Below are 72,089 nucleotides of genomic sequence, written 5' to 3'. Positions count from 1 at the left end.
GGCTACCCATGTGATGTGGCTGAGCAAGAGAAAGCAGCAAACTGTGTGGCACCTGTGGGGGAGGGAAGGGGGTTTGCACACAAATGTAAACTACTGAGAAGAAGTTTCTTATGCCAGCAGGACCCCCAGCACAGCCTTGTTGACATGTGGTACAGCAGGGCAGCGGGTGGAGCCAGGAAGCGCAGAAAAAAATAGCAGGTATACAGACAGAGCCGCGAACTCCCTGCTGGGGCTGTTTGAATGGGTAAATGTGCTCACAGCTCTAATAGCATAGGAAGAAAGAAGCCATTTCTCAGGCTGTCATACTAACATGAGCCCACTGCTAAAGGCTTTCTGCTCCTGCTTGGAAATTCACAGTCTTCCTGTTACTGGAGAGCAGCGGCCAGGGTGAAGCACTGAGAGGGGCATTATGGGTTACATACAGGACACCTCTGGCAGCTAATACATTCAATTTTAAGACTTGGTGCTTCCACGCTTGCCTTTAGTTGAACTTCTGAATTCGAGTTTGACACTACACCCATCAGGTAACTGCGATTTTGTAATCTCAAGATTAGTTCACCCAAAATCGAGTTAATGATATTTACAGTGAAGACAGTCACGTGGTAAAATCGAGTTAACTGAATTAAATTTGATTTTATCTCGTAGTGTAGATGCAGCCTCAGTAACTTTCTCTACACAGCCTTCTTGCAAATTTTTCTCCCTTTCACAGTTCTGAAAAAACCGCAAAGTTCCTTTTCTGATTTAGCTGCTCTTCTATCCCATTTTAATTAATCTGCTTTAAAAACAAATGAACTCCAGTGTGAACTGTGCTACATTGGTATATGTGGAGACACATGTATCTTGGATTAACTATTTCATATTTTATATGCAGTGCTGTAACAAAGTCAGTCCCTCCCAGGACATTAATCAAGATTGGTGAGAAATCAATTTTATTGGGGCAACTTCTGTTGGTGAGAGAGAGAGAAGCTCTTGAGTCATCCAGAGCTCTTCTTCAGGTCTGGGGACACTACTGAGAATTTCACAGCTAAATACAAGATCAGAAAGGCAGATTCGCCCAACTACAAGCTTATGCACATATTCTAAAGGACACTCAGGATGATGTCACCTGTTAGTACCCTGGTAGTCACAGGACAAAATGTGATTCATGGGTTATAGATAGTTATGATAAGCCAATATCCAATGTTTTTATTAAAACCGTGATTTTTAGTGTTTTGCAAAGTTATGAATGTAAACTCTGTGTCACTTCAATCTTGCATTTAGCTATAATACTCTTGGTACTTTCCCCAGCCCTGAAGAAGAGGTCTTTGTAGCTTGATAGCTTAACTCTCTCATCAACGGAAGGTGGTCCAATAAAAGACATTACCTTTCCCATCTTATCTCTCTATCCCATATCTGGCAGCCCTCCCAATGCAGCTCCACATTGCTCTGCTTCACAACTGAGTAGGCCTGTACACTTGTGTGCCCTCAACTGTATCATGGTCATTTTGACTAGACATAGTTTCCCTTGGTGCCCTTTGGTGATTGAGACTGATGGCAAGTTCACACAGCTAGAGTCACCTACCTTATTGCAATCAGACCCTGTGCTTCCACATAATCCTACTGGGAAGTCCAGGACTTACCTTCAGGAGAGAGAAGAATGTCCAGTTCTCTCTTAACAGTAGTCACTCGAATCCCAAGAGTGGAATGACTGGCAATGCAAATTCAAAAGACACAGACGAGTTCCCCTAAAAGGGAGCTCTGCTGAATTACTATAATGCAAGGGACAAAAATAGAGTTTCCAGTAATGCGTCTAGTACCTGTGTGTCTGGACTGGATTTCTGCACAGCGATCACCCCGAAACCCCAGTACATGGTTTTTGACAGTTTGCAGTAGAGCGTAGAAAACACCCAACCGACTCCACCAGGGGCTGATTCCCTTGGACAGTAAATATCTTTTTGGCATACCTAGTCCTAAGCCAGAAACCTGGAGATGTGTTGTGGTAGTTTGAACAAACTCTTTATTTTTTACAACTGATATAATCCCCTGCCCAGCACAAAACACATACAACTAAGCCAGCCAGCATGCTCACAGGTTACCTTTGGTTTCTTGTGTAAAGAAACTTCATAGACTCACGGAGCTGAAAACCAGAAGGGGCCATTAGATCACCTAGTCTTACCTCCCATCTACCATTGCCCTAATAGATAAAGAAATGCGCAGTTGTGCATCTTTAAAAAAGCCAGTCAGAGGGCAATGAGGCGAGTGTCCCTCCCCCAGTAAAGGGGATGGCTGCAGACCAGAGATATAATTTAGGCACGATCATAAATTAGTACCTCTATTATTTAAACAGGGGGAGGTCCCCCATTTGCAACATTGCCTGAAACATGGTTGGATGATACCAATTGAACAATTTTGGTGCTGGCAGGCTGTTTGGTACCATATGAAATAATTGGGATAAGTGAAGGGGAGACACAGCTGTGCTATTTGCCTCAAGAAAATAAATGCAGGTGGTTTTCCACTCAAAACATGGGTCTGATCTAGTGTTCCATCTAGTATGGGAGTCCTGGAATGGACTTACAATTGGGATGTTTTTTCTGTATGGATTATCTTGCCACACAGCAAAGTCCCTATTTAAGCTAACGGAATGTCTTACTGCTACAACACGCGAGTGATCCAGTCTGACTGTGCTTGGTGATTTCAATGTTCTTATAATTCTCTTTCGTCTGTCATGTGACTATCCCAGATGGCTGCAGACTCAACTCTTACAGTGGATCAAACCTGAGAGCAGATGTTTGAACTGAGATTGAAAGTTAGGAGAATAGAAATTGAGCATTCAACTTAAGCCAATTATGAACTACTTCCTGCAGTGTGGGACTGGTTCTACATTTAACCAAGACGGCAAGGGCATCCTCAGAAGAGGATGGCTGATGGAGCTGGAAAGATTTCTGTTGCCCTGGTGTTTTTTGTTCATTTGTTTGTTTGTTTGCTTGTTTTTGTCATTCTACAATAAATTCCCCGGTTTAGAAAAAGCTTACAGTCAGGATTTGTTTTCTAATATTCATCTTACCTTTTCCTTTTTTTAGGTTTTTTCCCCATCCTAAACAAGAGGGTTGCATGCTTTGTTGTTTGTGTGGGGCAAAATGTACATCCAGCCAAGCATTCTCCACCACTCTGGCCAGACATTGCCCCAGGTCAGCTCCTCACCCTGTCCTAGCAAAGCTTCCTATCAGGCCCTCATTTGCACTCTTGCCAGCTCACCAGCCAGGATCCTCCCCCTCTAATTCCATCCAGCCCTCCCAGCTGGGACTCCAGTTGGAGCTCCAACACATGGAGCTTGGTCTATGTGAGTAACCAATATGTAATGGTCTAGAAGGTAGCTCATTTTGTCACATTTTTAGGCCAAGTTCAATGCACAGACACACTTTTGGTTGCATCCCTCCATAGTTACCCACAAACTCCTTGTGTCCTAACCTTCAGCCTCTCTCCCGCTCTGTTTCAAACCCTAACCTCGACTCTGTGTTCCACACTCCCATCCCCCTAACCATGTGTTCTCCCTCACACACATAACAGCACAGTCCACTTTTCCCATCCCATGCCAGAGCATCTGTGTTTCCCCCATTTCTCGTCTTCAGCATACGGAAGCTCCCCAGTGTGACTGTGATGACAGATGGAAATCAGTATTCAGCAGGTTTCTGCTCATTGATCTCTAGAACATTACCTGAAACTGTGGAATCAGATGGGTACAGTTTTCAAAAGTTATTTTGCTATATGCAAAGAAATACACAGACAGAAATCCCATTAAGCTGAGTGTTTTTCACTTCACTCATCCAACAATTGCCTTCTGTTGTTAGTATTTACAGGCTACTAATATATGGGTTTTGTGGTCCAATATAAAGTGTAGTCCCATTTTGTCTTTTAATAATCACTTCCTTCCCTTTGGGTCATTACTTTTACTTTTGCCCGAACAATTTGTCACTCTGCTAGTGTACTATGCAGAGCTGATCACTTTACTCTTGATGTAGTTAAACCTGAGCTGTAAAGAGAAGTGTTAGTAGCTTCTTGTTCTGTGATATTTCCCTGATTATGGAGCCCAAAACAACAACATCCTTGGACTTGTGACAGTTACAGATATTTTACCTTACTGAAATCTAACCCAGAGAGATTTGTTTTAGGTTAAATTTTATCTGTGTCAAATGTTCCCTTTGATTGTTCAATTATAAGCCCAAGAAAGAATTCATGCTAGTTACATGCTGTTTTCTGACAGATTGCTGATAGGTTATGGTACAGGTTTGTTTTTCTTACCCTTTTCACTATAGGTAAGGGCATACATTTATTCTGAAAAGTAGAAACAGTCTGGAGACTGTCTTGGGTTGTTTGTCTTCACAGTTCTCTAAGAAAGACCATAAATTTCTTTTCTATGGATATTTCCAAGGTAGTATTCTTGTATATCCGTTAAAACATATGCTATCAATCTCCTATGATCTGTGTTTTCTAAAACTTGTGCCATAGTACAGTTGTGTATTTTCTGTAATCTGACAAAATCTGAGCAAAAGAAATTAAACTAATCTGGTGTGAACTCTATTAACCCCTTAATACATTTGATTTGGTGGCCTATATAATTTTTATTTGCAATAACATCCATGGCTCTTGGCAACCAAGAGCTGCTAAAAATGGACACAATGCTGCCAATTTGTGGAATGTAATAGCTATTCAACAAACAGAAATCTGGAATTTTAGTGAGAATTTAGCATATATTTTTCTAAATGGAATTTACAGGGCGGGAAGGAGTGAGTAACTGATTTTTTGCCTGGAAGCATATATTTTTATAAATCCAACATATTAGGGTATCCAAGCAGAATGTATTAGTTTTCTTGTACATTTTATATTCAGAATTAAAACACTGTGGAAAGAAAATATTTCACAGGTGATCTGCTGCCAAGAAGGATTTGAATTATTTTCAGGGCATTTTGATTTGTGAGGTCTCAGAATAAAAGAACAGAACATTAAGAATAAACTATGAATTCACTTAACCTAATAGTCCGAGAGGAACTTACTGCTAAAGTAAACCACATTTTCATGTTGCACTACCTGCCATAACTAATGATACATGAAACACTTTAGATGGTACCATGGGGTTGATAGAGATGAGCTGACAATGTGAGTTTCCTTAGTCTCACTGGCAAACTTTCCAAATATTTTATAAATCCATTTTTAAGTTTGCATACATTCACATATAGATCCATATTTTATAGTTATATTTTGAAGATAGAAGATCTACTCCATTCCACATAATGAAAAATACAACATACATAAAAATAATAGCTGACACCTGCCTGATATGTAGGACAAGATTTACTAGCATGGAAAAAATGTACGTACACCTTGCATATTACCACCTACTGTGGGGCTTCTTTCATAAATCTGATTAAGAGAAGACTGCATGAAAGTAAGAAGAAATGAAAATCAATAATGCGAAATACCTCTAAAAATACAATGACCTTGAATTCACACAGTATCTATTAGCTAATTTATTTGTAGTTTTATCCACTCCAGTTCCACATATTCTGTCATGAAATAAAGAGACAAGGAAAAGGAAAGAATGTTATATATTCACCCTGGCACAAGACTTTATTTAGGAAGTTAATGTCTATCACTATGACTGAATTGGCCTACACTGGAATCCATCTTTTCACTACAGCTGGGTCTGCACTAGACAGTGTTGTCGACAGAAGGGGCCTTCTGTAGACATAACTCAGGGACCGTCCATGCACTTAAAGCATTCTGTCGACAAAGTCTTGACAAAACTCTGCATTTTCCTCGACAGTATTATCCCTCAGAAATTTGAGGCATGACAATCTCTGGACAGGGTACTGTCAACAAAAGTGCAGTGTAGACACTTCTGTCAACAGAGAGGCCTTCTGGTTGACAGGCAGCCCTCTTTGCAGAGCTCCCATTCTGCTTTCTGGCACCAGCGGGCATTTTAGTCTGGCAGTTCTCTATCGACAGAGCAAGTTGTGTGTAGGTGCAATCTGTTGACAGAGGTTCTGTCGAGATTACTCTGTCGACAAAAATTATCAAGGTGAGCAAATCAGAGAGCAGAGGGGCAGGGGGGTGGGGGAGGGAGTCAAGAATGAGATTAAGCCAAGTGTGCCAAAGAGCCCCTATAGGCTATGTCTACACGTGCCCCAAACATTTGCATGGCCATTTCGAAGTTTGGGGCACGTGTAGACACAGCCATAATGTCCCAGAAAATTTGCATCCCAGTTCAAACCGGGATGCAAATTTTCTGGGACATTATAGGGGCTCTTCGGCATACTTGGCTTAATCTAATTCTTGACTCCCCACCTCCCCCCTCCCCCCAGCTCTCTGATTTGCTCACCTTGATAATTTTTTTCTGATTTGTCAACTTTGATTTCTGCTTTTGGTTCTCTGTGCCTTAAATATTGAGTCTGTTCTGGTCTGGCTATGGTCTGAAGAAGTGGGTCTGTCCCACGAAAGCTCACCTAATAAATTATTTTGTTAATCTTTAAAGTGCTACTTGACTGCTTTTTTGTTTTAATAGTGTACAGACTAGCACGGCTCCCTCTCTGCTACTATTTACATCATGTGTTACATATACAGATTTAAGGAAGGCACTTGTGCAAGTGGAATTTATTGTTACAAAGGACACACTCAGAATTTACCAGTACACTCTGCCTGACTTGTACAGAAACATAAAAGAGTTATGAACACAGTGTAGCTGGTCAGCATACCTGCTGTTCTAAATCACTGATGATAAGAATATTCCAGCCTCAGCCTCCTCCAACATACACTTTACAAAGAAAGGAACAAGCATCATGGGGCTGGAGGTGATAGCTTTATTCTGTATAGAGGTATTGCCTTCCAAGGAACATCCCAGCTGCTTCACTAGGGGAGATTCCAAATACTTTGCACTCTCTGAGCTGTACAAAACAGTTGGAACAGGGCCATGGAACTAAGCTGCCTACCAGCCCTTGGAATTGCTGTCTTTGGTCAAGATAGACTTCTCATCTTAAAACTTTGGGAAGTTAGAATTACACTTTTAAAGAGAAATCAATCATTTCACGGAAGACTAGGCGCTTCGCAGATTTTGGCCTCAAGCCTTTTCTGCTCTTTGAATATAAGAAACCAAGTCAGAAGAAGGGGCTTTCAAAATCAGGGGCTCGTTTCAAAAGACCCCCGCTACCCGGGAGGTATGCGTTTAGAAACTGGCACTTCCGAAGCACGCCCGGTTGCCATTATGCTAATGAGGCACTGCACATTCATAGCAGTGCCTCATTAGCATCTTCCAAAGTGGCTGATTACCATAAGCTAGTGTGGCCACAGCCTAAAAATATTAGAGACTTAGTAATAAGAAAAGCATTAAACAACTGAAAAAAATTGAAATAAGACACAGCCACATGCCCATTAATTCCATCCATTTGAGCTGCCAGCAATTTGTTTCATCATTATTTTGATAACTAAAGGAATATTTACCTTTAGTGATCTGACCTTCAGGAAAAAAAAAACCAAAAAAACCCTCTAATGTACCGTCAGCCTCTTTCATTGGATTCAAATAGCTAGAAGCAAGGAAGAACGGCAGCTCTGTGTCTTGAGTGAGATCTCTGAGGCTATGGCCACACTTGGCCAAAATTTCAAAATGACCATGCTAATGGCCAAATCGGAGAATACTAATGAGGCACAGAAATGAATATTCAGTGCCTCATTCGCATGCTGCCGGCCATGGCTCATCTACATGGGGACCCAGTAAACATTTAAGTCAGCTGATAGAAATAAGGGGATTTTGATGCTCGCGAGGTCCTTTCGAAAAGGACTCCCACATAGACAAGCTGTGCATGAGCGAAACACAGCACTTTTGAAGTGCCATGGCTGGCAGCATGCTAATGAGGCACTGAATATTCATTTCAGTGCTTCATTAGTATTCTCCAATTTGGCTGTTAGCATGGCCCTTTCAAAATTTTGGCCAAGTGTGGCCACAGCCTGAGAGGCAGAAACTTATTTTCCTGATCAAGACTGCTACAAGGATCCCACTGAAGGCCCAACTGGACCACATGACTTGGGCCTCAAGTTCCAGTGAGCACCGGAAAAATGGCAGACCTCATTAGAAAGGGGTAAGGCACGTTCCTATTATCAATAGCTATCCCTGTGAGACCTTCCAGGGACCAGGAAGCAGGGGATGAAACGCAGTGTAAGTGTCTGTGACCTGTAGAGTGCAGGGATGCGGGCATGGAAAAGTGGGAGGCTGGCCGTGTTTCTGTCAGCTGCATGTAGCCCTCAATATGGCTGAGGAGGATGCTGATGCTCACCATGATCTCAGTGGAACACAGCAGAGTGAGGCAATCAGGGAGAGGTGCTTACACATTTTCTGCCTCAGACTGCATGGCAGCACAGCTTTGTACCCTCACCCATTGTAGAACACTAGTCCGTACGCGTCTACCACTTGTGCAGGAACCAAAGCAGAACGTATATGGGCTGCATATGGAGCAGGTGTAGCCAGACAGAGTCTCCCCCTTACAAGCCAGCTTGCTCGTTGCCCCCCCCCCACTGAGGAGCACACAGGGCACGGAAATGGCTGCTGACAGCACAGTCTTTGATGCCCTCATTGAGGCCCAGATATGCTGGCTTATCGTGACCCTGAGAAGCAGAAAGTACAGCTAGAAGGCTAACAGGCCAGACTGTCAACATGAGGGGGGGGGGAACCCTCAAGAAATCACCCCAGCTGGCATTGATCAATATGATGCACACACACAATCACCCAGAAGGGGACGTGCCCCGCCCGCACAAAAGAATGTCCTGTACTCCTAAATTGTTTATCTCTTGTCTTACAAGTGCAAACTAAGTAGAAATGCCCTTGTAACAAACTGGAGTCACAAAGACAGACCAGTATGATCTGGCACCATAGATAAGAAAGAGAATACGTAACCCAAAAGGGGTATAAAAGATGGGTCCAGCAGAACTGTAACTGAGTGCATTCCACCAACTTCCTGCTGGTCGGGTCAGGTGATTGCCTCCCGAGGTCCACTACTGGGGATGCCCAACCTCGTATTCGTCTTTCCGCGGAATTGAGTGACCGATCCAGCTTGGCTACGCTGGTATCGAGAGACGCAGAGAGGGTAAGATACACCCATGCTAGGTCTCTGACTTTTTTTTGTGCACAGCTAAAGAATTAGAGCTCTGTAACTAGATGTCATTGTGCCAAGATATCATTGTGTTAGATGATCACAGATATCTTTGTATTGGATTGTAACGTAACTTGTTAACACCTGTACTTTGCTAGCATATAAGAAGTAAACAATAGCCTTTTGTAACCGCACGCTTATAACTGTAGCTTTAATAAACTTGTAACTAGTTAAGATCCAAGCCTAACTATTTTGTTAACCCTTTTGTCACTGCAACACAGCCGGCACAACAAAAGAACTTTAACCATTTGGTTACTACAGCCTGGCCGTGGGTGAGTGTGCTAGGAGCTGCCTGCTCTAACAATAAAAAACTGGGTTGCTTAGGACCCAGGGGAGTACCTCACTGCACATTACCTGGCCACCGGCTAACAGCAGGGTAGAAGTCACAAGCCTGGAGAAGTTGTGCCCTGGTTTCCTTGCTTACCCTGAGCAGGGAGAGGTTTGCCAGGGCAATAACCACCTGTGAAACAATGCGGCATAATGCAAATTAAGTTCCTACAAAAGGAAATTGTTTAGTCCAAGCTGGAATTATTTTTGTCCCTATGAAGAGCTGTCAGTCACCTCCCCTGATGACCTACCGTGGTTATGGTGCTTCCCAAGATGTGTTCCTTGCAAAGCTCAGCAGGAAAGTGAGCGGAGATGTTGGAAAAAGAATTTGGCAGTGAAATGTTACACGGTAGGACTCAATGGTAATAGACTTCTTTTTGTGTATTGTACGGAGCACAGACAATAAAGGTGCACTTTTATAAAGGTGCTACACTTCTATTTACTGTTTAACAATGGCACAGTCCAGTCACTGCAAGCCCAGGTGCAGGCATTAAAGGCATGTTCCTGGCTACGTGTTGCATTGGACTAGGGTGGCAAGGGAGCGTGGTGTTAGAGCAACTGTAACAGATTCATTTGAGTTCCTCTCCATTTCAAAATGCATCCTCAAAACCTTCTTGATGTTGCCAGCAGCTTCTCTGACAGCTCTAGTGTCCGGCTGTTCAAATTCTGCACCCAAATGCTGTCTCTCAGTGCTCCACCCCTAAGCAAACAATTCCCACTTAGTTTCTTGCAGATTATGCAAAGTGCAACAAGCTATGAGAATCATGGGAATGTCATCTTTAATGAGATCTAGCCTGCCACAGATTCACTTCCATCTTGGCTTCAATCTCCCAAGGGGGCATTTGACAATGTGGGACGCGCATCATCTATTCTTAAAATGCTCTTTACTGCTGTCCAAGTCTTGTGAATTTTATGTACATCAAGGCACATGGGGATGTGCATTGCCCATAGAAATACGCTGCTCTGCTAATCACCCGGGCAACTGTCCAAGCACAGATTTTACAAGGAATGCTGCTTCCCACCTGTGTCATCCTATTGTCTGCAGGGCACAGAATCATAGAATACTGGAACTGGAAGGGACCTCGAGAGGCCATCAAGTCCAGCCCCCTGCCCCAATGGCAGGACCAAGTACTGTCTAAACCATCCCTGATAGACATCTATCTAACCTGTTCTTAAATATCTCCAGCGATAGAGATTCCACAACCTCCCTTGGCAATTTATTCCACTGGTTCACCGCCTTGACAGTTAGGAACTTTTTCCAGATGTCCAACCTAAACCTCCCTTGCTGCAGTTTAAGTCCATTGCCTCTTGTTCTATCCTCAGAGGCCAAAAAGAACAAGTTTTCTCCCTCCTCATGACATCCTTTTACATACCTGAAAACTGCTATCATGTCGCCCCTCAATCTTCTTTTTACCAAATTAAACAAGCCTAATTCTTTCAGCCTTTCTTCATAGGTCACATTCTCTAGACCTTTAATCATTCTTGTCGGTCTTTTCTGGATCCTCTTTAATTTCTCCACATCTTTCTTGAACTACGGTGCCCAGAACTGGACACAATACTCCAGCTGAGGCCTAACCAGCGCAGAGTAGAGCGGAAGAATGACTTCTCGTGTCTTGTTCACAACACCCCTGTTAATGCATCCCAGAATCACGTTTGCTTTTTTTGCAACAGCATCACACTGTTGACTCATATTTAGCTTGTGGTCCACTATAACCCCTAGATCCCTTTCTCCTGTAGTCATTCCTAGACAGTCTCTCCCCATTCTGTGTATGGGAAACTGATTGTTCCTTCCCAAGTGGAGCACTTTGCATTTGTCCTTATTAAACTTCATCCTGTTTACCTCAGACCATTTCTCCAATTTATCCAGATCATTTGGAATTATGACCCTATCCTCCAAAGCAGTTGCAACCCCTTCCAGCTTGGTATCATCTGCACACTTAATAAGCGTACGTTCTATGACAATATCTCAATCATTGATGAAGATATTGAACAGAACCGGTCCTAACCCTGCGGAACCCCACTTGGTATACTTTTCCAGCAGGATTGAGAACCATGAAGAATTACTCTCTGGGTACGGTTATTCAGCCACATATGAACTCACATTATAGTAGCCTCATCTAAATTGTATTTGCCTAGCTTTTTGATAAGAATATCATGTGAGATTGTATCAAATGCTTTACGAAAGTCTAGGTATACCACACCTCCTGCTTCTCCCCTATCCACAAGGCTCGTTATCCTATTAAAGAAAGCTATCAGATTAGTTTGACATTATTTGTTCTTTACAAATCCATGCTGGCTGTTTCCTATCACTTTACCACCTTCCAAGTGCTTGCAGATGATTTCTTTAATTACCTGCTCCATTATCTTTCCTTGCACAGAAGTTAAGCTGACTGGCCTGTAGTTTCCTGGGTTATTCTTATTCCCCTTTTTATAGATGGGCACTATATTTGCCCTCTTCCAGTCTTCTGGAATCTCTCCTGTCTCCCATGATTTTCCAAAGATGATAGATAAAGGCTCAGATACCTCATCTATCAGCTCCTTGAGTATTTTAGGATGCACATCATCAGGCCCTGGTGACTTGCAGACATCTAATTTTCCTAAGCGATTTTTAATGTGTTCTTTTTTATTTCAACTTCTAACCTTACCCCTTTCCCACTAGCATTCACTATGTTGGGCATTCCTTCTTCAGACTTCTCAGTGAAGACCGAAACAAAGTCCTTAAGCATCTCTGCCCTTTCCAAGTTCCCTGTTACTGTTTCTCCCTCCTCACTGAGCAATGGCCCTACCCTGTCCCTAGTTTTCCTTTCTAATATATTTATAAAATGCTTTCTTGTTTCTCTTTATGCCTGTAGTTAGTTTGAGCTCATTTTGTGCCTCAGCCTTTGTAATCTTGCTCCTGCATTCTTGTGTTGTTTGCCTATATTCATCCTTTGTAATTTGTCCTTGTTTCCATTTTTTATATGATTCCTTTTTTACTTTGAGATCATGCAAGATCTCCTAGTTAAGCCAAGGTGGTCTTTGCCATATTTTCTATCTTTCCTATGCAGTGGGATAGCTTGCTTTTGGGCCCTTAATAATGTCCCTTTGAAAAACTGCCAGCTCCCTCAGCTGTTTTTCCCCTCAGTTTTGCTTCCCATGGGACCTTACCTACCAGTTCTGAGTTTTCCAATGTCTGCCCTCCTGAAATCCATTATCTCTATTTTGCTGTTTTCCCTTCTTCCCTTCCTTAGGATTGTGAACTCTCTGATTCATGATCACTTTCACCCAAGCTGCCTTCCACTTTCAAGTTCTGTACCACTTCCTCCCTATTTGTTAAAATCAAATCTAGAACAGCTTCCCCTCGGTAGCTTTTTCAACCTTTTGGAATAAAAAATTGTCTCCAATGCAATCCAAGAACTGACTGAATAGTCTGTATCCCTCTGTATTAGTTTCCCAACATATATCTGGATAGTTGAAGTCCCCCGTCACCACCAAATCTGGGGCACTGCATGACTTTGTTAGTTGTTTAAAAAAAGCCTCATCCACCTGGGTAGGCAGCCTGTAGTAGACTCCTAGCAGGACATCACCCTTGTTTTTTACCCCTTATTCTAACCCAGACTCTCAACATGTCCATCTCGACCTCAGTCCAACTGTGTACATTTTTAATATATAAGGCAACACCTCCCCCATTTCTTCCCTGTCTGTCCTTCCTAAGCAGGCTGTACCCTTCAATACCAACATTCCAATCACGTGTATTATCCCACCAAGTGACGCCAACAATGTCATAGTTGTATTTATTTATTAGTACTTCCAGTTCTTCCTGCTTATTACCCATATTTCTTGCTCTTGTATATAGGCATCTAAGATATTGATTTGATCTTGCCTCCCTGTTTTGCCCTGACCCTCTTTTTACTCTGACATTGTTGCCCACGCTGCCTCCCATTTCTGACCCATATCCCAGGTTTCCATTTTCTCCACTTACCTGTGGGCGTTGCTCCCCTGCCCCCCGTCAAACCTAGTTTAAAGCCCTCCTCACTAGGTTAACCAGTCTGTGTCCAAATATGGTCTTTCCCCTCCTCAAAAGGTGAACACCATGCCCTTCTGTCATTCTTGTGAATCCCATTTGTAAGGGTTGAGTTTGGGGCTGACCCAATTTGGACCATTTGAGCAGTTATTTATCTTTGCAGGTACTCCTAGTTTCTTGTCAGAGAGGTAACTTGGTTAGTCTGTTTCAGCAGAAACAATGAGGAGTCCTATGGCACGTTAAGGACTAAGAATTCGGTCATAAACTCCGACGTGCTGGAACCCACTTGGTCAAAGAAGTAAAATTGTTTTTTGTACTGAGCTAGCCTTTGATGGTGTATATTCAGACCACACCTGAGAGTGTCAAGGTTACATATGAATTCCACCTCTGCAGTTTCATTCTGCACCCTATTTTTGAAGATTTTTTGGCTAAAATATGGCAACTTTCACCTCTGTCACTGAGCACCCAGGAAGAGCAGAGTGCTCTTCTACTGTTTTTAATCACCATTCCTGCTGTGTAATTTGTGTCTATTCTCTTGAAGAGGGAGTCTGATTTGACCAATGTACATGCCAGTGGGAGAGCGCTGGCACGTTCGCATACATTACGCTAGTAGAGGAGCAGATGAACGAGTCCCTAGCTCGTGGGCTGAGAGGGTGACATTTTAAGATGGTGTCACTTGAATAGATATGCAGACAGAGTTGGCAATAGGGTTTATTGCAGGGATTGATTGCTGGGCTAATATTTCTGTTGCACCTTCTCCAATACTGTTGGAATTGGGCCACACCCCCCTTGACTGAATTGACATTGTTAGCACTGGTCCTCTCCATAGTAACATAACATCCTTCTTTGCATGTGCATCTATGCCTGTTTATCTGAAGTTTTGACTTCATGCATCTAACAAAGTGGGTTCCAGCTCATGAATGCTTATGCCCAAACAAACTGTAGTCTTTAAAATGCCATTAGACTCCTAGTTTGTGTTTCCTAAATAAACATTTTGTAGTTTTCCACCTCAACTTGCCTGTGTCTTGAACAATACCATATGCTGTCAATAGATGCGGAGGGAGGGATAGTGCAGTTAGCCCTTCTTCCAGAAAGTAAACCTCAGATCTGTTTCAGGCTAACACGAGGAAAGTGAACTTTGGAGCTTATAATAGGAAAAGTGTTGCAACATGAAAGCATCAACCTCTCCATAATCAAGAGAAGAAAATGGCGATGCAATATTTTCTCAAGGTCATAAACTATACCCAATATAGCACCGTAACTATAGTGTTTGAAGCGGGGGGGGGGGGGGGAGAACACATTTCAGATATGTCTGCTTTCCTTCACCCCACACAAACACCCATCTATGTCCCTTTGAAACTGGACCCTAACAATGTCCAGGGAATTAATTTTGCTCATGCAAGGTCACTAGTGTTACCTCAGAGGTGATCTTCAACAAAAGCTGCTGCTGAAACCTGATCTAAGTGAAACTGTTCAGCCTGAACTAGCAGAGTTTCACAAAGAACATCCCTTGCTTTGTTGAAGAGACTGTTTTCCATATAACTGTGCCGCTAATTCAAATACACATTTTGAGGCAATTTAAGCCCATTACGCTTGTCTTATCAGAGATTAAGAATATATTTTTCCTGCCGTCGTAACATTTACTTACTTGAAAATTATGAATTTAAACATGATCAAAATTTTTGCCTATTTTTAGATGACTGTACAGTTTTCATGTAAGATAGCAGTTACCAATTACTACCTCTGGGTCTAGTCAGCCATATTCACTCCTAGCTTTGAAAACGAGAAATCTGTCTCCCACACAACTAAAGCGCAAATGGATTTCAACTTCGTTACTTGTATTAGCTGAAGGTATCAGATTTCCATTTGATTTCAGCATCAGTTTTAAGTTCAAGACAAGATGGCAAAAGCATAATATGGCACCCTGTCTATTCTATGACCAGATTGGCATTTGTACATTAACGTCTTTAAAATTATTCATCCCTCAAAACGGGAGGCTGTCCACACATTCAGATGACAACAAGTCCTGTGGCACCTTATAGAGTAACAGATATTTTGGAGCATAAGCTTTCGTGGGTGAAGACCCGCTTCACCATGAAAGCTTATATTCCAAAATATCGGTTAGTCTATATGGTGCCACAGGACTTCTTGTTATTCTCTAAGATACAGACTAACACGGCTACCTCTCTGATATATTGGGATAATGTACACTATGACACAATGAGGGTGCGATTTCTGTCCATGAATTGAACTCTGCTGGTGCATATTAGAAGTCCTCTAGTATGCCTTACCATAGTAGTGCACACTACATTAAAGAGCACTATGGAAACTTTACTATGCATTAACAGAGTCAACATGGACCAATTAACATGCCACATGTTAATGCACTATGGGGGAAAAAAAAAAAAATTACACACCAAATACCCACAGGGTGCATTATCCACCATGTAGATAAGCCCTTCACTGTTTTCAAACTTTAAGTTATGAAAGCTCCATTCACACAAGATTTTATTTGTGAACAAATAAAAAGACTCTCACTTTGAGCTTTTACATTTTGTTTATTGTTAATATTTTAACACAAATCGTGACAGATTTTTGCCAGGCATGAAGGGATGATTCTTCAGTGGTGATGTTGCTGTTTAAACTGAAGACCACAGTAACCACAGGTTCCAGTTTTTGTTTCTTTATCCTGCCCAAAACAAAAATAAAAGTCTCAATAAAAACACAAGAACTGCCAAGCATTTCATTTACTATTCTAGATTTTAAAAATTGTACATCACTAAATCTATACATTTTTCTCTTCTCCCCAATTCAAATACAGTCAACTTTACATATTTTTACTGTACTATCTACACTAAAAATTGACTAGAAATGGATTTAGGATCATGTCTGACTTCTGTATTATGCCCAGTTTACAAGTTATTGCTGCCTTCCTTTTAAAAATGTCAGGTCTGCAACCTCAAAGTGGAATCTGAAAATTGACCTCTTTTTTCTTCTATTATATCAACAGTAACAGAAATTTCTCAAGCCAAACTGGACACTCTACACCTTTAAAACCTCAAAAGTTGCAAAGTTACCTCCAAAACTAACTGCTGCACACCCATCACTGATTGAAACTTAAACATTATGACTGTGGCCACACTTGGCCAAAACTTCAAAATGGCCATTCAAATAGACATTTTGAAGATTATTAATGAAGCACAATTGAATATTCAGCACCTCATTAGCATTAGGACGCTTCTAGCTACAGCGCTTCAAAAGCGCAGCTTTCGCACGCGCACGGCTCAGCACAGCTACATGGAGATCCTTTTCAAAAGGACCCTGAACATTTCGAAATCCCCTTATTCCCCTCAGCTGAGAGGAATAAGGGGATTTCAAAATGCGTGGAGTCCTCTTGTAAAGGACCCCCGTGTAGCTGCGCTGAGCCGCACACATTCAAAAGCAGCGCTTTCAAAGCACCGCACCCAGAAGCGCGTGAATGCTAATGAGGCGCCAAATATTCAATTCAGCGCCTCTTTAGTATTCTTCGGTTGGCCATTAGCATGACCATTTCTAAGGTTTGGACAAGTGTGACCACAGCCTATATACTAATTATGCAAAATAGTAGAGAGTAACTCTCTTACATTAGGTCTACACTTGGATTTTGGACAACAGCAAAGTTCTACAGTGTAGCTGACAAAGAGAAGGAAAGGTCAGAGGTTGAGTTCTGAGGAACATCCTGAAGGAAAACTTTGGAAGTACCGTAGAAAGTCCAGGCAAATACAGTCTAGATTTGTTATAGAACAATACAGAAAACATTTGTAAAATGGTAGGACTGGAGTGACCTTGAGAGTTCATCTCTAAGTGCAGACTTTTTTTTTTAAAGCCACAGAAATCAAAGGCTCAAAGATGACAGAATTAATTTCTTTACTAAACTCAAACCATAGAACGCATAGCCTGTGGCCACACTATCCCCTTCTTTCAGGGCTGCTATGGTAACGTGGTACTTCGGAATACACTAATGAGGCACTGTGATGAGCATGTTGCACCTCATAAGCATGATGGTGGCCACATGCGCTTTGAAACTCCGTTTCGAAATGCATGCTGCCCATGTAGCCAGGGGCCTTTCAAAATGGCCCCGATTGTGAAAGCCCCTTCTTCCCAGTTGGTTTTGCACAAAACAAAGTGACAGGGACGAGAACTTGTTGCTAAAATACTGCACTGAAGTTTGATCAAAGCATTTTACACAAGATGTTCTAAATATGGGGGGATAAGCTCACAAGAACAAACGAATTTCCTGAAATCTGACAAAATGCAGTCTTATGATATTGGTGTTGCCATCTCAGTGAAAACGCTACTTAGAGTAAAATCAATTAACCAACTGAAAGAAGCTGTGGGATGTTTCCATTAGTAAGCCAGATGACTGAGCCCAAACACACATCACAGGCTGAGCTCAGAACAAGAAGAGACACTGAGTGATGAAATGTAAGTCCTAGATTCTCCCTCTCGCTTCTCTTCCAGCATTAGAGTCAAAAAAGATTCAGATGTATATTCAAATACATACTTATAAACATGATTTGTTACACTGAACTGAACAGTGAGAAACTGTGAAAGCTGTCTTTTCTTCTGTGACATAATTCAGAACTATGAATTCAAACAGGGGTCAGTAACCTTTCTAAGGCGGAATGCTGAATTTTGACCTTTTGGCTCTGTGTATGATCCAAGTGCCGATGATACTTTTTAAAGTCACTAATAGTCCTACTTACAACAGCTTCATTAATAAAGACACAGACTTTACTGGTTAGGTGGTGGTTGGAAGCATTAATTGATCTTCTGTTAAGCCACAGGTGGCATGGCTTTGAGCAAACTCCTGACTGCATGAGGGAGAAGGGGCAGGGCAGAGCTCCTGTCTCATGTGCTGATGAAAATAGACTCGTGTGCCACTCTTGGCACCTGTGCCAGGGGTTGCTGACCCCAGAATTAAAATATCAACACTTCTATCCGATCAGCTCCACATTCACTGAGTCAGTTTTCAGCATGTTCACATTAGTTCAAAGCCACACAATGGGCTGGGAACTAAAATAGCAATTGAGGTGGTAAAAGCATCTCAATCTGTCACACCGAATTCAAGAGAGATATGCCTTATAGACCTGGGATTCCATTATTTTGTTCCATTTATAGAATCACGCACCATTCCATTTTAGACAATAATTGAACCTATGTCTGAGTAATAAATATGGTTATAAACGAAAGCACAGACTGATTCTTCATAAAATGTATGAGGTTTTTCCCAGGTTGGGGGGCGGGGGGGTGTGGAAATCACAGTGATACTGAAATGAAATGAAATAAAAATCAACAATTAAAAGAGTTATTGATGGTCATCTTAATTAGAGACCAAGTAGACAGAGTACTCTGAATCAGGACCATGGTATGCTCTCTGCGTGTGCACAGGACTTAGTATACTGCCAGCAGGCCATCAATAACACCACTCTACTTACATTTTGAGATGGTTCCTCTAAAATGACATGCATTGACAGGGCAGCATCCGTAAAATTATGAACAGCAAAATAGCAAGAAAAAAATTTACACTGCACCTGCTCTCTTTGGACATAAGGGACTTGAGTCTTCAAAAGTGTCAAACCAGAATTTTAAACCAGTAGTTTAAAAAAAAAAACAAAAGATATTTCTAAATTAAAGCATGTTGAAGAAAAAAATTGGAAAAAGAGAATATCATGAATCTGCATATACAGTCAGGACAGGAATGTCCTGATGTTCTTGTTTGTAAGACATTATTTGCTCGTAGCTGATCTTTCCCTTACTCATTTTTCACTGTCTTTGTTTAGTCAGGCCACACCTTCCACTTCTTCTTCCCAGGATCTAATCTAAAACCCGCTGCTGTTAATAGAAAGATCCCTATTAATTTCAATGATTGAATGCGATCCTCATCAGGTCCACTGAACACTTAACTCTTCTGAGCAGAAAACATTACCTTTATATGTTTGGGGCGATATGCACACCTACGATAAATAGAAGCAACAGTCACTCCCTCCTTTGCAGCTCATTGTGCCAAAACTTAAACTCATTCTTTTGACCTACCATAAAAAAATTAATAAAATAAACTATATGTGATACCACACAAAAAAGAGGAGAGTAAAGTTCTGTTACCAAATTTATGTACACTTTAGGATGTCCCAGAGCTCCACCACCACCATCACATGATATCACTCGACTTTCAACCTCAGTCACAGGCTGCTCTGCTATTAAGTCTATTGCAAAGTTCTCGTTCACCTGTGATAACAGAACAAGGGAAAATATTTTTACTGAAATTCATTGCACTAAGGCAGAAATCAGAAGGTCACCATCTTGGTCCCTCAGAAACTAAATTCTGCATATGAATTTTTAAATGTTGCACATATCACCATGGGCGACTAAGGGAACTATGAAGCAAATCTCACCTAATTTTTATCAAATTACAGGTAAATCACCTTGCTTTACTAGAATGATACCAGTTTAAACTTATGTTAAGAAAAAGGCTGTTTTTAGAGAACTCTGAAGTGCACAGACACTTCACAGAATAGATCTGAAACAAACTGCAGATTTTATAAATAGCTTGTATCTACTTAAAATAGATCAAAATGAAGCGAACCATTCAGATAAACTTTAGATCTACTCAACTTCATTAAAATATGGTCTTGTCATAAACCTATCTGTCCCATTACTTATTTTTGATGACATACACTTCTAATTGGAGTGTAAATTCTACTTTTATACAAAAGGAACAAATTCTGTCCTGAAATCTGAACACACCATTCTGACTTTGATAAGTTCAAATGAGCAAATGTAGAATTTACCACAGTTCTTATCTTTATAAACACATGAACTCCTAATGCAGCAAATTAGCTTTAACACCGATCCCAGGGCCCAAATGGGAGAAATCTAGAAAAAAATATTTGGAGGACATCTGTACATGCAAAATATGAACTTTAACATCTGTTAAAGTACAGCTTATTGTACTAACTTTAAAATAGGAACATATGTAGAAATGCTTAAAATTATAGCTAGAAATGTGAAATCTCATTTAATTGGTTTACCCAGTTAACCAATTCAGAAGGGTGGCCACAGCTGGGGAGGCTGCTCCAGCCCAGACTGTCTTGGGGGGAGAGGAGGGCAGTAATAAGAGATAGGTAGCCACTTTAGTCTGTATTCTAACAAAACAAAAACAGCAGTCATGTAGCACTTTAAAGATGAGCTTTTGTGGGACAGACCCACTTCTTCAGATCTACAGAATTTCCAGTCCAGACCCAGATACATAGTACAGAGGTCCAAAAAAAACTGCAATAAAAACTGATAAATCAAGTACATAGGACTGAAGGAGGGTGAGGACTGTTAAGTGTCTTGCTTAGCATCATTACGACCACCAAAGGAAAGGAAGAAGTCCTTGTAATGAGTGAGATAACTGTGGTCTTTATTCATACCAAGTCTTGTGTGTCGAATTTTAGTATGAACACCAGTTCACAAATCTCCCGGCTGTGTCTACACCACAAAAATAACTTTGAAGTTGCTTACTTCGAAGTACAACTTCAAAGTAAGCAACTTTGAAGTAGAGTGTCTACACACATCCTACTTCAAACTTAAGTGGCACTACTGCATTCCTGGGAATGGAGTAAGGACTTCAAAGTTGGGCTCCCTCCTTCAAAGTTAACTTTGAAGTAAGGTAAAAAAAAATGTGTGTAGACTCTCTGCCGGCTACTTCGATGTAGTGCCAAACTTCAAAGCTAGTTCCTAGTGTAGATGCACTCCCTACATAATCTGTTCTTAAAGTCTCTGTTGTAGGATGCATACTCCCAGGTCTTTAACAGAACAGCCCACTCCAGTGAAATGCTCACCGAGCGGCTTATGTGTACTGAGATTCCTAATGTCTGTTCTGCAGCCATTCATTCTTTGGCAAAGTGTTTGCCTGGTTTGTCCAATATACATTGTGAGGGGCATTGCTGGCACATAATGGCATATATAATATTGATCAAGGTACATGGCAATGAGCCCCTGACTTTGTAATTAACATAATTAGGTCTAGTGATGGCCTCCCCAGAATACATATGTGGACAAAGTTGGCAATGGGGTCTGTTGCAAGGAAAAGTTCCAGGATTAGTATTACAAGATCAGCATGGAAAAAATCCATCATGAATCAGGAAATCTGGTAGAGTAAGCAGATGTTATCATCTATATGAAACATCCTACCTAAAAACCTTGGGGAAAAATAAATCATTACAACTACTTCATATCTAATCTTTTCTCTAGATAAGTACATGGAGAATACACCCATCAATGGCTGTGGGTAGGTATGGGGTCCCTTGCATCTGGCTGTCAGAAGCTCGGAATCAATCACCTGTTCTGTTCATTCCTTTGGGGGCATCTGTCATTGGCCAAATGGACCTTTGGTCTGACCTTATACCCATTCTTATGCTCTTGTTCATAGTTCTGAAACACTCAGTGAGAAAATATGGTGCCTTGAAATTTGGGAAAAAGATGGATATGCTCTCCAATTCAGTACTCCAGGAGCAACATGTCCAAGTTACAGAACTTTCAGCCTCTTTGGGATAACTAAAAGCATACATGCTGTACCTCAAGGGCCGTGTCTACACTAGCCCCAAACTTCGAAATGGCCATGTAAATGGCCATTTCGAAGTTTACTAATGAAGTGCTGAAATACATATTCAGTGCTTCATTAGCATGCGGGTGGGCCGCGGCACTTCGAAATTGACACGCCTCGCCACCGCGCGGCTCGTCCTGACAGGGCTCCTTTTCGAAAGGACCCCGCCTACCTCGAAGTCCCCTTATTCCCATGGGAACTTTGAAGTAGGCGGGGTCCCTTCGAAAAGGAGCCCCGTCGGGACGAGCCGTGCGGCGATGAGGAGCGCCAATTTCGAAGTGCTGCGGCTGCCCGCATGCTAATGAAGCGCTGAATATGTATTTCAGCGCTTCATTAGTAAACTTCGAAATGGCCATTTGCATGGCCATTTTGAAGTTTGGGGCTAGTGTAGACACGGCCAAGGAGGCTATTAACAGAAACTGTCAGGTTACTAAAATCCATTTCTTCACTGGTAAAGAAAGATGATGGAAAAAAAGTCAACTCCATTCCTACTGTACCAAAGTATATCCAGTTCTTGACTTGCCCACATCAAAACAAGTATTCTAGGAAATAATGTTAAATTTCTAGCCAGCAATCACAAAACATCACCAGTTTGCTGCTCCTCAGAGGTGGTAGCTCACATCTGAGTAAAATGGTTGCTGCAATGTCAGGCATAGCTCGCACAAAGAAAAAGAAGTCTTCCCCACTCTGCGGTTGGTCAGTCATTCCTTTCCAGCCCAGCTGTATGGTACTGGCCCATTTCACACATACTGTAAGGGAGTTCTGTTCCAAGCGCTACGGTCCACTTTATCATAGGAAAACTGCATAATGAAGTCTGCCAAACCCTTTCAATTCTGCTAGTTGGGAAAGAGTTGCCCTGGTTAAAAAATCTTCCCTTGCAGCATCATCTTGGTTTCTATCTTTGAACAGTCATGTATGCTTCTATTTGAATTCATCAGGCCACAACAGTAACAAACACAGTAAAATACCTCCTCAGCATAAAGAAGCACAGTTACAGTGTTACCTGGGATAGTCCAAGATCTCTGACTTCAAGAAAGCAATGCATATTCTAGAATAGTTCCCGTAGTTAAATCCCCAGGCATGACGGGACGTGTAACTGAGACTGTACAAATACAGTTATGCTGTAAGAGTACTAAACATGAAGGCCCTAGAAAACAGAGATTCTGTATGGATTTGATTTAATTTAACAACTTGTGTTTGCTGAAAGTGTAGCTGGCATGCTTACTACATGCAGTGTAGAAAAACTGGGCTTGAAAGACAGTCTGCCATTTTAGATTCTTCTCTGGGACAGTATTCTGCTACTTATACCAGAAACGTAAATATGAATTCAAGCAAAGAAAAACTGCCTACCATTATAGTATAACATACTTATCTTGAAGATTCAGAAAAATAAAAAGGAAACCACTTACATACGTGTTACTTTACAAAAACAAGGATTTTAAGAAAAACTGTAGTATAGGTAGACTGAGAATATTTTAAATGGTGTCAGATTTCTCCTATTACCCAAAGAACATTTATGTTTCCATTTTCATAGTTAAGATATAGACTGGGAAAGTTAAAAGCTATCCTATTAAGCTATCCTATTAAGCTTGCACCTAATTTTGCTTTTTCTAAGATGTATAAAAAAAAAGGCCCCTAAAACTAAGTTTCTCTTCTCTTAACCTTTAAAAACATTCAGAATGTCAATTTAAAGTTTCTCAGTTTTACCAAAAGGAATTCCAGGGAGTCGGAGGGTTTTTTTGTGAGCTCCAACTCACCAGGCAAGTTTCATACAGACACCACAGTCATGTAATCTTCATAAACTTAAGCAGATCCATCTTAGAACTAGTTAGGTTGTCTGCCCCCACTATTACTAGAAGGCTGTTCTAGAACCACATTCCTCTGTAGTAACACTATAGTTATGTATGATATATTCATTAACTAAGGCTCCACCCTGCAAACTCTCTCACATACAAGGAGTATCACTGATTTCACTGTAGTTACATGATAAGGACCCAATATTCCACAGCAGCATTTCCCAAACTGCACTCTGCAGAACACTGGAGTTCCGTGAAAAAAGTGATGCTAGTAATATTTTCCCATTTAACCTATTATACATGAAATTACATGGTATTATAAGGTATTTGAATAGTATTTAAATTGTAGTTTATTAATATGCATAATGCATTCATAATCGTATAGTTATTACATAGCTTGCACTGAACATTATGTAATCTTGACTATAGCAAATTGTGATCAGTAGTCTGCTACAATGGAGCACTAGAGGACCTGCAGATTACAATGGATGAGAAGCTGGATAAGAGTCAGTGTGCCCCTGTAGCCAAGAAGGCTACCAGTATATTGGGTGCATTAGTAGGGGCATTGCTAGCAGATGTAGGGAAGAAGTGATTATTCTCCTCTGTTTGACACTGGTGAGGGCCATGTGCAGTGTTGCATCTAATTCTGTCCCCCACCCTCACCCCATTAGAAAAAAAAGATGTGGATGCACCGGAGAGAGTCCAGCAGATGGCCACAAAAATGATAAGGGGGCTGGAACCCATGACTTAAGAGGAAAAGGTGAGGGATTTGGGCTTATTTAGACTACAGAAGAGAAGACTGAAGGAGGGATATAATAGCAGCCTTTAACTACCTGATGCAGGGGTTCCAAAGCGGACACAGAGAGCCTGTTCTTATTGGTGACAGAACGAGAAGCAATGGGCTCAAGTTGCAGTGGGGAAGGTCTAGGTTGGATATTAGGAAAAACTATTTCGTGAGAAGAGTGGTGAAGCTCTAGAATGAGTTCCATAGGGAGGTGGTGAAGTCTCCTTCCTTAGAGGTCTTTAAGTCCCATCTTGACATAGTCCTGACTGGGATGATTTAATTGGGATTGGTCCTGCTTCCAGCAGTGGGTTTGACTCCATGCCCTCCTGAGGTCTCTTGCAACCTTATGATTCTTTGATTATTTTTCTATTTGAGACCGCTGCTAGACAGATAAGTACAAAGTAAGCTTCCGCAGAAAGATCCTTCATTATTACAAGGACACTCAAACAGTAATACAGTATCAAAATTCTCTGTGAAATGTGCTTATGCTCCCACTATGTGTTTTTACAGCATCTATCACAATAGGGAGACTTGTCAAATATGTAATCGTTGTCATTATCCCTGAAGGCTTTTATATTAATCTATGAATATAATAGTTTGGCAGAATTTGATTTCCAGTGGGTAGATGGAATAAAATATATTAACTGAAATTTAGTGAACAACATAAAAATTTTTGAAACAGTTGAGGAAATTCTCCAGAGTAATGATATTTGACGGAGGAAGAGTTAGTAGACATTCAAAACTTTGCTACTCATGCTGCTAGATATTACATGGGCAGACTCACTTATTCAAACAGTAAGAGTGGCTTGCTCCTGTTTATCTGAGCTCAGTGGGTTAACAGATGTTCCTGAATAGCTCCTCGGATCAAATTTGAGGAACAGCATATATAAGACAGTCTGACATCAAAACAGAGATGTACACTTCAGCCAGAGACTGGAGGAGCAACTTGTTCAAAGACAGCACAAAGCAGATCTGTCATTATTATTTTTGCAACAAACTTCTAAAAAGTGTGTGTATTAAAAGTTTATTTTGATAAAGTTGAATATCTCGGGCAGGGGTGGACAACATGTGGCCTCGGGAGCCGGCAGCAGTGCCATTTTGAAAGCAGGCTGAGCAGCTCTAAGCCATTTGCAGCTCCAGACACTGCTGTTGCTCACTCCTCCTCCGGCTCCCTGCCCTGCCTCACTGAAAGGGTATAACTCAACTTAATTGGTTTAACAGCCGGCTGGAGGGATGCAGCAGCTAAGCCAACTAAATTGAGTCCTCTTAGTTTCAGCACAGCAGGGCAGAGAGCTACATGCGCTGTATGTGGGCGGAAGAGACTAGGAGGGCTGGGAGGAGTTGCGCAGCCACGCTGAGGAGGAGATGGTGGCCTGACGAAGGCAGCACACAGAGCATCTGTGTGAGGTAAGATAATCCTGACTGTTGGGCTGCCAGGGGATGGTTTGGGGCTGATAGGGGTTAAACCTGCAGGTGGAGGAGCAGTTTGGGGCTATTTTGTGTTTGGCCCCGGAACACGTAAAAAATTGCCATGTGGCCCCTGCTGAGAAAAGATTGGCCACCTCGATCTAAGGAATCTATACGTAAGAAAATTAAAATCATATCCTGAAAAATACAGGCACAGTGTGTTTTACCTCCTTCTGTCGTGAAACAAATCGAACTCTCCTGTAGTCATTTTCTTCATAAACCTGAAATACAAAATAAGGTGCATCTTAATTGCAAAGTAGTTATCATGACTAAGGAACATGAATATTTAACCTACAATAAAAAAAAATCTTCTGGTGGTTCAAAACAGAAGTGAAATTGGCCGTCTTCTGAAAGCAGCAAATGCCATGTGCTTTAGTCGGAATGAACAGAACAAGCACTCATTGTCATCCATTTTCATTAAGAGAGGCTAGGGCTACCAAGAACATGGTGGTGTATCCCTTACCATCTTAGATAAAAACATAGATCTGTCATCTTAAGGTTTTTTTTTTTTTAACTCCATTATACCATGGGCCTTCACAGCGTACCCCTGGAAATGAGTTCCACTGGTTGTCAGAGCACTCGAGGAAAAATATTTTTTTCCCCGTTTTAAAATGTGCTGCTATTCATTCAGTAACCCCTGTTTCTCATGTTATATGAAGGAGTAAAAAAAAAAACACTTTTTCACTTTCTCCACACCAGTCATGATTTAACACACATCTTCATCTCCTTTTAGTCATCTCTTTTCCAAACTGAAAAATATAAGTCCTTTTAATCTTTCCTCATGTGGATGCTGTTCCATACAATTATTCATTTTTGCTGCCTATTTCTTCTTTCAAATGGAATAGCAAGAACTACATGTAGTAGTCACACTGTTGCAGTACCGTGGACTTATAAATCAGCATTATATTTTCTCTTACTTAGATACCTACACAGATACAAATTTTGTACCTGCACCCAATCCACAAACGCTATCTTTTTCAGGAGAAGTAACAAGTAGTTCAGACGTCACTGCTTTGTACGTATAATTGGGATTATGTTTTCTAAAGTGCATTACTTTGCATTTATCAATATTGAATTACATCTGCCATTTTGTTGCTCAGTCACCAAGCCACGTTGCCAACTGTGTCCACATATCTATTCTGGAGATAACATCAGTGGACCTAATCACGTTAATTACATAATCAGGGGCACGTTCTCCTGTTCCTCAACTACGTCATATATACCATCATGTGCCAGCAATGCCCACACACTATGTATACTGGGCAAACCTCAAACGCTCTTTGCCAGAGAACAAATGGACACAGAGCAGACATCAAACTTCAAACCAACTACACAAACCTGTCAGCCGGCACTTTAATGGAATGGGCCATTCTGTTAAAGACCTGAGAGTCTGTGTTCTGGAGAAAAGAGACTTTAACAACCATCTACAGAGAGACTATTCAGAACTAACATTCATATTCAAATTTGACACATTAGCACGTGGTTTGAACAGGGACAGCAATTACCTGACACTTTATAAGGACTCTTACACATACTTTGATTAGTAACAGAGAGGGAGCCGTGCTAGTCTATACACCATCAAAACAAAAAGCAGTCAAGTAGTACTTTAAAGATTAGCAAAATAGTTTATTAGGTGAGAGCTTTCGTGGGACAGACCCACTTCTTCAGACCAACAGAATTATCTGTCTGAAGAAGTGGGTCTGTCCCACGAAAGCTCTCACCTAATAAACTATTTTGCTAATCTTTAAAGTACTACTCGACTGCTTTTTGTTTACATACTTTGATGTTTGACCTAACACTTAACATCTCTACCCCTCACCCCCCATCTTTCTGCTCTTCTTTTTGATTTGCCAACCTAGATAACAATTTTTGGACCTCTGTGCTTCATATATTGAGCCTATTCTGGTAAGGCTATAGATCTGAAGAAGGGGTTTGTCCCATGAAAGCTCATCACCTAATAAATTATTTTGTTAGTCTTTAAAGTGCTACATGACTGCTCTTTTTGTTTTCACCCAGTTTTGTGAGATCCTTTTGTAAATCTTTGGCGTCTGCTTTGGACTTAACTGTATTGAGTAGTTTTGTCTAATCTGCAAATTGTCCCTTTTTCAGATTATTCATGAATGTATTAAACAGCATCAGTCCCAGTACAGATTTCTAGGCAACATCACTATTTCTCTCCACTGTTAAAACTGAACATTTATTCCTACCAATGGTCTCTTATCTTTTAACCAGTTATTATTCCATGAGAGGACCTACCCTCTTATCCCATGACAGCTTACACTGCATTTAAGAGCATTTGTTGAGAGATCTCTCTAAGGTTTTTTAAAGTCCTAGTACACTATAGCTACTGAGTTACCAATGTTCCCTGTAAGCTACACACTTGGGCGGGCAGCCAGCCTCCAAACAGGCTCCTCAGGTGCCACCCAACTAATTAGGAGATTGCCCAAAACACCCACAGTATGTGTTTATATTAATGGTCCACATCCATGCATATCCAGATGCACATAAAATTTATTCCACCCATGGATGGAAAAAATAGAGGGAACCTTGTGGATCATCCTTGTCCACATTTGTTAACCTCCCCTCAAAAAATTCATTAGATAAGTGAGGTACAATTTCCACTGACAAAAGCCAGTTTGACTCTTCCCCAACATATGCTGAACTGCGTCTCTGATAATTCTGTTTTACACTATAACATCAACCAATTTACCTGGTACTGAAGTTATACTTTCTGACCTGTAATTGCCAGAATTAGCTATCCTCTGCTCATTTGGTACAGAAGCTAATTTAAATGGTAAATTACATACCACAGTTAGTAGTTCAGCAATTTCATACCTGAATTCATTCAGGTTGCTCCCGCATAGCCCATCAATTAGGTGTCCCCCGCAGCCCAGACATTGGAACCCCAAATATCCCACAGCTCAGCCAGACAGCCCCTCTATCCAGCCACTTGCATGAACCCCGGTATCCACCAGACCACAGCTTTGCCCTCCCCATGCAGACACTTGCAGTCCATCCCCACCAGAACGCAGCTGCACCTCCTATCCCCTGCAAGAGCTCAGCCATGGGGTACCCCCAGGCCAAACAACCACACCCCTTGCTTCCACAGCCAACCTCTCTCATAGAACTGGAAGGGACCTTCAGAGGTCATCGAGTCCAGGCCCCTGAACTCACAGCAGGAACTATCATCATCATCCCTGATGGATTTTTTTCTTCTTTTACAGTCACTTGCACCCATTAGAGCCCAGCTGTGGGGCCTCCTCAGCCATGCATTCCCAGCCACCCAGAGCCCAGCTGCAGTGACTTCACCCCCCCCCACCCCTCAGAGCCCAGTGTCCGTAGGGAGAAATAGCCTCATGAGGAGTCTCAGCCCTGCGTAGTTTCCTGCATGCTGTCTTCTTCATTGAGAACATATGAGGAAATGCAGCTGCTGAGAACCCTCCAGTTCTTCCTGCCCTCCTGCCTTTACCCTCCCCCCACTGGTAATGCCTTGTATTTATGAGCTGGGCTCTACCAGGTTCAGCAGCCTCTAACAGTTACCAGCAGCTCTACAGCTCTTTTCTGCAGAGGAAAAAGGAAAGTCTGTACACACTTGAATTTCTGTGCATTTGCAGTAGTCCAGAATTCCCACCCCAGGAATATACTGGCAGTAACAAGGAGATTGAGGAGAGCCCTTGTGTGAAAATGAGGTTTAGTGGGGGGTGGGGTAGGGAGGAGACACAGTAGGACGAATGGGAAGAAGGCCCAGGTGTGAAGATTGGAGAAGGGACTTGAGGCTGGACTATGATAGCCTTGGCAGCAAAACTGTGTATCTGAGGACATATCCATCTCTCTCTCTCTCTCTCTCTCTGCAAAAGATGGGTGCCAGCGATTTTCCTCCTCACACTGCACCCCAGTAACTTTACAGGTTTACTTAATGGCAAGAGGCTGATGCAGCTAAGAGAAAAATAGACTAACAAAATGAAGTTTTTAAACAGTTTTTCAAACGTTATTGTTCCAAAGTAAAAAAAAAAAAATCCAGCTTTCAAAGTATGTTTTTACAAAACATAACTTGGATGAGGAGGTGATTGGGGGGTGGGAGCCATTCAAGTGCAATTCCACTGTCTGATCTGAATACGGCTCATGATCACGTTAATTAAGCATTTATGTTCTGGGCCCAAAAACCCAAGCAACCCTATCTCACAAAAATAAACCAATTCTAAGAGTATTCCAGGTATAATAATGCTAGCCTAGTTTGTTCTCTGAGAACTGAGTGGTGGTCTCAATCAAGAGTAATGTCAAATATCTTATTTTGGGTTTGAATAAATACTTCCATCTCCATCCCAGCAGTGCCAGATTAATGTGGTAGCAATGGTGTAGTTGTCTCTGGCCCATACTTGGAAGGGGCCCATAACAATTTTAGGGAGACCCACGAAAGGTTAATTCAGTCCTGCCCTGCTCACCCTCCAACCAATATTTCACTCTCCCTAGGAGTGTTCCCATTCATCCCTTCTCCTGTTTTCACCTCAAAATCTGCTCCCCCCAACCCATCCTCTTCAAAAAAATCCAGCTGGGGATCTTCAGATAAGACTGCACTTTATTATTATTATTATATACAGATATATACACATCTCTCATTGAACTGGGAAGGACCTCAAGAGGTCATTGAGTCCAGTTCCCTGACCTCTTGGCAGGGCCAACCACCATTTGTCAGATTACAAAAAATCTATTTGTCCCAGAACTCTAAACAGCCTCTTCAATGACTGAGCTCACAACCCTGGGTTTGCAGGGCCAATGCTCAAACCACTGAGCTATACCTCCCCATATAGCATCCCAAATCAAATACTGGTAAAAGTTATTTTTATCTTTGACTGTGACACTTCTCAGGATGGTAACCACAGAAAGGAAGCAATTACTATTAGGGAAGAACTATAGCGAACAGTGGAGACGAGCTGTAAAGGGACAGACTGTTGTCTCAGCTACCAATTCACAGCGAAATTAGTACTACGTGCCTGGAGAAAAAGTAAGGGAGCGACAGGACGGGGACCCAGCGCCAACAAAATACTGTAAGAGACTTTAAAGACCACGACAGTGAGGGGGGGAAAAAAAGACAACCGCAGCTAGCAAAGTCCAGGCAGCGGCGGCAGCAGCAGCAGCAGCAGAGGAGCCGGCTAGAGCAGACTACACACAGCTTCCTGAGAACAGCCAGCCTTAGCGCACATACAAGTACAAACACGACCGCCACGGAGACTGGCCTGAGTGAATACCCACGAAAACCGTAAACACAAACCGCTCTGAACCCGCCGCCTAAGGACGCAGCAGCGCCCTGACCCGACCGGGGAGTCCAGCTAGCCGAACGCTCCCGCCTCAAGCGGCGAACGGGGCCGCGGACCGACACGGCAACAGCTGCCGCCCCGGACAAGCCCTGAGGACACAGAAGACAGGAAAGCAGCTCCGGGGGTCTGCGCCACGTCCCTCCAGGCCACGCACCGAGCCCGCTAACGCAGCAGCCACAGCAACGTTACCTGCCCGGTGTGTGTCACCTTCTCTCCGGTCGGGGACACGCACACACCGTAGCCCCTCTGGGGGGTCGCGACAACCCCTGGGAGCGGAGCGAGGCGCCTTAGCAACCACAAGCCACGGAAGGTCGACCAAGGCGCCGCCATTTTGGCTCAATCACGTGATCGAGCAACCTGGTGACGCTGTACATGCGCAACACCCACTACCCCCTCCTCAGGTGCACGTGATACCCGTCGGGAGACGTTCGCCCCCACTTTGCTTGGGTGGCGTAGGACTGCGCAGCCGCGGACTCGCTTTGGGAGGGAGGCCCGCGGGGCCGGATCCGAGCATGTGGCGGTAACGCCCTCCTCACGTGACCGAGCTCGCGCCGTACTCTGCGCTAGCCGCCATCTTTGGCAGATCCCGCTCCCCGCTGCAGGAGCGGTGGTGTCGGTGCTGGGGTGAAGGTCAGTGGCTCGGCCGGGGCGGGGGCTGCCGAGTCCCCAAAGCGAACGGGTCGCGCCCCGCTCGATCCTGGCTCTCGCTGGGGCGGGACACACGGGGTCTGGTTAGGTCCGCGGGCGGCCGGGCGGGGAGCTGCGCTGAGGCCGGCCTGAGGGGTGGGCGCAGGGAGGCTGCGGAGCTGCGTGGTGAAAGGTCCCTTACGCGTCTCTTCTGCCGCAGGGCGCCAGCATGGCGGCGCTGCTCGCGAGGACCCTGCTGGCCGCCGCCGCAGCCCCGCTCTTGCACCTGCGGCGCGGCGCTGCCCCCCGCCTGCCCTTCTCTCTGGGCTTCGGACACTTCCTAGCGACCGCGCCGCTGAAGCGCAGCCCGGCCGGCCCCGCGCTGCTCGCCCCCAGCCAGCTTCCCGTGGTACAGACCGTCATGGGGATCAAATCCAGAGGTGTCATCAAAAGGCGCTGTAAGGACTGCTTTGTCGTTCGCAGGCGCGGGCGGCTGTACGTGTACTGTAAAACTCACCCCCGGCACAAGCAGCGCCTGTTCTAACTTTTATTTGCCAAAGGCAAACAGAACGCCTCTTCTCTGCGAATGTCTCTCCAAAACCGAGCAAGCCGCTGAAGGAGAGTTGGAAACCACGCTCAGAGCGGTTGGGTGTGCTACCCGAGCACATGTGAATGGCTCCTGAGCTGGGGACTTTCATTTCTCACTGGCCGGAAGATTGATTCATGTGTTTCCATAGCAGCAGTGGCTCTGATCAGAGAAAGTGGTGTAAATCACTGTCATATTAACTGAACTACAAAAAATAAATCATCTTTAGAACTAATTTTGCTTTGAGTTCCTGGTATTTTTAATTCTCATTTTTGATTTGTTTCCTGTTGTAACACATTTAGGCTCAGTAATAAAATGGGAGGAAAAACCCTTCAAATAATAATGGGTTTGTACTTTCTGTAGTAAGTGTCGTCATCATTAAAGTACTTGTAAAAATGTAATTTTTCTGCCACTTAAGGGAATGTAGGATACTGGACCGAAGTTTCCATAAGAATGGCCATTACTAGGTCAGACCAAAGGTCCATCTAGCCTAGCATTCTGTCTGCCAACAGTAGCCAGTGCCAGGTGCCCCAAAGGGGGTGAACCGAAGATAGCGATCAAGTGACTTGTCTCCTGCCATCTGTCTCCATCCTCTGACAAATGGAGGCCAGGGACATCATTCCTACCCCCTGGAGTTTTGGGAATACGCTGAAGTTCTGAGGAACATAATGTTAGTTACAGTTAGAATAATAAAATAATTATAGTAATTTGAAGTGGTATAGCTTATAGTAGTTCAATAACTTACAAATTTGCAACAGCTTGTTACAGTTGGATCATAAATGCCATCAAAAGCCTAATATGAATAAAATGTCTACATAGTGTTTTGTTTGTGTGATTGTCAGTTCTTAATAACTATAAGTCCAGTATATGCATAGTACTGTCAATAACTGTCAGATGTTTGAGTTATTTTTGCTAAATACATTTAAAAATAACCCATAGTGTAAAGATATGTGCTTTGGAGATGGGGCAGCGTTCTATGACTTTAATATTGTTAGTGCAGTAAAACTTCCATATATCAAAAAGGTCAAGTTTATGTATGAGTATGCAAATCTTCACCCACCAAAATTGCTCACCTCTTAGTCTAGCAAATTCTCTATTTTCCTAACAGCTACTAATGGGCTCTCTCTTCTAAAATTCTGAATTATGTATTCGTCTGTAGAATGAATGGGCTTTATATTAATATGCGTATTTACATCTTTTTATGATAATGTGATGCCTTTATATACAGTGTGTGAGAAAACCGGCCCTGCTCACTTTTCAAGTTTTTTAATCCTTTTTGTTATAAAAGGGATGCTTGTGACTGACAGTAGTGTTTACAGCAGTATTTGGAAATCTGGCAGCACTGATTACTTTTGCATCCAGGGTGTGGCTTTTCTTGGTTGCCTAGAAATCTGTTCAAATATATCTTAGTTATAAGATGAAAATTACAATTTTTTAGCTGGCTTCACAAAAGCCTTTTTTTGTATTCCTAAAAAGATCTTAAAAGGCTTTTTTTTCCTCCTTTTTAATGGAAGTTATTTTAGTGCCTTGTAAGTAGGCCATACCACATTCAGGACCATGTCTGCTTTTACCTTGTACTGAACCAATTTCATGGGGGATATCAGAGTTTCTCCATCTGGGGGTCCAGACTCAAAAGGATGATGGAGGGGGCTACTGGATTTTTTTAAAGGGGACTTTGGTATTGCCTCACTTTGCTCTGCCTTTAGAGCTGTGCAAATTAGCTGTAGTGGCAGTGCCCTGCCAACAGCAATTCAGAAATGGTGGCAATTCTATAGCATGTTAATCCATCTGTGCTGGTGGTGGCAGCTCTCCTTTCAGAGCTGGGTTCCTGATTTGCAGCCATCATACTCCAACTGCCCAGCACTAAAGTGGGGAATCAGCACGGCTGCTTGGGGCAGTGTAGAAGTGTAGCAGTATCTTCTCCCCAACCCCCTCTTAGTGTTCCTCTAATTTTTTTTTCATCCATGGGCAGAATACATTTTATGTGTGCCACCAATAGAAACACATGCTGCCAACCGTGAGCACTCTGCTAGTCAGCTGGGTGACACCTGAATCTCTCCTGGGAGACTGCCCAAGGGCTTGGCTTACAGGGTACACTGCCCTTAATAATAATGTTGATACTTCTCTCAACCCTTTTTTTGCGTGGGACCCCTACAGTTATAGCACCATGAAATTTAACATTTAAATAGTTCAAATAATGACACTTCTTAAAACCCTGTGACCACGAAATTGACGAAAATGAGCTGTCACCTTCTTTTTTGTTCATCCCAAACGAAGGTGTCAGTGCAGGGCGCTGGAAAGTTTGCTCCAAAAATATCCTCGCCATCACCACCCACCCTAGCTGCCTGCAGTGTGCTAGAATGTTCTCATTTTAACCTCCTGTACACCACACTAACCCACCTTCCCTGGAACTGAGGAGTGCACTTGAATATTGGGGATGCTCAGTATTGGATCTGTGGAGAAATCTGTCCTGGTGGAGCCCCAATGTCACTGCCACCCTGGTATCCGCACATTTGAGACCCTACATGTACTCCTTGGGTTCCTTGTTCCCTTTCTTGGTCTCTTAGGTCACTAGGCTCCCCTGCCACCACAGCACTCAGGGGCCCTGCTGCTGTTGTGCTTCACCTTGGGCTGGTGACCCGTTGTGTAGAGCCCATATAGGAAGCAGGGATTGGGATGATGTGGTTGGCGGAGGAGGAAAGCTGGGGAGGCATGCTAAAATACAAGCTTGCCCAGCCCTAACTCGCAGCATCAATATCCTCAACTGAAGTGCAATCTACTCATCAGACCTGCCTGACAGTAAGAGATCCTCTTTGTTTTCTGCTGCCTGACTCCTTGACTGCAGCCAGCTCCAATATTTATTCATCAATTGATACAGACTGCTTTGAAGTATTAAACACTACACAGGATATTCAGAGTCATGTCAAATTATGTTAATTTCAAAAAGTACCTTGTCTAGATGGACTTCTTGTTTCAGGTTTTGCTTCATAACTATAACAAATAGAGGCTGTAAGTAATTTTCAAGTGAAAGCTGAGATTCTGGAGCAGAAGATAGCTTGCAAGTGGTGTCTCATACCATTCCAGTTCAAGTTCTGGGCATGTCAGTGTCCTTATCAATGATCAGATCATTATCATAACGTGGAATGATGCTATCTGCAATGAGAATGTTGTCACTGGAACTCACAAAGTAGAGACAAATGACTACACTACAAAAGTCATCCTGGTCCATGTAGGGCCATGTTAATGGTTAACTGGTCAGTCTCAGTCTAAACACATGGGGCTTCCTGTTAGAGTTAACTGGTAGGGGCTGGAGCAGCCACTATCCATTGTGAGGAGGGCATTACTTCAGCCCCACTGGGTCTGCTCTGGACATGCGCACTCCAGAGCAGCCCTGGGAGCACCACAGGTGGGGGATGCTCCAGCCCAATTACCAGGGCTGTGGGGTGAGCTCACCCCATTTAATCAGTTAACTGGTTAAACTTAACATTTAACTGGATAACTAATTAAGTGGGATTTTACATCCCAAACTCCTAAGCAAATCAGTAACTGATGGTGCTCTACAATGCTCTTTTGAACCCAGTCCGTAATGTTTTGGCCTATAAAACAGATTAAGAACTTGAAGATGGAATCTTGTCATGCTTATGTGAAAAACTTTAACAGTCAAAGGGTTGTATCTAGGCTTGTAAATGAAAGGTCAATAGAAATAGTTTCAGAGAAGGACATTGATATGGGAGTGTTTTACGTGAGGCTGTGTAATGGGACATCTGTAGTCTAATTTCAAGGTGACAAAATTATGGCAAAGTCTGCTATCACAGTCACATTGCCAGGCACAATAAAACACGATCTTGACTATAAATACTGCCAATGCAATCCAGAAGTAGCCTAGGCTTTTAACAACACACCCAAATTTCACACCTACATTACAAATGATGGTCACATTTCTGCAGTCAGGCATGCTTTTGCCAAATCTTTCAACTGTTTTCCAAACCCTGTTTTGTGTGTATTGGAGCTGGATGAAATGTTTTGGAGAATAGTTTATTCACTGGAAGATGCAGTTTCAGTCAATCCAAAACTATCTGCAAATTTGTGTTGAGTACACTGAACTGACTGAAATCTTTTGGTACTGTCAAAACTAAATGTTTTGTTTTTTGTGTTGATAAAAACCTCAATAATTTTCGTTTCAATTTTTGGCAGTTTGCCAAAAGTAAAGAAGGGCTAGATTTACAGAATAAGGGGATAGGGGCCTTCCTCGTTGCCTATAGTCTGGTGTTTGGGGCACTCACGCTGTATATGAAAAACCCAGGATCAATTTCCTCTCTGATTTATGTAGAAGAGGAATTTGGATTAGGGTCCTGCAGCTCCTGCATGCCATAGCAGGTGGTTTCTGCAGTTCCCAGGTGCCCTGCAGCTCACATGAGCCAGCCCAAAAGCTCCCAAGCTGTAAGTTATGATGTACAGCAGGGGGCTTCCACAGCTTCTCATCACTGCAGTTAGTGGGGGGAGCATATATTCCCAAGCCATCTCAGATGCCTCAGGGATACCAGAGCTAATGGAACCATGATTGTTGAATCCCCCCATTTTGTTGTAGTTTGTTTCTTTGTTTTTTAAACAAAAGGCGAAGACAGGCCCCAGGCTTCCAGGAATTTTTGTTTACTGCCTGTGACATGACCCTAACTTTTTAGTAAAATTACTTGTGACAAAATCTTAGCCTTACTCATTATAGCTACGTCTACACGTGAAGCCTACATCGAAGTAGCTTATTTCGATGTAGCGACATTGAAATAGGCTATTTCGAAGAATAACGTCTACACGTCCTCCAGGGCTGGCAACCTCGACGTTCAACATTGACGTTGCGCAGCACCACATCGAAATAGGCACTGTGAGGGAACGTCTACACACCAAAGTAGCACACATCGAAATAAGGGTGCCAGCCACAGCTGCAGACAGAGTCACAGGGCGGACACAACAGCAAGCCGCTCCCTTAAAGGGCCCCTCCCGGACACAGTTGCACTAAACAACACACGATCCACAGAGCTGACAACTGGTTGCAGACCCTGTGCATGCAGCATGGATCCCTAGCTACAACAGCAGCAGCCAGAAGCCCTGGGCTAAGGGCTGCTGCACACGGTGACCATAGAGCCCCACAGGGGCTGGAGAGAGAGTGTCTCTCAACCCCTCAGCTGATGGCCACCATGGCGGACTCCGCTATTTCGATGATACGGGACGCGGATCGTCTACACGTGCCCTACTTCGACGTTCAACTTTGAAGTAGGGCGCTATTCCCATCCCCTCATGGGGTTAGCGGCTTCGACGTCTCACTGCCTAACGTCGATGTTAACATCTAAATAGCGCCCAACGTGTAGCCGTGACAGGCGCTATTTCGAAGTTAGTGCCGCTACTTTGAAGTAGCGTGCACGTGTAGACACGGCTTATCAGTGGTATTAAAGTCTATTCCTAGAAGGCAAGCAACTAACACAACCAGTGGAGTTTTTGCCCTAAACACAACCAATTTATGCATCTGTAGTATTGCCAACAAGAGTTCGAAGTCCAAAGATGAATTTAGAAACATTAAACTGTTTAAAAAAAAACTATATTTTGGATTCTTTTTCTGGTATCTGAGGCTTTGCAGGGGCTATAAACCCTTTTTGTTAAAATGGAAGCTTAGAAGCTCACATCTTGTTCAGCAATTAGTGACCTTAGTGTCTTTCTAGGAACTGCAGAGTAATACAATGAATGTTTTTCTTGTTTAAATTATTAGATGTATAAAAGGCCTTGTCTTCACTATGCAAAAATGTGCGCTTTTAACAAATATTAGCTAATACATATTAAAATCCTAGGGAAGACAAGCCCAGTTGTAGTTTTTAATGTGTTAGCTCATTGCTGTAAATTCCGGGCTCCTTCTAGTGTAGACTCACTGCCAGCTAATGCATGTTAAAGGATGAATTAGTGTCACTATGCGAAGGTTCTAATGTGGGGAGTATATCATACTGCTGGTAAAATGTTTGGCATAACCAACCAAAACTGACTGTCGTACAGTTGACATAAACATGCATGAATTTAAGACACAAATTATTACTGTTTCAGATAAAATATTGTACCATAAACTATTTAATTTTAAAGAGCTTTTTTAATTTCAATTATATGCTAATGACCTGCTCCAGTAGTCACTGAAGTCAATGGGAAGAATCCTATACACTTCGGTAGATACCTTAAGGACCATACCTGATCTCTTCCTTCTGACCTCACAGAGGTAGGAGGACTTCAACCGAGCATGTGCACTCTCTGCAGTCCTGCAGGGTAAGTAATCTGTAGTAGCTGTCTCCACAGCTTGTGTCTCCAGATGCATGAGGAGCTGCGATGTGCCAGGTATAACTAGTGACTCCTGACTGTGCAGACTCACTGATCAAAACACATGGTGGGTGGGGGCTACAACTGTGGGCTAAAAGTTGGGATTTGCTTCCTTATCATGATCCCTTCCTGAATTTGCAGAAACAGTGTCTGGGGCCAGGATTTAGCCCCAGGTAAAAGATAATTCTGACAACAGTACACAAATAAACATGAATTTCCCAGCTGGAATAAAAGTAAATTATTTACTTTGTAGGATACTTTGTGAACATTTACTTTATTAATAATAATTTATCAATTTTTAATACATTCTTTACATTTTTTCTGTGTGTGTATTCAAGATTTGACCAGAGTCACCAATCTTCTTTTTTTAATAAAGCAGCATAAAACAGAATTTATTTACATAATGCAATGATCCATGAAGGTTACCATAACATCAAGGGACCATATTAACCGCTTGAATGGAATTCATTAGAAATTAACTACCACTTAAATTAATTTTCCCACATTCAGTAGGCTATAATGACGGAAAAAGGAACCGTCCATCAGCATGTACTGACAGGAAAGCTGTCACTGCTTTTATTTATCGATGAATACATTAGCCCATGAAGCAGCTTTTCTATACCAAATTCTAAGCCCCTTTACTCATAAACAGCTTCTTCTGATGACTTTTCTATTAATATGTAATCCAGCTTCAGTTAGACAAGAACTTATCCTGCCTTAACACACTCACTAGTAGCTAAATGTTGAGACCTTTATCATTACTCACCTCCACTCTCCACCACTGCAACCTTCACCAATATCATAATGTGGTTAATTTTCAGGGATTGATATTGGTATCAGAAGCCTTAATGCTAAACACAATAGCATTTTGATAACTTTGTTCAATATACTCGATTGGTTTAGCCAATAAAATAGTGACAAAGAATTATGTTCAGTTCAGTTCAGGTAGATTCACAAAAGGGCTTAAGCATCTAACTCTTATCTGAGGCACCTGCATCTTAGAATCAGATCTCACTGGGGTACACGAAGCCCTGTTGAGCTGCCCCAAACCATGTTGGTATCTAAACTTACTAAGTAGCTAAATTTTTGCAGTAAAAGTTCCCTACAGGTCTATGTTTCTGTGTCAGAGCATATGCACTGCAGCTCCACACCAGATGTCTGGATGCCTGAGCCCCAGAGCAATTCATGAACTGGGGAAAGCTAGATGCGTTGTGTCCAACTTACCGTGGGACCCAAGCTGGTAAGAGTGCTGAGGGTTTGCCTACATGACTGGGCCACTATAGGTGAGCTTTGTTGCTGGGGAGCTGGGGAGGAGGAGGAGATCCCTTGTAACTTTTAGGTTAAATGGCTAGGATACTTGGGATGGGATGTCTCAAGTCATCCCTCCTCCACCTGCAGGGGTAAGGGGATCTGAGTAGCTGTTTCTCAGATTAGACCGTTAGGCTCTGAACTCCAAGATATTCTGAGGTGGAGGTTCCCTGAGTCTCTCGTGTTGAAACTGTTCCACAGTGTATGTATAACATAAAATTCATTAGTGTCAGGGGACTGGACCCTGCATCTCCTACACAAGTGCTTTAACCACGAGGCTAATATAAAGTCTGCCTGTCAAATGAGTAAATCTATAGTGAACCTATCCAGCTGCAACGAACTGCTGTTACACCCCTGAGGGAGGAGGATATGATTCTATCATGGGGAGGACACTGGCAGCAGGTTACTTCTTGTAGCAGACTGTTCCACACCTACTCCCAACCCATTCCCCTTCCTGATAGTAGAACAGTTATGCTTCCCTGGCAACAAGCGATGAGGAATCACCCCTGAAGATAGAGGAGAAGAAGCCATGTACCCCCAAGGCTGGGAGGTTTATAGCCACCACTCCTGGGAAAAAAGGTAGGGTAGTGGTGATGGGAGACTCCCTTCTGAGGGGGATGGAGGCACCCATTCATTGCCCTGACATGACATCCCAGGAGGTATGCTGCCTGCCGGGGCACATATTTGAGTTGTTATGGAGGGATTGCCAAGGATCATCTGGACTTCAGCAACCCCAAGCTATTCATGTATGAGGATACTAATGATAAGGTGAGGTACGTCCCTGAGCAGAGCAGAGCAGCATCTTTCATTCTTGCACATCCTCAGAAGCTGCCTGTGTGGCCTTTTATGCCAGTGGTGCTGGATGTGTTCCTGGGTTCATCAGTTTGTCTATGCTGATGTTATTTCAGTTTTGATCACATCTGATAGTCCTGTGCAGGCACTTTTGTGCTTGTTTGCAAGTGCCTAAACAGGTGACTTCTGCCCAGATTAACTGGGCTAAGAGCAATTCAGTGGAATTGGGGTGTTGGCAGTTGAGCGGGCTATCTTTTTGCCCTAACAATTGCAACAGAGTATGTTGTTAATGGTCTTTTTTAGATGTAAACACTACAGGCTCAGGAAACAGGAAAAGGCTGGGGAGCAGGTGCAAGGCTGCCTGCAGAAATGCTATTACCTGCCCCCTCCCCACCCCCCAACTCTCTTTTTAGAGTTTTAGATTGACAACAACAGTGCTGTGGTACCAGCTAGTGTGTTTAGACCCTTCCCTGGGCCTTTTGAAATACAGTCTGAAGAACAGCAATTATTTTCCTTCCATTAGACAGAGAGGGCCAGAGGCTTATTAATTTCGTCAGCAGGAGGAGGGGCCTTAATGCCTCCAGTCTGTTCAGTTGTCACTATGTTCTGACTCCCTGCTGGCCTCATGTATTCACCTCACTAGTTGTCTCCTTCTTTGTGGATAAGATCCTTGTACAAATAGGCACATTGTTGTCCTGGAGGGGTTTGGTCTTTTTGGAGCCACCATAACCCAGAAGCTGCTCTATGGTACATGTGTCCAAGTGCAAGATTATGCCACCTTTCTGATTTCCCTGCTACTGCCTGGAGAATGTCCCTGTCCTTGGGTGATTCTGTGGTCCTGGCTTGGAGGACGTTGTACAAACCTCCTCTCCCTGAGCACATCAGTGACTTGCTGAGGAAGGTCCTGCACAGTGTCACAGCAACCAAATGTTTTGTGCATCAGATTATTTCTCAGGCATCTGACAAGAGCCCCTTTAGCTTGGCTTCAGACACAATTTCACTGACCCGTTCGATCCCTCCTTTTGTTTTTTTGCAGCATCTTTGCAGTGGTTGGGGACTAATTTTCTCAAAGCCCTCTTCGTTCTTTGTTCTGAGATACAGTGCTCACTTTTTGCCGGTTTCCTGTCTGGCTAACTTTTTGCTGGGTCAGGTAAATTCACCATTTTGAAATCTCACCAGAACAGAATGGCCAGGAGAGAGAGATGTGAGGTGCTGGAGCTGCTACATACACTTTGAACCAATTTGATGCATTAACAATATCTTGAGTGTACTTGGTAGTGATGATGCTTTAGTGAGCCATGTTTAATATTCACTTGATATGTTTTCTTTATTTTATTCATACATGTGTGTATAGGTTGCAATTTCATTGCATTTTTAATAGTTTCCATGTGATTTTATGTGAGTTAAGTTGTTTATCATCTCTCTCTTGCACTCACTGATTATTTTATTATTTATCTATAGTGGGACAGTTTCATCATTGGGCCAGAGAAACAAAGCAACATGAGAATGATTCTTATGTGGAGACCCAAAATCCAAGTCCCCTGCTTTAATAACATTTTTGTATTATTTGTCCTTAGTGGAACAGCTTCAATACTAAAGAATGAGAGAGCCCCACCCTAGACTATCCCATCACCCAGCTGGCTGGAACTCTGGTCGGTAGGGCAGCTGCACTACAGCCAGTGCCCTAGCATTCCCAACTAGAGATTGGTGGGCAAAGCCACTCGGGTCTTTTTCAGAAGGCAGTGCCTCCCCTTGCCTCTATTACCTGCTGTCCATGTAGTTATCTGTCCTTCTGCAGACCCTTGTATACAAGTGAAGGCACTGAGAATCCCAGGTATGAAAATATTCATTATCACCACAGCTAAGTAACTTTGTGATCCCAGCCCTTCTATTTTTGGGGGGTTTGTCAGGTCTTCTGACTTCCGACTCTTCTACACCAACTTAATTGTCTTGAAACAAATGTAAGAGTATATGTATATCTTAACAATAGAATGAAAGTCATTGTGATTTGCGCTTCTGAGTGGCATGCACACATTTGGATATTTCACCCAGAACCTATTTTCAGAATTAATTTGGGCTAGTAAAATAGTTTAAAATGCTATGATAAGAAGGTGAAGTACTTTGGTACATTTATTAGGTGTTATTTATTAGCTAATAATTATTATTATTTTATGTTCATATTAATATTATTAGTTATTCATTGATATTGATAATATGAATAATTGCATAATAATATAATTGTTTTAATAATAATACCTATTTATTAGGTATTATTTATTAGTTTCATAGTGCGCATGAGCTAATGTAGCATTAGAAACTTGTAACTTTATCTTGATAATGCTCAGAGTTGTCACAAGAGATAATAATAATAATCTATCACATTGTATTTTTAAATCAGTAGATCACAAGGAATATAAAGGAATTAAGCTTTATTAGCCCCATTTTACAGATAATGAAACTGATGGATAGGGAGTTATCTGCATGTGCTGCATATTTTCCATTACAAACAATATTTTCATGAATAATTGCAACTAAGCCTTTCCACGTATTAAGGAGCCGGCACTCATCAATTGATAATGACCAAATTTCTATTTTTTTCCTAAAAATAAAGAAAATTCAGTAGGTAAATATTTGAAATGATAACCTTTCAGCCCCTAAGTTTAAAATTGTAAGCCTGTCTTGACATGAGTCATCTTGGCAGTCACTTTACAATGAGTAGGACATATTTCTGTCACCCTCCTACCTGTGACTTTGTTGATGGTTGACCAGCCCAATTCTGGAGCCACAGGTCTTATCAAAGACGGGCCAGGTGGTGGTAGGTGTTGGATGGTGCAGGGCAGTTTTTTCCACTATTTTCTCCTTCTCCTCTGCATCTCCTCATTTGCTTCTCAGCAGGACCTCTCAAATCCCACCATCCCCTCACAGATTACTGCTCTCCACTGGGGATGGTTCTGGGCAAGGTTCTACCAAGTTTTGACACAGATGCCACACTTTTTCATGTGTGCCTTCAGCATGTCCTTAAACTTCTTCCTCAGGCCCCTGTCTCTTCCTTCAACACAGAACACAGAATCTGTTTTGGAGTAATCTGTTTTGACATAAGTAATAGGACATAGGTGAGGCCTAATGTCTTCAGGGACAGGATTAGGGAGGTAAATGGATCAGCAGGCTGAAAAAAGAATCTCTGCATTACGTAAAATAAGCAGAAACATCTAGGGAACCATTTACAATAGACAAGTGGACAGTGGAAAAGATAAGCCTGTAATACAAAATGAAGTAAAGACTAAGTTGTGCATGCACAGTGCATGGATAGAGCATGTTGTACAGGGGAAGGTTCCTTCAAAATGGCCAAGCCAGCCCCAAAACACGTGATGCGATGTGTAATAACTGTGTATAACAATGTGTATGTGTAAATATTTATAAAGAAATATGTTTGGTCAGTAACTCTTTGTTTGGTGTACCATCCTGTCTGTCCCATCCCCCTTCCTTGCCCCGCACCTTACACATAAATCTAATTCACTCGGTGTAACTTTGCTGCATGTTAAAGGAACTGAAGGGATGAAATTGAAGTGAAATTGAATCCCTGAAGAATTGAGAAGAAGGGGTCTCAGGGAACCCTAACAGAAACAAATGTAACTGAATTGTGAAGAAGTCTGATAGGTGTCCTAGCTGGAAACAACACAGGATAAGTCACTCCCCCACTCTTTGCCTTAGTTTCCCTTTTGTAAAAGAGGTAATGGTAGCCACCTCCTTTTGCCAGGGGCTTTGCAATTAGTCATGGAAAATGCTATATAAGCGGTAGTAGTTTTTATTATAAAACAAAGATTTGGTGATACAGTGCTATCATCCTGTGCTGCATTCTAATGCTACTCCTCACTGGACATTTCCACTCCTTGAGCCTTTGGGAGCAAACGGCAGGGTGTGAAAGCAATGAGCCAAATAATTTTTTGTGCATGTGCACTCACTCTCTCTCTCTCCATGATCAGCTAACAGTGGTCTCAGAGAAAACGTGGTCTTTTATCCTCCAGCCTGGGGAAGGTAAGATTTCAATGGCTTTCTCATGCTAAAGCTGATGTTTTTGAAGGATCTCTTCTGAGAGTCATTGCCAGAGGATATTGTAAAGGCCAAAACTAGCACATGGTTCAAAAGAGAACTAGATAAGTTCAGAGACAAGAGCTCAATTGATGGCTACTGAGATGGTCAGGGGTACAACCCTGGTGTCTAGATTGCTAGAAGCTGGGCCTGGACAATGGAGTATGGATCACTCGATGATTGGCTGTTCTGTACATACCCTCTGAAGCACCTGGCATTGGCCACTGTCAGAAGACAGGACACTGGGCTAGGTGGACCACTGGCCTAACCCAATATGGCCGTTCTTATTTGCATTTTAGACTTTTTTTGGCATGTGCGGCAAATCAAACTGTAGTGTACATAGAGCTCAGTGCAGTCTAGAGCAGTGAAAACTCTGGCACAACTTCAGCAATTCAACTGTAGATTTGTAGCTTTATAATGTTCCAAATGGGGACCTTCTTTTTGGTAGAATCTCCAAGGTGTGGAGATTAATGTGGTTAAGGGTATAACGAATATGCCCAACGGATGAACAGATAATAATAAAGGAGAGGGTTTTTGGTTTGGTTTGTTTTTTTCAGATCAGATGTTTCCCGGCTCTACTTTGCTGCTGAACCCGGTTCAAATACTCCCCTTGATTAGATCTTAACAAAGTGTATGAAGTTGTTGTAAATCTCTAACTATCCCTTTACAGTGATTTTGTGCATGTTCACTTTTTTCAGATTCATGTATGATTTACCAAGTACTCACTAAAGAATTACACCACTATCTTCTCTGCAGTGTTGCTGTAACCGTGTTGGTCCCAGGACATGAGAGAGAGAGGGTGGCTGAGGGTGGGATAATATCTGTTATCGGTCCAGCATCTCTCGGCAGAAGATACAAGCTTTCAAAATACACAGGCCTGAAGATCTCTAAGTAGCTCAAAAGTTGTCTTTCACTAACAGAAGCTGGTCCAGTAAACAATATTATCTCAGCCACCTTGTCTTTCTAATTCGATAATGACATTTCTTTACAAAATAATGTATTTTACATGAAGAATCAGACTAACCAGAAAATTATGCCATTTTACCTGTATCCCACTGCATTTGTTAGCTAATTGATAAAATATTGATTAAGTTATTACTCTGATTTCTATAGACATTCTGACATTTGTTAAATTCCCCTGTCTGATTCTGCCTTTCTGAATTACTTCCTTTTAAAATGTAAATGTCTTTTTAAAATCTCATCCTTCCCTAATTAATGCATTTTGCAGTCAAGAAACACCGAAATTAACTTTTACCCAATTAAATTTTTACAAGTATTTACTCTTGTCAACAATCGTAAAAACTTCTGTTTCAGCCACATCAATTATTAAATCAGAAGCCCATTCCTGAAATGTTTTACCATATGCAAAGGAGCTGCTGTTCTCCCCTTGAGTCCCTCACAGGCATCCTTGGAGCTCCCTTGGCACTGGTGCTCCATTATTTTGTTGGCAGCATTTTGACTTCTGCAGGGTTATGATTAACCTGTACAATGTGTTCCTCTTAATGCAAAGTTGTTTTCTTATCCCTTCAATTCTACAAACTGGGAAAAAGCATATAGCCGGAGGCCACATAGAATAATACTAGTGTCAAGCTTTAAAAACATATTTGTTTTGTGTCCTCTGAGGACAAATGATAGACATGTAAAAATGTTTTTGCTGTTTCTCTTTCAGGGAATACTTAGTTTAGAATTAACTTCTGCCATAGAAAACATAATTTGTAGTTCCTACTATATATAATGTCCTACCATTTCTACTTTAAAGGGTGGGAAATAGTACATTGTGTATGACATGTGTGATTACAAGTTTAAAGAATCTATTTATGTTTCTGTTGTTATGATTTCTCCTTAAAAAAACTTGGCACTGGAAACAAAACAGCAGTTCTCTTTTAGAAAGTACAAAGGCATTAACCTAGCAACAAACAGGCATAATTCATTTAATTTTAACTGCTTTAAGAAATTCTGTATTTCTTCATGTGCTTTAATAATATATCCTATTTGAAACACTTCAAAGGGTGAGAGAAATCTTACTCTCAATAGCCTTAAGTCTTCTCTGATGACAGTACATTCTGTAGCTAACCCTGATATCCATTGTATCACAGATATATTCCATCTTTAATTCCTCCTTCTAACAGAGCACGCCTATTGCCATTTTAGGTTATTCATGAAGATGTTCTTCACCATACACTTTCTCTCTTATCCATTTGTTAATTCTTCTGTTTCTCTGTGATACCAAGCATACCTCATTTCATGCTTCATTGTCCAGGTTTTCGTTTCTGCTCCAGTATTAGATATACCCACCTTTCTGCTCCATATTTTATGGCTGGCAACAGACGAGTGTTAAAAGCCTTTCTCTGGCAGAGAGAGAAAAAAGAGAAAGTGGTCTTTGTTATGTGGCATTCTCTTCCTTCAGAAATCTGTTTACTCCAGATCTTTTCATGTTTAAAGCAAAATATAAGATTCATTATTTTGCATAAGCCTCTCAAGATTACAAGATCTGAAAAAAATGTTGGAACAATTTTTCTCTGAACTTAAACATCTAAAATAATCTATTGCCTTGGCCTTTCAATCAAATGCCATAAATTAAAAATCAGAGATAGCGATGGAGAGAATAAAAAACAAATGCTTATACAGTTAATTTTGTTGTTTAAATATCACTAGAGCTAGTTGAAACTTTATCATATAAATATTCCCACTGAAAAATGGGGTTACACTAAAAACAAAATTTATCATGGGAAGGTGTCACTTCCTGTGAGTTCTTCGAGTTTTAATGCAACACTTCACACGTACTTATTCAGTTATTGCTCTATTTCTTTTTTCCTCAATAATTTATCAGCATCTCCAATTCTGGAAAAAATTACACCATGACAAAATTAAAAATGGAACCCTAACTTCACCATTTTGTAATTTTTCCAAAGTGTTACAAGTTTTGAAATTACAGAATGGGAAAAAAGGGGGAAATTTCTTGACATCGTTCATTGCATTATGAGACAGGTAGGGAAAGTAAAGTGACAGAAAGGAGAGAAAGAGGAAAAAGAATCTGATTCCAAGGATCAAGTGATGCACAAATTAAAGATAGCTTGGTGTCCTAGTCTGATGGAATGGGCCAGGTTATTTGTCCCAGTGGCCCTAGTGTCGAGTGAGCTGGGAGCTGTCTCCCAGCTATATATATTACTCTCACCCACAAAGATGTGACCACAGTTCAATATGGACAAAAGGCAAAGTAATTCTGAAGCCCTCCTGGCTCTTCCCCGAAAAGCAATAGTCTGTGTAAAGGGGGTGGGGTTTCTAAGCACCTGTCAGAGACACCAAGACTGAACCTCCTGGGCACTAATAAAAAGCAAAGCAAACAGGGCTCCTTGGTCATCTGCTTCAGAGAATCCAGGGAGCAGAGTCTCTTCAGAGGCTTTCTGGGGAAGCAGCTCCCGCTTTGTCAGGCCCAGGAGCACTGGCATTGCTTTGCTCAGAGTACTGCCCTGCCCTGTGCTTGGAGGACACTTTTAAGATGCAACTTTTCTCCAGGTGCCAGAGGCCTCCCAAGTGTGCTGGTTAGGGTCAACTGTGCCAAGGAACTCTCAGTCATTACTGGTCGTTACTACATTGCCATTCCAATTAATCTTTGCATCATTTTTAAAGGCTTAGAAGTGTAGTAAGCTTCGGTGCATGTTTGTACAAATACTGCTGTTTAGCAATTTGATCCAATATTGATTTATATTTTAACTAGCAAAGTATTGTCGAAGATGGTATGACTTGTGAGTCGCAGGGGCTGAATCAAATGGTAAAATCCCTGTTGGGCGTCAGTATTTATTCTTCTTCTTCTGTCCATTGACATTACACCGTCCAGTCCGATGGGGGAACTGGGGAGAATCCATGCTGCTGTTGGCAAGCCTCTGCCTCCTAGTTCAGCATCTTGTTATCGTACTTAATACTTTTCATTCACTTGCAGAAGGTGCCCCTGGAAAACGTTTCATGTAGAAGGTACTATAGTCAGTCAGTTTCCTGCACAGGGCAAACTTTTTAGAACTACCTTGATAATTTTTCATCGATAGAGGAGGTTCCTCTACTTGCTTTGAAGAGGATCACTTTCTTCCAACATAGTACTTCTAACAGGAGGATGTCCTCTAGGGCTTGCCCATCCATAGAAAAAATAATAATAATGTTAAGATGATAAAACAGATTAAGGCCAGGTCTACACTAGAGTTGATTTCTTATATGGAATTCTAGTTTTGGCAATTGCGTAGCTAGAATCGACATACGGGAAATCGACTTATGTGGCTGTCTTCAATCAGGAAGGTCGATGGGAGCATTTCTCCCATCGACTTCACTTACTCCTCACAACAGCGAGGAGTAGAGGGGTTGACTGCCGACCCCAGACAGATCAATTTTGCTCGTCTTTACCAGATGTGCAAAATCAAACTCCAGAAGATTGAACCTGACCTGGTTGATCTTCGTGGATATATAGACAAGCCCATAGTATCCCTTCTTGGCCACTCACCCTGCCTCTGTGAGAAGATCCAGCTACTGAATCCCAGGTACTGTATGCCTCTAAAGCAATGGTCCTCTAATTCTGGGATGTGCCTGCCTACGGTGAGCAGAGGACTGCTCAGAGCACACTGCAGAGCCTGCAGCTGCAGGGGTTGGGGAGCACTGCCCAGCCCCATTCTGCCCCAGGTTAGCTCTGCCCTCAGACACAGCTCCGCTCTGTCCCCAGCTCAGCTCAGGCCACAGCTCTGCTCCGCTCCACCACCCAGCCCAGCTCTGATCCCAGTTGCAGCTGTGCTCTGCCCCCTGCTAGCTCTTCACCCATTCCCTCTCTGCTCCCAGACCAGCTCTGCCTGTAGCCCCAGCTCATCCTCCTTTCCCAGTTCTGCCTCCACCTTCACCTTCAGCCCAGCCCCCTCTGCTGACAAAGCCCTGGCTGTGCAGTAATGGAGGGTGGACTTTTATTATTGGTAATGGGGATGCAAAAGGAAAGGCTTAGGCACCACTGGGCTAGAGTCCAGGTACTCTCCCTGTCTTGGGGCTGCTAGTTACATTTTCAGGAAGTAGATCTTTTTGGTGTCCCATCCTGAGGGCTGCAATCATGGCATCCCAAGCCCTGTCCCTAGAACCCATGTTCACCCTTGAGATCAGTGACACTCAAACCTCAGTGGTTCAGGAGCCAAATTAACAATCAGCATTACTGAAAAGAGCTACAGGAGCATGAAGTCATTGTTCCATTTCCTCGCTCACTCGCTTTGCGACATATTTATTATTTATTAGATTTATGTTTCGTATATAGAATAATTCCATCAAATTCCTAAACAAGCATTATTATTTTATCAATTATAACCGGCTAATAGTATAGTAAAAGCATCCTGCCTGGCTAATAATTTAGATTGATTAATAATTAAATCAAGAAGGCCACATCTACACTAGCACTTTTTTTTCAAAATTATTTTTGAAAGAAGGGGCGCTTTTGAAAGATCCCACAGAGCACCTACACACGAAATGCCTCTTTCAAACGTATTTTCGAAATAACGAGGCGCTCCTTTTGAAATCGCTCTTCCATTGCCATTTCAGGAAGAGCCCCCTCTTTCGAAAGACTCTTTCAAAAAACATGTAGAACTCTGTGGGCTGCTTTTTCAGAAGAAGGGGGTCCTCCATGGAGCCGGCCAGCTGCAGCGCAGAGACACGCCTGCCAGCCCAAGCAGGGCTCGATGGTTCCTGTGTTCAGCTGCATTTAAAGTCACAGGGACCCAGGACCCCCATGGCAGGAAGCTGTGCATGCTAACAGCAGAGAGAGAATGAGGCTGAAGCAGCCCACTCTCCAGCCTTTTCTGCAGCCATCCGAGGCACCTGATTCCCCCATATGGCCAGCAGCCAAGAGCCCTGCACTCCCCAGGGGCCACCCTGTAAACATTCTCAGCGTACCCTACAGCCCAGCCAGGGCCCCCAGAAAAGGGCTCTCTCGTGGAGGGAGGCTGAGTTCAAGGGCCTCCTCGGACTGTGGGGTGACAAGGAGGTCCTATTGCACGCAGCTGGCTGTTGGTGGAACACTGCAGCATTTGTGTGCCTCTCCACCGGCATGATGTCCTGGGGGCATCCCAGATGCACACCTGACCAGATACACTGCTAAGGAGCTAAGGCAGGCATACTGCTAAGCCAGTGATGTGGCCAGCCACTCTGTGCAGTGCTCACCACCTGCCCCTGCTTTGAGGAGCTAGACAGCCTCCTTGGGCCGAGACAGGCAGCCCCTCTGGTTGCCCTCCTTGACACCGCTTGGCCAGAGCCAGAGCTGGAGCAGGAGCCACAGACAGGGACCAGCCAGGACCGTAGAGCTCCAGCATCCCCCAGCCAAGGGAGCTTGATGTCCAGGCAAGTAGCGATAGCAAGGGATCCAGCAATGGGACCCTCATAATTGCCATCCCCTCCGGGTTGTCAAGCCGAGACTCTTCCCCCCAGGCCTCCCCTGGGTTTCTGGAGGAACTGCCAAATAGCTACTGGGCATTCTGGATGCCCTGGCACATGGTGGGGGTACCCACCACTGCCGCAGCTGGCAATGGGCCACTCACATTGTTGCCAGCCCCAGTCCAGAGGCACCCTGGATGGCCGCGCTCCCTGGGCCCCAAGGGGGCCATGCACGGCACTCAGCACCTGCCCCTCTGGACAACACCACAGTCTGCACACCCGGGGAGGGAATGGGGGGTGGTCTGACCAAATCCAGTGCAAGCCCCACTGTGTGGGGGCCCCTTCCACACCCTGGAGCCCACAGAGCTCCCAGGCCATCAGACAGTGGATGGAGGGATCCACAGAGGGTGAGAGGCATGGCCCCCAGGGCTAGATCACAGAGTTGATGGGCTGTCTCTCTATCCCCTTCTGTCTCCACAGGTCTTCCATCTGGAGGCCAGCCAAGCCCCATCCACAGCCAGAGGAGCCCCGGAGCAGAGGTGCCACTAAGGGGAAGAGGAAGCCACCAGTGCCCAAAAGCCATCCTGCAGGACATGACCTCCTCCATCCTACAGCAGGGGCTGGTGGTGGAGAGGAAGGCCTGGGATTGGGTGGCAGACACCCTGGATGTCCTCACCCAGACTGTGACCACCTGTCTGACCCAGCCTCCTGCTCCCATGCCAGACACTACGGCAGCCCCCTCCACAGCTCTCCCCCACAGTGCCTCCTGCTGCCTCCCCTGCAATCCCTGACTTCGCCATCCCCGATCTTGCTGCCCTGCTCCCGCCCAGCCTCCCTCAGGTACCTGGCTGGCACTTGGCCAATGGCTGGTGGCCCATGCTGGCCAGGATGAGCTGATCCCCCTGTTCTCCTGCCCCACCTTCCCTCCCCATGTCCTCCACTGAGCCTGAGCCCAGTGGACCCCTCCCACACCCCTAACTCCATGAGGTCCTAGCCTCATCCCAGCCCCGTCCCAGACCCAACAAGGACCCAAGGTGGTAGGGGGTCCTGCACCCAGCATGGCTCCAAGCCCTCCATGCCTGTGGAGGAATACGGCCCCTATCCCCACCCCAGGACCCCCCTTCAAATTGCATTGCCCCCTGCCCCAAGACCCCTGATGTATATAGTTCCTCCCATTCTTCCCGTACATAGTTTATTATCCAGTTTGTCAGTTTGAAAGAGTTTTATTTCATTACAGCAAGTGGTTTATTTTTTACTACCTCTTGTCCCTCGTGAATGGTAGGGGAGCGGTAAAGGGTGGGTGTGCAGAAGGGGGGTCACTGTGGGGGAGCGGCAAGAGGTAAGTGTGCTGGAGGGGGGCTGTGGTGGAGGGTGCCTAGGGGATCGTCATTGGGGCCCCCAAGTGAAGCCCCCCTGGAGGGCATCCCTGACCCACACTCCATCCCATTGCACCTGGTGGCACAGGGTGGCAGCAAGCAGCTTACAGACACAGCTGGCCTCAGCAGCCCACCCATGCATGAAAGTCTCATGTGTTCTCTCAACAATATTGTGGACAGCACAGCATGTCCCCACCATGGCAAGCACATTGGAGAGGCTGACCTCCAGGCATATTAGGAGGCATCAAAAGCGCCCCTTCAGGTACCCGAACACCCACCACACAGTGTTGCAAGCCCAGTTTAGGAGCTTATTAAAAAGGTCATGGGTGGGGCTGGTATGTCCCATGTAGGGCCATGTTGACCATGGTTGCAAGGGGTATGCAATGTCGGCCATGATGAAGTGGGGCATGGTGGTGTCCCCAACTGAGAGGTCCCACAGGGGGCATGTAGGTCCTCTCCTGCATCCTGGGGCTGATTCAAGAATTCCAAAAGACACAGGCATGATGGGCTCACCCAGATCAGCCCACACATACACATCCATAAAATGCTCCTTTGTATGCAGAAGGGCCTGGAGCACCATGAAGTGGTACCCCCTTCCAGTTGATGTAAGCACCAGACCTGTGGTCTGGGGCCCAAATGGCAATGTGGGTCCCATCCAGAGCCCTGAAGCAGTTGGGGAAGCTCAGCTCTGTGACCCCCATGAGGGCTACATCAAGGTCCCTGATGCAGATGACCCAGCAAAGAAGGATGTCATTCATTGCCCAGATGACCTGCACGGGGTGGGGGATCAATGCACTTGTGAGTGCATGGCTGGGTGCTCAACACCCACCTCCCCAGTTCCCTCCATGGTCCCCCTCCCAAGTTCCCCCACCCCATGGTTCCCCCTGCCCCTGGTCCCCAAAAGTCAACCTTGCCTGGGAGCCCCTCCTCTCTCCCTCAGTGGGTGCGTGACCCAAGTATGGCTTACTTCCGTGAGAATGGCCCCAATGGTGGCCTTGTCCAACCCGAACTTGTGGTTGACCAACCAGTGGCAGCCTGGGGTGGCCAGCTTCCAGATGGCAATGGCTACGCTCTTCTGCAGGGGAAGTGCGGGCCACATCTGGGTGTCCTGGTGCTGGAGGGCTCGGGCGAGCCAGTGACATAGCTCCAGAAATGTCTGCTTGGTCATGTGAAAGTTCTGGAGCCAGCAGTCATCATCCCAGTCCCCCAGCACCAGCCAGTTCCACCACTCACTGTGGGTGGGATAGCCCCACAGGCACCAGATGACCCAGTGGAGGGGGCACAGGCATCGCTACGCAAGGACGGCCTGTAAAACTGTGGCTGTCAGGGTAGCCCCAGACTCTCTGGAGGATGGCCACTAGCAATGTGGCCAGCAGGCTAACCATGGCTTCGATGGGTAGAACATCACGGAGCTCCTGGGGGTCCATACTGTTCCCCAAGTTGGCTCCTCTCCATGCTTGGCATCTGCGGCGCTCTAGGTGGCAAAGCACCCCTCAGCGGGTACAGAATGAGGGTGCCTGGGAGGGACCCTTTAAAGGAGTGGCTGGCGGCAGCCCCCAGAAGGGCTTGTCCACCATGTGACCCTGTCCACAATGTTTCCTGGCTCTTTTTTTTGAAACAGTGCCCTGATATGTGGACGCTCTCTTTCAAAAGAGTGGACCGGTCTCTCAAAAGAGCACTTTGTGACTTGATCCCCTTTTTGTGTGTAGACGCGCTTTCAAAGCTTGCCTTTCAAAATTGCACTATAGTGTAGATGTAACCCCAGTGTTTTAATACGTTCTGCAAAGACCCACAATAAAAACATTGAAGAACCATTTGCTGCTCGTGAGCATCAGCGTGAATATCACTGCATTAGACTCTGCCATAGCTTAAGCTTATCCCCTCCCAGAATTCCACCTGAAAATGAGAGCTTCCTGGCTTACCTCTTCAAACAGGAGTATGGTAGGTATAATACATAATTCATATAGATTGACTTTGCACAAGATTCTAAATTAACATTGCTCTTTGCTTAACAGATAAATTACAGAGAGTGCAGATAATATAATATATATCAAGCATCCTGGATATGATACCTTCACCGTAGCTCACCCTTAGGAATTCTGGGAGGATACCATCAGAGTTCAGGCATAAAGGTTTCTCCCACCTCTTTGGGTGCCTGCAACATCTTTGCTATGCTTGAGCTGGTGAAAATAGCTGAAAGCCATCCAAATAGATCACCTCCTGTCCTTTTACAACCTTCCAACTTCTTTGTCAGATGACTCCCAGATCAGTCTTCTCAGGTAATCACAAACCCCTACCAGCTGATTTTGTTGCCAGGTGACCTCTCCTTTGACAACCGGTTGTTCTCGGTGGGGAGCCTATCTATTGACTAGGATGTTTGACTAGACAGCCATTCTGATCTAATTACCCTCTGTTGTGAGCAGGTGTCACTCCCCTTTGGAATTTCAGTCCAACATGGAGGTCAAACCACAACAGAAAATACAAAAAGTTGCATCTTTTGAGCTTGGTAAAGATACATACAGAGAGTTCATAAGCTATGCAGGCAGATTCCCCATACATTCCCAGACCAATACTGTTCTTTTCAAGACTTTACCTTCCTTCCAATTATTATTTTTATTGTATTATTTATTAAAATAAATTATAGTTCTTGCCATGGTGTTTCTTTAACATTATAATGTTAGCAGCAGTTTGGGAACAGGGCCATGATTAAAGGAGTATTAAAACCATTCCAAATCAGTGCCTTCTGTTGATGCAGAATATAAAGTGGGAGGAACTACTTCCTTCCCCCCACTCACCCCCTCCCCAAGAAAGCATAATATTCTCTCTCATTGTCAACACTGCCACCTCGGGTGGGCTGACACTCTCAGCCAATGCCATCAGTGTGGTGGAGGAAAGGTCCATCGTGGAGGAAAACTAAGCAGGCCAGATACCCCATTCATAACAATGTCATTAAGAGTTAATAAGCTTCCTACTGCTCTCAGCAAGAGCCAAATGTCTTCAGTACCTTTATGCAATGCACTTTTCTCAGACTTCCCACATCGGTGTTCATGATGCTGCCTCAATGGCTGACAAAGTTCTGCAGAACCAGGGAGCAGTTTTTCTGCTCTTTGTGGTAGATGTATTTGCTTTCTCCCTCTGGCAGGTACGCTACAGGCAGATGCGTGCTATCAATGGACTCACCACAGTTTGGGAACCAGATTGTCTGAATGCCAACTTTTATTGTGCCCATTAGAGGTGGTGAACCCCACAAGTAAGGGTCTGCTAATGAGAATGATTTGCTGATGGTCCAGAAAACTTCTCTCCCAACAAGAGCATATTAGTAGGTATTAAAAGACCTAACAGGCCTAGATGTCTGTGAAAGGTAGAGCCTCCCTGGCAGGGTGCCCACAACTGAGAGCTTAAAAATAATCTAACCTTTAATTCATTTATCCATTAAACATATAATAGACAAACATTGTCAAAGTGCTTGGGGGAGGGAGGAGATGTTGTGCTTTTATGTGATTGAATTGTGGCAATTAGTAATTTTAGTGAATAAACAAAGTGACAAAATGCTTAGCAGCAGATGGCAGAGAGAAAGAACTCATCAGTACGCGCATACTCCCACTCCTGTGGTCCCACTTGGCAAGAGCTCAGTTCCATTTTATAACTGGAAGTTAAGGCAGCAACTATTTTTTTACATAGCACAGAGGCCTACGAATTACAAGTATTAAATAAGAAACATTGCACTACACCAAGATTAACAAAAGTAATAATGCTGACCTTGCTAGCTCTCAGATCTTTTCAACCGTGAATAATCTTCCAGTCTGACCAAAAGGAGCAAGGCACCTAATCCCCTATCTTGTACATGGTAGAAGCACACCCACTCCTTCACAATTAATCATGACCTGAGACAGTTCCCCTACACCTTGGGAAATTATTCCAAAGCTCTTTTCCAGCTAAGTTTTCCCCTTGTGTAAAAAAAAAAAACCATCGAGAGGTACTTTAAATTGATTCAGACATTAATATTATGTTTCTCATCTAGCAAATTTCTATTTACATAGTAGTAATCCCTTCACTGGTTATCATGTCTCCTCAACTAAGTGATGTTTTCTAACTTTGAAGTTGAAAATGCAACTGGCTTTCAGAGACTTGCACCTGTTACAAAAGGCTATTTATACACACTTTCTGTCCTTAGCTCAAAATACTTCTTAAGGGCAAGGTAGTGATATATTCAAAAACAACACAGCCTAGGATAGTTATTTCAAAAGAAAGGCTGTTATTTCAAAATAATCGTGCTGTGTAAATCTACCCTGAGTTAGTACAGAAAATTCTTTCCCAGGTATCTCCCTGGTAGGTCTTGTCCACATGCTCAGGTTCTAATTGATGGCCATATTTAGGGACAGAAGAGAATTTTCTCCAAGGTCAGACTGGCAGAGACTCTTGGTATTTTTGCCCTCCCCTGCGGCGTGGGGCATGGGTCATTTGCAGGTTTGAACTAATTTAAATGATGGATTGTCTGTAACTTGAAGTCTTGAAACCATGATTTGAGAACTTCAGTAACTACTCAGCCCAAGCTTAGGGGGCTGTTTCAGGAATGGGCAGGGGAGGTTCTGTGACCTGTGAGGTGCAGCAGATCTGGCTAGCCAATCATGAGGGGCCCTTCTGACCTTAAAGCCTTTGAGTCTATCTATTGGATTAAGCCATGCAGGCAAGATAGACTTGGAAATGCCTAGGCTGAAAATCAGCCTGAGACACACAAGTGCCTAGGCTGAAACAACAGTACACATGCTCGCTGGCAGAATATAGCTACCTTGGGAACTCTAATGGCAGAAATGTCAGCACTCCCCAGGTAAGGCAGTGGCACCTTTGTCCTTCGATGGATTTGGGCCTTTGAGAGCTACAGATAAAGATAGCTAAATAAGTGCTAAGTATTATTTATTAGTAGTATAGAACATCCCTATATTTAAATAGAAGCAATAAAAATACAATGTCGTTTCCTTGGTAAGAAACAGAGGTCATATGTTTCCAAAGTTTGCACAGTAAGTAGTTACAAGCTGCACATTGTTTTTCATTACTGATCATTTGTTTTCTTGCAGAACTTCTTGTAAAATATTAAACATATTCAAAGTGACTAATGCACTTTTTGAATCCAAATATTCCTCAATGAAAATTTAACAATGTGCACAATTTTGATTTCTGCCAGCAATAGTCAAAACTTGTGTTTTACTTTATAAGTAATTAATCCTCATACACATCTGTTTAAAACTGACATGAAATTTGCATCTTCACTGCTGGATTTAACTTGATTTCTTTTTTTATGCATAAAAAAGGGCTTTTGGTAGACTGGGAAGAGTCTGAAATTACAAATGTAAGTGCAAATTCAATGTCTAAATTGACTGTTGGTCTGGTTGCTCCCATGAGGTAAAACCTATAAGTTAGCTATAGCTACGTTTTTGACTCTTTGTGAATATAATGGAGTACAATATCGTGTATCTTTTTTTACAATAAGAAAAAATTAACTTTGTAATTTCAAAACAATATCCATTACGTATCCAGCAAAGGAGTACTATTTGTATTAAAATATGCACATATAATATGAGCATAAATGATAGTCTTTTTCATAAACTTAATACAAGACATATATTAAGTTAAACATTGCCATAAAGTCATGTTTCTACTGAACTAAAATATTTTTTGACTCTATTTATCATTTACTATATCAAGACTGCAGTGCCCTCTTGAGCCATAATGGGCCAAATTCATCTTTGTTATGACTCCTGCAAAGCCAAAACATCTTTAAAACTGACCTATTTTCATACAACCAATTATGCATTTCTTTGATTTAAAGAAATAAATGTTTGTTTAAAAAAGGCCATCATTCTTCTGAGCATTTCTCCTGTCTACACCAGGCTCTGGTAACTCACTACAAAAATTATTTGTGGCTATTTTTCCTAGACATATTCAGCATTGTAAAGGAGTTATAAAACACCAAGAAAATGATGAGATTGAGAATCCTTTTGGCTTCTTATTAGACGAACCCAGAGAGAGTGAGTATGCATATACAAGCCAGAGAGAAAGAAAGTGAGAAAGTTACAGCACACAAGATAACAGCATTAGGAAGACTTCCTTGCTGTTTCTTTCCAGATGCTATAAATGCAGCACTTTTTCCACCTGGGAGGAGGATTCATCTCCCACTGAAGCTATTGGCAACTCTCCAGGAAACAGGCAAACAGAATTATTGCACTGGTTGCCAGAAGCATTTGTATTCAGTTGTTAAATTAATAATGGGTATCTGGTTCAATAAACAATGGTGTTTCCTATTAAGGTTTAACTGCCAAGCTACTTCTCATCATTTAACTATTTGCAATAGAAAATAAATAGAAAAGTGCGATGCATGCAGCCTGTATGCTTTTATCATATACTCTGTGATGAAACAAAATTGTGGCAGGCACTGTGGGATGAAATAAAGGTTCATAGTCTAAAATAATAGAGAAGGATTTCTGTTCTTTGAGTGGGAGCCTGTAGCTTTCCTGCTTACATCTAATTCTTTCATTCATCTGTTCAGACCTTCTGTTGCTTCCACAAAAGGATTATATCCTCATTTGTCCCTTGCTTGATCAGTGCCCTAAATAAGACTATATGATTCAAATTATTTGGATATTAAATTTATTAACTACACTGAGAGAAGTCTTATAAACTTATTTAGGTGAATAGCTTCACAAATCTTAGTAAGATTACTTACCTGAGTAAAGCCAGGTGGATTTGGATTACAATGATATTTAAACAGAAAAGCAGTCCAGTAGCACTTTAAAGACTAACAAAATAATTTATTAGGTGATGAGCTTTCGTGGGACAGACCCACTTCTTCAGATCATAGCCAGACCAGAACAGACTCAATATTGAGCCTGGACTGCTTTTCTGTTTTCATAGTATACAGACTAGCATGGCCTGCTTTCTGTTTAATATTTGAACAGATGTGAATGAGGCCAAAATCCCCTCTTATTGAATTATTAACTACAATATGTGCTCATTAAATAAGCTCTAATGTGACCTTTATAAAGTGAGTGACCAGAAATCCACATAGGTTTGTGTCTTGTAGCCCAGAAAAACTAAAAAGTTATTGCCTTTTAACCATAGCTTTATTCAATTTTTTGCCAAACAGCTGAGAATCGAGAGTTGCTAAAATGCAGAATTATGAATTTTCATTGCCCTGAAAATGTTTTAAATAAGTGAAAGCCAAAAATTAATGAAGATTAAATGACTAAAGTTCTAGAGGGGCTGCTTTAATCTTAATCTGAATGATTCAAACTGTAACACAGGCCTCGGAGTTTCCACAAATAGGAAAATGTAAATAAAATGTAATATTTGAAAAACTTAGGTAAAAGTTTTGCACAACGAATACTCCATGAGTTTTCTTTTCTTGAACTGGTCCTCAACATATGTATATCAATTTTATGGTACTCTATTTTATCAAATTTGCAAAATGATGTTCAAACCACCCTCTAATTTTGCATCAGAAAACTACAGACTTTATACAACTAACTACTTGATTTACAACTGTGAACAACTTTTGAACTTACTTCCTGGAACTGACTTTACATCTGAAGAAAACTAAAAGAACAACATTTAAACTCAGCTGGTTTATGATCGGGCTTTTAATTTGCTAGCTTCTTCAGATGTCAGAAAAAAGCTTTAGGGCTGCTTCTGTTCAGGACTACTGCAGAAATGGACCTGTGGATCATAGTGGGTCACTCGCTAAATATAAGTCAAGAACACTGTAATGCTGTTACAAAAAAAGCAAAACATTCTGGGGTGTATTAGCAAAAGTGTTATAAGCAAGACACAAGAGTTCTACTGCTCTCCTTTGTGCTGATTAGGCCTCAACAGGAGTATTGTGTCCAGTTCTGGGTGCCATATTTCAGGAAAGATGTGAAGAAGCTGAAGAAAGTCCACAGAAGAGCAACCAAAAATGAATAAAGATCTAGAAAACTTGACCAGTGAAAGAAGATTGAAAAAACTGGGGTTATTGTGTGGAGAAGAGAAGACTGTAGGGTGGGGGAGACACAGTTTTCAAGTACATAAAGGTTTGTTGCAAGGAAGAAGGAAAAATATTGTTTTTCTTAACCTCTTTGGATAGGACAAGAAACAATGGACTTAAGTTCCAACAAGGGCAGTTTGGGTTGGACATTAGGAAAATCTTCTAATCATGGTAGTTAAGCACTCTTAAGAGGGAGGTTGTGGAATTTCCTTCACTGTTGATTTTTAAGGCCAGGTTAAACAAATCCTTGTCAGGGTTTGTCTAGATCATGGTTTCCCAAACTGGGAGGTGTTGCCCCCAGGGGCATGAAGAAATTCCAGGGGGGACGTGAGGCGACCCAGCCCCTCCATCATTCCCCCCACCCAAAGAAAGACCTGGCCTTTGCCTCTGGCTCTCAGCCCCTGCCATTTTACATGGGTGACCCGGTGCAGCCACTATAAAAAGCAGACACCCGGCAAAGATCCACATGCAAAGGTGAGTGACTGTGGGTTGGCGGGGAGGAGGAGGATGGGGTTAGATGGGGGGCTGAGGGTGCCTGGCTAAGGTAAGAGGGTTGGGGATGGGGTAAAAGCAGAGGGTTGGTGGTGCCTGGCTTTGTGGGAGGGGAGTGGCTCGGGCGGGCAGCTCCCAGGGCTTGCAGGGCTTGGGTGGCCGGCCAGCTTGCAGGATTCGTGGGGCTTGGGAGGCTGTCCCTGGCATCACAGGGCTCAGGCGGCTTGGGCTGGTAGGTGGGTGGCTGGCCTTGGCAGCATGGAGCTTGGTCAGGCAACTCGGGTGACTGTCCCGCAGCCAGGGCAGGTGGCTGGTGGGTGAGTGGGTGGTTGGCCCCAGCAGCGTGGGGCTCAGGCAGGTGGCTCTGGCAGCACAGGCCTCAGGTGGGCAGGGCAGCTGGTGCAGGCAGCTCTGGCAGCTGGCACAGGGCTCAGGCGGTTGGCCAGCTGGGGCTGCACCAGGCACCCACAAGGGACCAAGAAAAATTATTTGTGCTTATTTTTAATTTTAAATAACATTTTTATATCAAGTTTTTGTGTTTATTGTAAATTATTAATTGAATTTTTTGTTAAAAGCGGATTGGATGATGGTAAAGAAGAGGTGCGGGGGCTTGAAGGTTTCTCAGAAAATCAAAGGGGGGTGAGATGCCGAAAAGTTTGGGAACCACTGGTCTAGATGGTGCTTGATTGTAGAGTACTGGGCTAGATGTACCTCTTGTGCCTTCACAGTATCACAGAATCACAGGGCTGGAAGGGACCTCAGGAGGTCATCTAGTCCAGCCCCCTGCTTCAAGCAGGATCAACCCCCACTAAGCAGGATCAGCCACAGATCCAGTCTTATGATTCTGTGATTCTATGATGCTAAGTTCAAAAAACTCTTCTACTGCTCATAAATGAGTACAAGCTGAGTTGTGTACTTCCCCTGGCCCCTTTATTGCAAAAATAGTTTGCACATGGCAGTGGGCCCTGGGGAATGGTGGAAATTTTCTAAGGTGGGCTTATGGAACATCATTCTCTCCATTCACAATTCCCCTGAATACACATGAAGTATTCAAGACAGTCTTCCATGTGTGGTTATGTGTCACACATTCTCCCTTCTCTCACCTTGGAGGCTGAGGATTTTTTTCTCTGCTGGAGAGTTCGAAGACTCAACAAGCTTTATTAAGAAGACAGAGACAGAAAATCATATCAGAAGTAAAATAAACGATCAGTAGTTTGCAGAGCTAATCTAGCCTTGTTCACCTTAGGTCTAGTTGCAATAAAGTAAAAGGTTTTGGTGTTGTTGTGGTTGTTGTTTTTGTTTGATTTGGGTTTTGTTTTTAAAGAAATATACTTTACAATTCTTTCCTCTGTCACCATTCTGCCCTCAGCCTGTCAGCAATCTTTTATCTCACCCTCTAGTGCACCCTACTGAAGTCCCAGCCTCAAACAATCCTCTCTTGTTTCTGATTAACTCCCCAATGGTACTCAATGATCCTTCTGAACTTAAAAGTGTTTTAGGTTTCATGAGCATATCCCCTATATCTGGCAAAAGTAATCAGATGTGCTCCCTCAGAGGTTATCACAGAAAGTATACACATAGATACACTTTCTAAGGAGGTTGTCACAGTCTTGTCTAAAATGCCAGTGGCATGTCTTAAAGTCATTCACTTGTATATGCAATGTCACTCATAATCATTTTGGGTTTCCTGGGTGTTTTTAGAAGGTTAGTAGATGAATTATGAAGAAGCAGTGATCTCCCATAGTGAAAGTTTGAACTCATATTCTATTGCAAAATCAATTGTGCCCACAGTAAAAGATGCAAAAAATGGAATATCAGCCTCAAAACTTGCACCTAAAATTTGTGGCTGAGGGCAAGTATTGTTATTAATGTGCTTGGTACTCCACCTCAGACAGTCCAATGACACATGTTTGCTGACAGTTGTAGACGATTTTATAAAATTTCCTGAATTTATCCATTAAAAAACTCCACAGATAAAAATAGTAGCAAAGGGATTTCTCAGGTGCTGCCCAGGGAATAGGCAGTACAGCACAGATATTGTGCTGAACCCAAAGTCACAGAAAAAAGGAATTTTCTCACTATAAGTCTACTAGAGAGGTGCTTTAACTGGGTTCTGCATGTAGAATTACCTGTCTAGGGTGTCATTGTTATTTTGACTGTCTCTGTTCAAGGTAACTCCTTTAGGCTGCCGAAAATTCCAGATGTTGTAAATAAATAATTTAGTATCAGACTGACCCATATACTGCTGCTGCTTGTCAAAAGACAACACTGTTACTGAAAGAGTGAAACATGGTAATGAAAGGTGTGTAACTTACACAGTGAAATCAGTCTTTCTCATGGCAGAATATTGCCTTTAAATGTTCATTTGGATACCTGACCTTTAGCACTACAATCCTGTATTTCACTTCCTTCTTTCTTATATTTTAATATTATTTTTGTTAAACTTACAGCAGCACATAAAAATACACTAAAATGAAATCAGCATTAAGTAATAGGATTCAGATTTTAGGTTCCTATGTGGGGTTTCTTTCTGGAGACATTGTGATGACTACTTGAATCCTTTATAGAGGTGTTCAAAATACCAGACAGTTAAGTCATGTTCATTGAGGTTTATCCATTTGGCTTCAGTCCAGGAGTGTTGGGGGCAGGGGGGATACATCTCACTGAGACTTATGGATCTACAATAAGAGATGGAGTTACTGCATGGGAAGACCACAGAAACAGTCAACTTTGGAGGGAAAGCACAGACTGAAGATTATATTTGATTACTGTCTGAGATGACCATAAAGCCAGCTTCTGAGAGAGTGATACATTTAGACCTATTATTTTGTTAAGAACAGGGTAGGAATGCTATACACTAATATACGTTATACTTCTAGCAAAGTAAATCTTTTAGCAAAACATTTCACTACTGTCAACCCTGAGTGTCCAAAATCATGGTGTGGCTCTCAAAACAAATAAAAGATTTTTAAGAAAATGTCTATATTTGCTGTTTGCAGAAATTCACATTTCAGTTCTTCATCCTGACTCAGGATGGGGAAATATTTCAAAAATTCTTATGGGATGGGGAAAATATTTCCTGCCTAGCGATACCGATTTCTGCAGCATTTTTGATAGGCTGTTTTTCCCCAGAAGGTGGAGAAGTGAAAAAGGCAGAATGTCAGAAGGTTATCTTTTTTTCTGTGGGGAAGACTGAAAATGGTGTTCAAGTTCATCCAACATTTGCTGCAATAAGAGCTACAATCACGTGGCCTTTGATCATATCCTGAGACTCAGCAACATTACAGTTAGGCTTCTGTTCTGCGGGAAGTAATGGGAGCTAATGATGATTTAGAGGAAATGTTCCCAGACATTCTTCCCTGAGGCCACCTGTGCAGCTGCATGAGACTCTGTGGCCCATTACTAACACTTCTTGAGGAAAATTATTAATTTTAATTATTACATGCCTATAAACTATAACCCTGTAAATAAACAATGTATGTTTCCTTTTCCTTTTGAACGTAAATAATGGTGCTGCTAGAAACCCGCAGCAATATGCCCTCAAAGAAATGCTTCAAGATCTTTGAAACCAAACATTTTCTGTAAAGCTACACTTTAAAAAAATGTGGAGAGCAAACTGTGATTTTCCAGCAAGGAAAACCGAACAATAAGCCACACAATAATCGCAACCAAATAGTTAATAACCCATTGTGTTGTTATTAGACTTTAAAACAAAAGAGTTGTCTGATTTTGAACACCATATTGTGTTTTCAATTATTGTGTAGAGTAAAATCTGAACTGCTGAGCTGTGTAGGTAAAGACTAAAACCCATCTTATGCTAATTAGAAAAGAATAAAATATTGTATCAAATAACTTACGGATCAAGAGCAGGGCTGTTCCAATAGGGGGCAGGATGTCGGGAAATCCCCTGTCCCCAGTGCCCCAGGTGCAGGGCCCAAGGCACCCCAACACCTCCCAGGCACTGCCCCACCCTTGCTACACCTCTGCCCTGAACCCTTACCTCCTCCCCTCAGCAATGGGGCAGGGGGGTTACCTGGTACTGAGGGTTCAGCAGCACAAGCAGCAGGAATTGCCTCCTCTCACGCACACCCCGACTCACCACGCGGGTGCTAGGAGCAGCAGCCTGCTCCTCCATTCCACGCAGTGCTCCTGGCCCTCTGCACCTCACTTCTTCACAGCGTTGGGCACCGGAGGGATGCTCTGCTTCCTGCTGCTGCAGAGAAGCAAGGCACAGTGGGCCAGGAGGGAGGCGTGGCATGGTGTGCCAGGGAGGAGCAGGCTGCCGCTCCCACTGCACACCTGTTGAGTGAGGGAGTGAGCAGGCGATGCCTGTTTCCTCCACCACCTCACGCTGGGTCCCAGGTAACCCCTGTCTTTTCCATTCATCAGACACCGCCACTGGGCCCCTGAAAGCCCGGGGCTCCCCAGGCAGAGCTGTGGCTAGGTGCTGTGTGTGAGGTAGGGTGTAGCTCAGGGTGCAGGCGGGGAGTAGGTCAGGGCTGCGTGTGAGGAGCAGTACAGCTCAGAGTGCAGGCGGGGGTCGCTAGTGCAGGCAGTGGCTAGCTCAGAGGGCAGGGTGCTGGTAGAGGGCAGCTGGTGCTGCGTGCAGGTGGGGATGGCTTAGGGAGCAAGCTGGGAGCAGTTAGGAGCCATGTGCAGAGAGGGGTAGCTCAAGGTGCAGGGAGCGGCTGAGTCTGAGGCGGTGCTGCTACTGAGGGCCAGGCCAGGCACTCAGTACCTAGATGGCACCATGGAGGCTACTCTGCCCCCTGTGGCAATGTGCAGGCTGGGCCTGTCCAGGCCATGCAGCCCTGAACAGTCAGTATGGCCAGGGGCAATCAGTGGTTGGGAGACACAGAGGACTAATCTGTCTGAGTCTGGAGGGTGCGGCAGCAGTAGTCCAGGCCACACGGGGAAAGTGATATGCACGTGCAAAGCATCCAGCATCACTGGTCACCCCCTCAAGCATTTTCCCTGCTGCCCCTACAGGACTCGGGAAATGGGGGAGGTGAGCGGTGATACCAGGTGTTCCGCACATCCTGATCAGAGTTCCCAAGGGTACTGTGCTGTGAGCTGTCCAAAGCTGCTCTCCACCCTCAGCAGCTGTTCTCTCATCCTCCCCTTTCTCAGCCCATGGAATGACACTGACCTGGATGCGCAGTGTGCCTAGTGTGACCTCTCACCGCCATCACACACTTCCCATGATGGTGGTCCTCCCAGGACTGAGTTGTGGCCCACAGTCTGGGAGCTCTGATTTAGAGTCAGGGAATGTCGTGATGTGAATCCCAAAGCCAGGAAAAAGGAAGATCCCATGAAAAAGAAAAGAAAAGAAATGCCAAATCTTTCAGACTCTCAAGAAATCATGTCAGTAATTAATGGCAAAAATGTGCAGAGAAAAGTAAAACCTTTACAGACTTTTCGTGCCACTCGTCATTATCGTAATTATGAATTAGATGACAGAGACGGTTACAGGAATACTGACTTGCTATCCAGTGGCTAGTGAATCAGATTCCACAGGGTATATTTTTCAAGGTAGCACACAGGAATTCCACACATGAACGCCTGTAACTCAGGTTGGGAGTGAAGAGTGGGATATCCATCTCTGTACTGTCATCTGTGAGCAAAACCCATTAGGGAATAGATTTGTTTCTCTTCATAGCTCTGCTGCTCTGTTGCACCGCCAACTAGCTCACTCTTGGTAGAGTACGATTAGTGTGGTCCTTGATAGGTGACTTACCTGAATAAAGGAAAAATACTGTGACAGCAGCCACTAGTGTGTGTGAGTTGAAATTAATATTGCAGCATCAGATGTCTACTTTGTTGAATTTATAATTGCTTTGCAATGAAAACATATGATCATAATTGTCAGTGAGTCTCTTCTACTTAGAATCTCACTCTTTCTGTATTTTCTAGTTCTCACAATAAGCCTGACATTTCAATTCAACACTCCCAAATTCAAATCACAATTTATTTTTTAAAATCTCATATCTAAGCAGATAAACATTACATTCATTTTTGTCAAAAACGCCAATGGTTATCAAGGGACATTTTAAAAACACAGCTGGATTTTTCTAATAGTTTCAGGTTAAAATGTTTCTGTACACTGAATGCACCAGATTTTTTGTAATGTTTCTCAGGAGAATAACACTTCAAATCCTCCTAATAGGTCTATACACATATTTTCAAGCTATGTGACTAGAACTCTCTATATATCTATATCTACATCTAGCTCTAGATAATATCATATCATTCATACACACACACACTCATGCAGTTTATTGGGGGGGTTTTGCAATATCTAAACTCCACCAAGAGCAGTCCACCACCACTCCTTTCTTTGCATGAAATTCATTCTTGTGGAGAAGGGCAGCAAAACACTGATGAGCTGCAGGTTGGACTTCTCTAATCCATCACTCTCCCAGTAACATGCATAATCTGGCATGATTTTAGTTAACCAGAGGACCACTTATCATGGGTGTGGCCAAGTTTCCTGTGGTCCCATAAAGTTTGTTTACAGCCACCAGTCTTGGATCTTAGTGTTCTGTGCTGTTATTTAGCTCCAATTTACCCCAAATGTCTTCTAAGAGCCCACTAAGCAGTGGAAGTGTTGGTAATGCTGCTAGACAATATTGACCTTCAGCGGTCTGGCAAATTCTCTCGTTTGGCACCAATCAGGTCCTGAGGATGCTGGACTAGAAAGATTCAACCTGTACTTACACCCCGTTCCAGCCCTCAGACTAGTGCTAAGTTGCACAGTTTTAATACTGGCCTTTGCCACAGGAGTGAATTTCACCTTTTGTGAAGATGCATTCATGATGCAAAAGGTTTTTCACTGGTAAAGGGGAAACCTTTGTTGGCAATTCTTTGTTAAAGTTTTGGCAGCACATCACAAGTTAGACATTATAAATTGCAACACCTTCATTACTCTGGAGTGGTTAAAAAATCTCAGAAACTATGCTTTTGTCAGCTGCACATTTCTGTGTTATCAAAGAAGTAACATGACTTACCTTGTGTTTAACTGCAAAGTATAAGTGTGCCCTGTAACAAATAAATGTAAGCTGTGTAGGCTAGGACCCCTGGGACACATATTACTTATACATATCTTGTTGGTAACAGAACATAAATACTGCACTAAAGCCTCCATTTGTAATTCGTGCTGAACATTTCTGAACATATTAAATATGAATTGCATTTTGTAATGGTCCTTTGTGTTGAGCACTACTGGGGAAATATTGTTCTCTGTGAGACAAAGTAAATCGCAATGATTCCTGAAGGGACTTTACTTTTGTACAAGAAAATACATTTAATCTGACATAGTTGCTCTAATGATCTCTCATGTTATCTTTTATTGAACACAAAGTGAGGTACAGACATCAAAGCTTAGTATGCTGCTGAGTGCACTCTCATTAGATTACCAATATGGGGTAAAATACAATTATACCAACAGAATTTATTTAGTTCTGTGCACTTTTAGGATGCTTACAAGTTTAGAAGCACAATCCATAGCTCTTACCATCATAGCAGGTAGAGGACAACTTGTGATTGGAATATTTTAACCATGTATGTCTGAAAGAAGTTGTATACTGATCTATCATAAAGGCAGAGTGATTGTGAGAATCAGATTATCTCCTAGTTTAATCACAATGGTGAAATTAATTAAGGTTATTTAAAACCTTAATGAGTGAGTATTCTTCTCCTCTGTAACACAGGGATAGTATTTTTCTGTCACATAATCATTCTGTGCAAGAATCAAGTTATTTGTTCAGGAGTCAGCAACTTTTCTGTGACAGAGTGACGAAATTTGACTTTTTGACCTCTATGTATGGTCCAGGTGCCGGTGATACTTTGTAAAGTCACTAATAGTCCTACTTACAACAGCTTCCTTAAGAAATAAATTAAGATGCAAAACTTTACCTTTCAGGTGGTGGTTGGTAGCATTAGGTGGTCTTTTGTTAATCCACAGGCGGCATGTCTTTGAGCAAGCACCTGCCTGCGAGGGAGAGGAGAGGCAGGGCTGAGCTCGTGCCTCATGTGCCGATGAAAATCCACTTGCATGCCACTCGTGGCACACGTGCTGGGGAATGCTGACTTCTGCATTAGTTAATACCAGTATACAGTCAACTTTTGTTTTCATTTATGAAAGTGAATGGGTAGTAATGCTGCTAGTTGCAGTAGAGCTTTTCCTAACTTAAGAGAGTGTAGCTAAAAGCAGAATGAGATATTTTATTCGTTGATAGTCTTAATATAGTACTACTTCAGACATATGACTGAACTGAATATATTCCTATCAATTATATCCCTTTCCTCAGCTTTTATTCAGAATTAATCATAATACAGGGAATATCAAGTATATCCTCCTTTGCTTTTTTACTGCTTTTCTGTTCTAAATCTTCTCATTTCCAAGTTTATCTTTAGCTAACAACTTTATACAGAAGAAAGTCAATATATCTTTGAACATCTTCAATGATTCTTCTCAATTCACTGTCTCTGCTTGCCTTAACCAAATAAATGTTTGGCTTCAGCTAACATTTATTGAACATCTAAAAGACAATGATTTTTCCCTTGAAGAAGAGGCGCATCCTCAAGTATACGTTCAGCTCCTCCAATTACCTTAGCAACTCATATATCTTATCTGCTTCCAAGGCCTATAACTGTGTTACCATCTTTGATTTTGAGCTTTTGTTTTCCTCCTAGCTCTCATAGAATGTCAACAAATTTGTCTGTCATCACCTACCCATCATACTGGTCTTCCTGGTGGACTCCAATTCCCTCCTGTGTCACCCAGCACTGTGGACTCCTCTATAGAGTAAACTCTTGAGTTATGCAGTGGGTTGCATTTCTGCAACCTCTCACGTAACTTGAATTTTCAAGCAAGTCGAGGGGAGGTGGGAACCAGGCTGCTGCTGGTTCCTGGCTCCCCCGGGCTTGCAGGATCCAGGAAACTGACCAGCCGAGCTTGCCACTCAGTCAGTCTCCAGCTGGTCAGTTTCCCAGGTCTGGCAAGCAGCAGGGAGCTGGGAACCAGACAGCAGCCTGGCTCCTGGCTCTCCTCCACTTGCAAAGAGAAGAAACTGAGCAGGGCAGTAGCCTTGGTCACTTTCCTGGCTCCAGCCAGTGGAGGGGAGCTGGGAACCAGGGGCAGCCCAGCATCCAGCTCCCCTCTATTCCTTGGAGCCAGGAAACTAATCAGAGCTGCTGCCCTGCTCAGTTTCCCAATCTGCATGCAGAGGGGAGCCCGGATTCAGGCTGCTGCCTGATTCCCAGCTCCCTGCCTCTATGAGGACCAGGAAATTGCTCCTGTCAGAGACAGCAGCCTGATGGCTCCTGACCCTATCAGCAGTGGTTTCCTGTCAGGGGCAGCAGCTGAGATTCAGGCTGCCATCCCTGACAGGAGAGGGGAACAGCCACTCCTGTTGGGGACAGCAGCTTGACTCGTGGCTGCCATCCTTGACAGCAGCAGCTGCTGCCCCTGACAGGAGTAGGAAACCACCCTGTCAGGGGTGGCGAGAGTCAGGCTGCTGCCCCTGAGTATCCCCCAGCAGCACTTTCCTGGTCCTGTCAGGGGTGATAGTCATGTTAACCTGAGACACACACAACTTGATTGCACATATCTGTAGGGTTTTACTGTACACAGAAGTAGCCTGTCTTTCTTTGTGCCTACCCAAAGGACACAAACACTTTATTTTCCAAGTTCACAAGCTTTCCATTTTTTCAGGGCTCATTTCAAAATTACTCTCATTTTTAAAGAAATATCCCATAGACTTTCTCCAGCTTATCCAAAGAGCATAATTTTCTCTGTCTCTAGTCTTTTCACTGTGCCTTTTGCTAAACTAACAAAACCTTTTCTGTCCCTACACACTCTAGGCACCATGGATGACACAGCCTTAATCATGAATGAACCTGACAAATGAGCACAACCTTTCTTTATTTCTCTGCCTCATTTGTAGCAAGAGACTTTTGTTTTAGCTGCTTTGAATTACATTGCGGCATCTGAATTGAAGGCTTGCTGGAAAACACCAGGAGGGCATTTAAAATCGGAAAAAAAATTCTAATTTGCTTGATAGAGTATAAAAAGGGTGGTGATGGAGTCAAAACCCTTTGGATTGCTTAGATTAGTAATTAGTTTCAAAAATAAAATGTTGATTAAATAAATATTAATAATTGTTTACATTTAGAAAAATCTCATATGGCAACCAAAATGATGGATAATGGAAGACTCTGCTTTTTTGTAATGTAAAGGAAAATTCCATTTCCGTTGGAAGATTCCATTTCTAAGAAACAAGGAATTCCATTAAATATGACGTAATCATTTAACTTGCTGTGATGGAATGGTAAATACCACTTTCCATAGGGAATGACTCGGCAAAACCGATTGGGACTATGAAGAAGCCCCATAAGAAGGTATAGAGATGATGCCATAGAAAGACAGTGTTGCATTACTTCCTGATGATGCCGCAGAGATACAGTATTGTATCATTATGCGTAGGAAATGACTCAGCAAAATACCATAAGAATACACCGTAGCACATAGAAATATATTGGATTTCCTATCATATAGATACATGTTACGGGGCAG

The 72,089-nt window shown here is 43.1% G+C and overlaps 2 protein-coding genes across 2 annotated transcripts; one reads left to right on the top strand and one right to left on the bottom strand.

The window, feature by feature from the left end:
- Positions 1 to 16,041: 16,041 nt before the first annotated feature.
- On the bottom strand, positions 16,042 to 31,875 carry NDUFS6 (NADH:ubiquinone oxidoreductase subunit S6). Its single transcript, XM_074987897.1, has 4 exons — positions 31,684 to 31,875; positions 26,347 to 26,400; positions 19,648 to 19,770; positions 16,042 to 16,192 (listed from the first exon to the last, which is right to left on the bottom strand). The coding sequence occupies exons 1-4, from the start codon at positions 31,822 to 31,824 to the stop codon at positions 16,124 to 16,126; spliced, it is 387 nt and encodes a 128-aa protein (XP_074843998.1). The 5' UTR covers positions 31,825 to 31,875; the 3' UTR covers positions 16,042 to 16,123.
- Positions 31,876 to 32,350: 475 nt separating this feature from the next.
- MRPL36 (mitochondrial ribosomal protein L36) lies at positions 32,351 to 32,665 on the top strand. The gene has a single exon (XM_074985472.1). It carries the CDS (start codon positions 32,351 to 32,353, stop codon positions 32,663 to 32,665), a length of 315 nt encoding a protein of 104 aa, XP_074841573.1.
- Positions 32,666 to 72,089: the final 39,424 nt, after the last annotated feature.

This window comes from Carettochelys insculpta, chromosome 2, assembly GCF_033958435.1.
Source record: "Carettochelys insculpta isolate YL-2023 chromosome 2, ASM3395843v1, whole genome shotgun sequence".
NCBI classification, from domain to species: Eukaryota; Metazoa; Chordata; order Testudines; family Carettochelyidae; genus Carettochelys; species Carettochelys insculpta.
Note: the sequence above shows the minus strand (reverse complement) of the source record. Positions and strands in the feature narration are given on the sequence as shown.

Bases quoted from the DNA above. Each gene is read 5' to 3' on its own strand.
- MRPL36 (XM_074985472.1), top strand. From the start codon at position 32,351: ATGGCGGCGCTGCTCGCGAGGACCCTGCTGGCCGCCGCCGCAGCCCCG.
- NDUFS6 (XM_074987897.1), bottom strand. From the start codon at position 31,824: ATGGCGGCGCCTTGGTCGACCTTCCGTGGCTTGTGGTTGCTAAGGCGC. The intron at 19,771-26,346 runs GTAAAACACACT...CTGTTATCACAG, and splicing joins TTGTTTCACGACAGAAGGAG to GTGAACGAGAACTTTGCAAT. The intron at 16,193-19,647 runs GTAACAGAACTT...TGTTTTGGGCAG, and splicing joins CTAAAGTGTACATAAATTTG to GATAAAGAAACAAAAACTGG.